A 60,292-nucleotide genomic window follows, 5' to 3' on the forward strand; every position below is an offset into this window, starting at 1 on the left:
GCTGACAAAGGCCTGAGTGAGTGGAAATCATTTAAAATGGCCCGTATGTAAAACAAAGACTGGGAGAGATCAAACACTTCATGTCATACTGCCTAAGACGCTGAAATTGTAAGCACACAGTACTTTTATTTCCGTTGCTCTCTTCCCTTCCTTCCTTTTTTAAAATGTCATTTACTTTTGCCAAAATTAAGGCATTACAACAGGGATATTTATATATGAATTGAAAAATGTGTTCAACGTGGGCACTCTGAAACTCTGAAAAATCAGACCAGAGTAGAGTCATTATACCATCAGCTCTTAGTGATCTGCCAGCTCTGTTCCCCGGTGGGTCAAGACCAGTGCGCCCCACGTGTGGTTGCATGCAGTACAACAGAACTGTAGGCTACTCCAGTAGTTATAGGCCTACAAAATGTTTGCATTTATTTCATTGGACAATTATATGGATAGTTGAATTAATTTCTCTCCTTAATATACTATAATGATGCCTAATGGCTAAATAGTCTAATTCATTTTATTCTCAATTAACACTGGGATGGCAAGTACTTTTTCATTTTTTCCCCTCTTGTTATGACCCCGAGAGTGCTAACCTATTCCTTTCCTTTGGCTTAAAAAAAACAAGCAAGAAGTAGGCCTATCACGCTGACCAGGACAAATAGTGAATGTATACTTCAGAAGGGTCTCATCTATCTCAGAAGGTAGAACCAGCCCTACACAGGACTCCTTAATTATAATCACTATATTTACTTCAAACACAAATTAACTAGTTGACTACACATAGGATGGACACATAGTACTGACACTCACTCCACAGTGGTTGGGAATGGGTACGGATGCTGAACACGCAGCGACCCAGACCCCTCCACTGTCGGAGATTACACATACTAACTCATATATATATTTATATGTGTGATATATATATATATATTTATATGTGTGTATTTAATATTTAGTATATTTTTATTTATATGTGTGAGTATATATATATATATATATATATATGTATATATATATATTATATATATATATATATGTATATATATATATGTATATGTATAGATATATATATATATATGATATATATATATATATATATATTTATATATTATAAATATTTTTGTATATATATATATATATATATATATATATATATATATATATATATATATATATATAAAAAAAAACACACACACACACACACATATATATATAAATATATTTAATATATATACACATATATTTGTATAAATAATAATAAAATCGTTTAAAAAAACGAATACAAAAAGAATAAGTGTTTCATTTAGTCCTACTTGAGCAATATACACTACATGACCAGAAGTATGTGGACACCTGCTCTTCGAACATCTCATTCCAAAATCATGGGCATTAATATGGAGTTGGTCCCCCCTTTGCTGCTATAACAGCTTCAACTCTTCTGGAAAGGCTTTCCACTCGATGTTGGAACATTGTTGCGAGGACTTGTTTCCATTCAGCCACAAGAGCATTAGTGAGGTCGGGTACTGATGTTGGGGCGATTAGGCCTGGCTCGTAGTCGGCGTTCCAATTCATCCCAAAACTGTTCGATGGGGTCAGGGCTCTGTGCAGGCCAGTCAAGTTTTTTTCACACCAATCTCAACAAACCATTTCTGTATGGACCTTGCTTTGTGCACAGGAAAGGGCCTTCCCCAAACTGTAGCCACAAAGTTGGAAGCACAGAATCATCTAGAATGTCATTGTATGCTGTAGCGTTAACATTTCCCTTCACTGGAACCAAGGGGCCTAGCCCGAACCAGGAAAAACAGCCCCAGACCATTATTCCTCCTCCACCAAACTTTATAATTGGCACTATGCATTCGGACAGGTAACAGCGCAGTAGAGATCACAATAATGCATTAGACGTTTTTGATTGGTAATGAACCTGAAGGACGCATGATACACTGAATCAAGTGCTCTCAGGGTGGTGGTTGAGGCCTGCATATATATAACATCACTAAAATCTAAAACCGCCAGTAATGTACATAGTACCAGCTCCTTCCTGGCCTCCAGAGGAAAAACAACCATTATGGCGGTAATAAAAACGTATTCTCAGCTTGAGCTTCCTTATCAAGTTCTCCACATGAACAGTGAAGCTTAGCTTGTCATCAACCCACACACCCAAATATTTGTACACTTTGACTTGCTCTATAGTATTCCCAGCCAATGTAGCAATGACATGATTAGTAACATGCCTGGCATTTTGTTTTACCTGAAACCAGAACCAGCTTCAAATCATAGAGATTCTGTTGTATGATGTTAAATGCTCTTTGGGCATTTTCAAAAGCTAAAGATAAACTACTACCACTTGAATAAAGATCATCTGCATAAAAATGAACATCCGCTGTTTCAATATGATCCCCAATGTTGTTGATATACAAAATGAACAGCAGTTGGCCAAAAATAGAACCTTGCGGAACACCTGAGCACAACTCCATGGACTTTCAACCATCCGCCATTACACATTGTGTATGATTTGATTGGTTTATAAATTACCTATCTAGACCATGACCAGTAATTCCACAACATTTTAACCATTGCACTAACACAGCATGGTCCACGGTGTCAAATGCCTTCGACAAATTAATAAAAGACAGACAAACAATGTAACTTCTTGTCAAGAGCACAGTGGATGTCATTTAAAACCTTCAATGTTGCTGAATCAGTGCTGTGGCCAGACCTAAAGCCTGATTGCATTCCATTTAAGATGATGTTTTCTTGGAAGTAGGCCTTCAGCTGCCTACTAACTTAGGACTTCAGTATCTTTGACAGTACAGACAATGTTGATATGGGTCGATAGTTGTCAAGTAGCGAAGGATCTCCACCTTCCAGGAGAGGCAGTACAAAAGCAGATTTCCATAACTTGGGGATTTCCTTAACGTCAAGCGTGAGGTTAAAAATACATGCTAAGGGGGAGCAATGATGCCTGCAGCTAGGTGTAGGAAGCAGGGGTCTAGATCATCAGGTCCAGGGGATTTTTTTTCTATCAATTTATTTCAGGGCCTTACACACTTCTGAAACAGAGAAGGATGAAAAGGAGAACCTGGTGAAGGAGTGCACAGGGGTGTCAGGTAAATCCATAAGGGGCTCAATTATACCTTTGACCTTTTCAAATAAACTTCCTGCATCCAGAAAATGCTGATTTAAGGCTTTCAGAATGGAGGTTCTCTCAGTTACAATCTGTGTGTCTACCAACAATTGTTTTGGAAGCTGTGTATCTTTTTTGCACTCCAAACCTTTCACTACTTGCCAAAATTGGGAGGGATTATTATAAGTAGATTTCAGGTAGTGGTCTGCTTTCAATTTTCAGATCATAGCCACACCCATATTTCGAAGATGTTTAAAAGCCATCCAATCATCCGCCGAACCAGACCCTCTTGCTTTTTCACATAGCATTTTGTTCCCTTATGATTTCAGTAAGTTCCTCAGTAAACCAAGGGTTCTCTCTGCCCTTAATCCTGCATTTTAAAAAAGAGGCATGCCTATTGCATACATCCTGGAATATGTTGTGGAAGTAAGAAAAGGCTAGTTCAACATCAGGGATTAATTCCATTCTATTCCATTTAATGCTAGATACATAATGTAAAGAACCTTGAATATCAAACGGCTTCCAGTTTCTTTTTGTAATGACACCTGGAGATTTGCTGGAAAGGTGGCATCCTATGACGGTGCCAAATTGAAAGTCACTGAGCTCTTCAGTATGGCCCATTCTAATGCCAATGTTTGTCTACGGAGATTGCATGGCTGTGTACTCAATTTTATACACCTGTCAGCAACAGGTGAGGCTGAAATAGCCGAATTCACTAATTTGAAGGGGTGTCCACATACACTATATATACAAACGTATATTGGATTTACCAATGGAATCATCAGTCGTATTATATATATTTATACTGTATACCCCAGTATACAGTATAAATGGTATATCACCCAAGCCTAGTGGTTTGATACCTTACACATGTTAGGAAGAGGATATAGTTTAGTTGATGACTTGTCTAGAGATGCATCCCACACACAATGAAAATCTCCCCCATATAACATTCTCAAATGGAACACTTGAAAATAACTAATATATAATATATAATACATATATAATATATACATATAATCACACAGTATAAATATGTTTTATTTATTTTCTCCTTCATAATGCACCTTACTTCAAATTAGACATTTATGGTTGACTAGAGCACATTTAAGTCTGGCCAAGAATATTTATTTATTTATTTATTTATATATATAAGTTATTTTTGAGGGTTCCATTTTAGAATGTTATATGGGGGTATTTTAATTGTGTGCGGGATGCAACTCTAGTCAACAACTAAACTATATCCTCTTCCTAACATGTCTAAGGTATTAAACCACTAGGCTTTGGTGATATGCCATTTATTCTGTATACCGGGGTATTTCGGGAATACAGCGGGGGGTGCGTACTACGCCACTGCATTTAATTGTTTTGTGCATCCCCCCCCCCAAAAAAAAGAATATATTAATAGTGGTAATACTGTATACCCAGGTATGGTACAGAAATGGTATGACAGTATGAAAATCTGGATACCACTCGACCCTACAAACTACAACATCAAAGAGATGGGTCTATGTGAACTGTGGAGATCAACATCTAACTGAAAGATAATACTCCTATTGCATCATTCTGTATGGATATCAATGTAAATAGCATTTGTGGAGGTAAATGTTGCTTTCATCTGCTAGGGTTACAAAAGGAAAACATCAACCAGCTAGCTAGCTACTTAGCTAAAAAATGGAAGGTGCACAATCCATAGCTACAAAGCTAGCTGGCTAGTTAGCTATAGGTACTCTGTTAGCTAGCTTGACTTACTAGAAAGTAATATAAACAAGTTGAGAAAAAAGTAACTACAAGAAACATGATGTATTATCTTCTGAAGCAATTTGGTTATCCTGTCCTATTTTCTCACAAAATGAAAGCGATCTCTTTGAGGAGACCTTTAGTCAGTGAATCAGCCTGTCTCCATGGTAACCAGATACTCGTTCTAACATATATGCCTTCAAACTACTGTAAAACACCCTTATGTATGCCATTACCTGAGGAAATATTTGAGGGGCTCTATGCAACGTCCTTAAACAATTCCCTTAGGTAAGGGAAAATTATTCCTTAAGGGAAACACTTCAGATGTTTTATGCAACCGGGCCCAGGAGTTTACCTCATATCTCAACACACAGACAGACATGTTTTGGGAAATAAATGTAGAGGAAGTATGCCCAACTGTTGTCTGGAAAGCTCATATGAGAGGTTGTATTATTGTCTTACTCTTCACATAAGTAAAAGAAGACCCATAAATAATTACAAATACTAGAACAGAAAATCCACAACAGAAAGAAAACACAGTTTAGATAAACAGTTGAACACTTTGATGCTTGAATATAACACAATAAAACATCAGATCTGCAGAGATTGCTGCCATGAAATCCAAGCAACAATATGTTGAGCAAGGTGAAAGTGCAGGGAAAATGCTTGCTTGGCAAATTAAGAGGAAGGTACCCTTCACAGCATTCAAACCCCAGATTCAAACCCCAGATCCTTCTGAAATCAACTCAGTCTTTAAAACATTTGATCACAAACTGTATCAATCCAAAAACAAAAGTTCAAAGGAGGATATAGTGAACTATAAGTGAACTATAAGTGAACTAGGGATGGACATGAGTAATCAAGTACTCGAATGGATGTCAAAACTCGATCTTTAACCAGAGATAGTCATTTCGTCTTGAAGACTATGTTAATTTGCTTTGACTCTAGTGTTCCATTTGTATATGTGCATTTGCGGGGCACAACAAAAAAGAAACCAAGCCAAGCATCACACAGTTCTCCCTAAATTCCCTTTCCCATCCATGTCTCACTCACTCAATTGCGTTCTGATCGCTCCGTCTATACGCTGATTGCGCACACAAGCTCCCTTAAGGCCTACTGAAATAAATGCCTGCAAAAACGTATCTAACTGATGGGATACACAAGCTACATTCCTTGCCAAATGACAACAGTTTCATCACAAATTCAAAATGGACTGGTTGACTGAAGTAAGGAAATTTGTGTTCCAACAATGAGCACTGCGGTTTTGGAATAACTGCGTCCTGTCTATTTTCTGCTTAGGGTACTTTGCAAACTGCTAGTGCCATTTAGAATTGGTTAGCCTAGGCTATATGCAAAAACATTAGTTTGATAAAGACAAAGAGCATATTTTCATGCCTAGGCTTACTCACCAAACAGATGTCGTGGCCGTAATTCATCCCCATGCTGTGTTCAATGTGGAATTCTTCATCCAATTAGAAAATTCCAAAGAACAGGAAGAATAAACTAAATCAAACATCTGTATATCAAAAAGACAGATTGTCTATTTTATTCTGTTATAGTACATCATGTTTTTCTTTTCCAATAAAACAGGTGTGTCTTGACTGTAATAAGGGCTCGGAAAATAAAGGTGTCTGGTCTGCTAAATGAACAAAACAAGGCTATGCCATTGCACAGCCATGGGCTTCTACAAGCAAGCGCCACTGCTGAGGTTACTGCCTTTTTAAAGATTATGCTCCACGATATAATATATCCAGTTGATATTACGCTTTCAATAAATTAATGTTAAAATGGAACTTGTTTTTCTATTGACTGAATATATATTGGGCAATTTAGCAATTAGGATTTGTTATCGGTAATGGTTATAATAAATTATGCATCGATGCACACTGTTACCATATAGATAATGAGCACATTTTTTGTCTTTTTGTCTTCCAGTGTGGGCCTTGTGTTCTAAAAATAGCTGGGGGGGGGGGGGTACTCAACAACAAAAAACACTGAGTACTCGAACAGTCCAAAAATGTCTAATGCCCATTCCTAAAGTGAACCATCTCCTGGTAATGATTAGATTAGTTTATTAGTCACATGCACAGGGTCTTGAAGATGTAATTGCAAGGTACAGTGAAATTCTTAAGCTCTGAGCTCCAACAGTGCAGGTCAAAAAGAGAAGTGAATGTAACACTTACATTTTTATGGGGGGAGTAGGTAGCTGCCTAGTGGTGGCTATTCAGCAGCCTGATGGTCTGGGGCTAGAAGCTATTGGCCAGTCTTGACAGTTTTTTTCCATAATGCTCCTATACTGCCCGCGTCAGTGATGGAAGCGGGAGAACAGGCCGTGGCTCAGGTGGCTGAGATCCTTGATGATCTTCTTGTAGGTGTCATGGAGGGCAGGCAGCATGCAACCAATGGTGCGTTTGGCTGAGCGTATCACCTTCTGTAGAGTCTTGCAGTTAGTGTCGGTGGAGTTGCCGTACCAGGCTGTGATGCAGCCCGACAATATTCTCTCGATGGTGCTCCTGTAGAACACTGAGGGCCCTCGGGGACAGGCCGAATTTCTTCAGCCTCCTGAGGTTGAAGAGTCACTAACGTGCCTTCTTCATCACGGTGTCCCTTTTGGTTTGACCATTTCAGCTTCTCCGAAATGGTATACGCCGAGGAAGTTTTTGACCGTCTCCACACCAGCCCTGTTGATGAGGATGGGGGCATGCCCAGACTGGTTCCTCCTGAAGTCCACAATCAGCTCCTTTGTTTTTCCCGACGTTGAGGGCGAGGTTGTTTACCTGGCCCCATGCCGTCAAGAGTGCCTACCTCCTCTCTGTAGGCTTTCTGGTTGTTGTTGGTAATCAGGCCTACCACTGTCATGTCATGTCATCAGCTAACTTGATGATGGAGATCGAATTGTGTGAGGCCACGCAGTCGTCGGTATACAGGGGGACACATTCTTGTGGGGCCCCGTGTTGAGGATCTGTGTGGAGGAGGTAATGTTGCCTACCATCACCACCTGGGCACGGCCTGTTAGGAAGTCCAGGACCCAGTGGCATAGGGAGGAATTCAGTCCCAGGGTCGTGACCTTTTTGGTGAGCTTGGAGGGCAATATGGTATTGAAGGCTGAGCTGTAGTCAATTAACATCATACTCATATATGCATTCCTTTTGTCCAGGTGGGTGAGGGCAGTGTGCATTGCAATGGCGGTTGCCTTGTCCATGGATCCGTCAGGGCGGTAGGCAAATTGGAGAGGATTAAGTGTGTCGGGGAGGGATGAGGTGATGTGGTCTTTGACTAGCCTCTCGAAGCACTTCATGATGATTGGAGCGCTATAGGTCGTAGTCATTCAGTTCAATTACTTTCCCTTTCTTTTGCACTGGGATGATAGTGGACATCTTGGATTCCCTGTGTAATTTTATAGGCACTTTCGTCCAAATTACCAAAGCCTTTCACCCTACTTAAAAAGAAAGATAAGGGTCCATTGTCATGCGGATCCTTCCACCCAGTATCACTCTTGTATGTGGAATACAAAATCATTGCTAAGGTATTGGCTTTTCACATAGAAACAGTAATACAAAAGTTGATTCACTCAGAACAGGATATCTTCAGACAATCTCTGCCGTTTTTTTTATATATATAATCCATCATACCAAGAACTTGAACGCTCCACAAGTGGCAGTATCAATAGATTCTGAAAAGGCATTCGATAGGGTGGAATGGGCATATTTGGTGGCAGTCTTAAAAAAGTGTATTTATTTACTGGATTAAGCTATTGTACAAATCCCCAAAAGCATCTATAGGAACAAATGGACAGATCTCTGAATCAAGAGGGACAAGACAGGGATGCTCTTTGTTTAGTTATTTATTTCAATTAGCAACAGGACCCCTTGCATCAATAATTAGAACTCATGGCTCAATCCGGAGCATAGAGATTGGTGAAGATCAACATGTGATATCATTGTATGCAGATTACATTTTACTTTATCTGAAATAGAACATTCTGTTATTTATTTTAATACTGTTGGACACATATGGTGCTGTATCAGGATTCAAAGTGAATTTGGAGAATTGTAATTTCTAATCAGCACTTGTCATGCTTAGAAAGTAGATTTAAGTGGAAATGGAGAGACACATATGAAATACCTGGGTGTACTGATACCATGCAATCTGGAGGAGGCATATGAAGTCAATGATTTTTATTTAATAGATAAGAATGAATCTGATGTTCAGAGATGGAGATGTCTCCCTATTTATATGTTAAGGTAGGGTCAACATAATCAAAATGAATATATTACCAAGGTTGATGTATTTATTCCAGGCCCTGACAGTTGAAATTCCATCCAACTTCTTTTTATAAAATAAAATGGCCTGCTCTCTTTATTTGGAATGGAAAGACCTCAAGACTCTAATTGTCTGTTTTACACTACGCTATAAAGCTGGAGGTCTTGAGCTAGGCTACCTCATATGAAGATGTATTGCTGGGCTGCACAACTGCGTTCACTTAAACAACGGACAGCTGACTATCCTTGTGCATGGAGGAGTATCGAAGCAATAAATGTAATACCTTAAGATCTCAAATATATTCACTACCCCAGGTCCATGGAGTTGAAGAAAAAAGACATACATTCCAATGATTCTGAATTCCATTCGTATTTGGCTAAATGTACATCAATTGATTAGGTGGAATGAACCAATATTGCCAGACACCCCTATTTGGAATAACCCCACCTTACTTCCAATGTTTAATGACAACACCTTTAAGTCCTGGTGGGATCATGAATTTTTAACATGTGTACTATGATGGATCTCAACTGCCATTCAATCAATTCCAAGAAAGATTGGGATTTTCCAAAGCCAATTTCTTTAAGTTCTTACAACTCAGAAATCTTATTCAATCGCTTCAACAGAATCTGGATGAATCTAAGGCATCTGGCACAGAAAAAACACTGAAAAAAGCTGCTACGCCAAATAAGTGAATTGCCAAGCTAGATCAAGGGTTGATTGAATCTCTACCTGATGGTTCAGAACCCACAAGGACAAAATTGTCAACAGATATAAAAGGAGGAGATTGAGGAGAACCATTGGTCACAGATGTGAAAATGTTCATACCTATTTATTCTGCAATACTGCAATTGAAGATAATTCATTGGACTTACTACACTCCTGCCAGAATGCATGTAATACACCCAGAAATGTCACATCTCTGTTGGAGATACACAAAGGAACCCTATTACACATGCTGTGGTCCTGTAATAAACTGACACCATTTTGGGATAATTCATGTGCTATCATTTCATTTTGTCTATGAATTTATATCCATCCATCTCCACGATTATGTCTGTTGGGAAATTAATATTTTGGTGATCAATAGAGAGTTTTGTAATCTACTTCTAATTGTTGCAAAAACATTTTATAGCCATCATTTAAAAAATATTCACCCTCTAACAAACTAGAGGACTGAACTATCTAGCTACATACCGTTGGACTTTTTATATTATAAAATTAAACAAAAACCCAGAAGTGTTTGACAAAATTTGGAAACCATACAGTGCATTTGGAAAGTATTGAGACCCCTTGACGATTTCCACATTTTGTTACATTACTGCCTTATTCTAAAACAGATTAAATTACATTTTTTCCCTCATCAATCTACACACAATAGTATTACAAATGAAAAACAGAAATAGCTTATTTACATAAGTATTCAGACCATTTGCTATGAGACTTAAAATGAGCTCAGGTGCATCCTGTTTCCATTGATCATCATTGAGATGTTCTACAATTTCATTGGAGGGGTAAATTCTGTGGTAAATTTAATTAATTGGACATGATTTGAAAAGGCTCACAACTGTCTATATAAAGTCCCACAGTTGATAGTGCATGTCAGAGCAAAACCCAAGCCATGAGGTTGAAGGAATTGTCTGTAGAGCTCAGAGACAGGATTTTGTCAAGGCACAGATCTGGGGAAGGGTTGCAAAAACATTCTGCAGCATTGAAGGTCCAAGAACACAGTGGCCTCCATCATTCTTAAATGGAAGAAGTTTAAAACCACCAAGACTCTTCCTAGTGCAGGCCACCCAGCCAAACTGAGCAATCGGGGGAGAATGGCCTTGGTCAGGGAGGTGACCAAGAACCCGATGGTCACTCTGACAGAGCTCCAGAGTTCCTCTGTGGAGATGGGAGAACCTTCCAGAAGGACAAGCATCTCTGCAGCACACCACCAAACAGGCCTTTATGGTAGAGTGGCTAGATTGAAGCCCCTCGTGCATAAAAGGCAGTAAAAGACAGCCTGCTTGGAGTTTGCCAAAAGGCACCTAAAGGACTCTCAGACCATGAGAAACAAGATTCTCTGGTCTGATGAAACCAAGATTGAACTCTTTTCCAGAGCACTCAGGACCTCAGACTGGGGTGAAGATTTACATTCCAAAAGGACAACGACCCTAAGCATACAGCCAAGACCATGCAGGAGTGGCTTCGGGACAAGTCTCTGAATGTCCTTGAGTGGCCCAGCCAGAGCCCGGACTTGAACCCGATCTAACATCTCTGGAGAGACCTGAAAATAGCTGTGCAGTGATGCTCCCCATCCAACCGGACAGAGCTTGAGAGGATCTGCAGAAAATGAAAGAAACTCCCCAAATACATGTGCGCCAAGCTTGAAGCATCATACACAAGAAGACTCAAGGCTGTAATCGCTGTCAAAGGTGCTTCAACATAGTACTGAGTAAAGGGTATGAAAATGTGATAGTTCTTTTTATACATTTGCAAACATTTCTAAAAAGCTGTTCTTGCTTAGTCATTATGGGGTATTGTGTGTAGATTGATGAAGAAAAAAAAACTAAAAACAATTGAATCAATTTTAGAGTAAGACTGTAACGTAACAAAATGTGGAAAAGGTCAAAGGGTTTGAATACTTTCTGAAGGCAATCACCTTAGGCAATGTGTTGTATAGTGGGCTTCTGTGTGTGTGTGTGGTGTTATTTGTGGGGTGCTGTGGTAAAAAGTGGTAAAAAGATAAATCACCCCCCATTTTGTGTGTGTTCATGGAAGTGAAGTTTGCTCAAGATCCCCTTCTCCCCTCCTGCCAATCTCCTTTTGTGGAGAGAAAGTGACATGAGCAAATACAGGTAGGCATACAGGCTCCGTGGATATTCAAACTAATTCTACTCCTTCACACATCACGGTTCCAGTCATTGCCAAGCAGTTGCTAGCAGGCCCTAAATGTCAGTCCAAAAACAAACAAAAAAAACAGGAGTTAAAGTGCCACACCAATCGCTCTGTGCCATGAATAAAGAACCATTGATAGTGTGTTCAACTCCACTGTGGCATCCCGGATGCGGCACAATATCCACCAGGTCCGGGAGTGAGCATTACACCTTTACAATGAATCAATCCAATTAATAAGGGTTGATTTCCCTATCCTCACACCAAGAACCAAATATGGCCTCCCGCACGTGGAACATTATAGAGGGGAGTACCGGGTGGATAAATGATGACCCTGAAATGTAGGCTGTACCCTTTGAAGTTTAGCCTCTGTGCTTCTATCGGCCAACCCCAGTGTGAATGAGCCTCGAGAACAAACCCCGAAATACCGTCAACCAAAACAATTAACATAACCAATCATCACCATTACCCCCTTTTGTGAGTGTGTCTGTGTGTGTGTTTATGGAAGTAAAGTTTGCTCCCCCTCCCCTACCTCCCATCCTGCCACTCTCCTCTTTGCAGATCTATTCAGTTCAGGTCTCCTTTGTTCGGGAGACTTCCTTTGAGGCCCCCGGAATCTTCTTCTCTCCGTTCTTTGTGTCGGAGATGAAAAGGGCGCCGTTTATTATGTCTCCCAGTAGCGCTCCAGCAGCCAGGAGCAGCTCAGCCACTCAAGCATTGAGCAAGGTCAGGAGCGAGCGTCTCCTCTGACTTGAAAAAGTGGGTGGAAAGGGGAGAAAGATGGGGAACGAGAGTGTGTGGGCAGGAGACAGCAGAGGGAGATGGGGAGAAGGTTCAATAGAAAGTAAAGGAAGAGGAAAGAGAGAGTGCTCGAGTTCTGCCTCTGCATCTCTTGCTTCTGAGGGGGCTTTTCCTGTGGCTGGGAATGACCGAGTGAGTGGAGAAAGGACTATCATCTCACGTCTAGTCTCATCACACACAGTGCTGGCTGGTAGAGCTGTGCCTTGGGCCACACAGTAGGAGCCACACAAGATACTGGGGGCGACACTGCTTGTGAATTCACTGAAGCTTTTTCTGCTACAGTTTCCGTAGCAAGACAGAATATCACATACAAGTTCAACAAGGCCAATATTGTATAAATGGATACAGCCAGACATAATCCCCAAACGTACCATAGATAGAGTAAGCTTCTGGTTTCAGTTTGAGATAACTCGAGAGGTAGGCCTGATCCCTAACTCTGTAAACAGGTTTTCTAAAGTCCCTTTCACAGCAGAATAAATATTATTGAAATGACTAATCATACGTATACTATAATCATAGGAAGAATGAGATATACAGTAACATATTTTGGTTCTCGGGATGTCATCCATCACTCTAGGACAGGGGTCGGCAACAAGCGGCCCGCGTGCCAAAACTGGCACGCAAGTGATTTTTTGGGGCACCCTAAAAAGTTAGAATTTTTGGGGGGAGAAATCTCCTCCCAAGTGTTCACTCGAATAAAAAAATTGACATTTATGGTAATGTCTCAATGTAATCAAGGTATGAAATTGGCATTTTAAAATACAATCTCTTATTGGGCTGAGTTGTGGTCAATTTGCAGTGTACAAGTATAATCATGTTTCCAGCCCCTCAACCATCCGCTCAGACAAAAATCAGCCCGTGGCTACCCCTGCTCTAGGAAAAGGCTTTCTCTATCTTATCAACCCCCTCTCTTGTGCAGAAAACAGGACAATCAATGAGTGTAGGCTGTAGGACATTGTATAAGATTCAGCATAATCTGATAGGAACAGTGTTCCCTCTTAGCCAGTGTGCCATAGCCAAAAGCTGAGGGACTGAAGTGGGCCTTACAGAAGTAACTCACAGTATGGAGTGTATCCAAAAGCATAATGTATTGTGGGCCCCCCCATGTATTACAGGCTCAAAAAGTTGCTTTAAATTATTTCTGCTGTGTTGAAAACGGCTTGTGAAAAGTAAGCAGAAAGCCGACACTGAAGATTCTGAAAGGAGATGGAGTGCGGATTGACGCAGGATAAAGAAAATAAGAATGATCAACATCACTTGGGCGGTTTCTCTTCATTGAAATGCTGAGAGGATCCAGCCCAGGCCATACGGTCCCACAGTTGGATTTGGAATAAATTCATTTCTGTCTTTGCTCTTCTTTCTTCCCTTCCGCTCCCTTTTAAATATCAGATTTTCATGCTTCAGTCATTGGATTTCCAGTGAAATTTCTTGGAGACAATTTCTCGCAGCTCCAGCTGTGCCACTCAATGACATTCGTTCCCCTTGTTGGCTCGCTTCTCCACATTTTTTGGAGTGCAGCAAATTGCCGTTGACACGAGTCAACCGGAATTACCCAATGCAAATCCTCTTCTGGGCTGGGCCCGGGTCTCGGATGTTTGCATCGAGCGAGGATGTCACAGTGGAGTTTAACAGAGGTAATTGGAAAAGCATATGCAGCCCAGGCCAGGATGACACACACTGGGTGCACCTGGCATTGCTAGACTCCTCTCCAACTGATATACAGAGGGATTGACAAGGAGGAGAGAGGGAGATTAACTATTTGTGAATATAGGGTATATTGGCTGTTACACGCACCATTTCCTCCTACACTTAGGCTACTTGTAATACCTGGCCTCTTTACAACACCATTATCTGTTGTCCTGTGAACCAGCCATACAACTTTCTTCAAACAGTTAAAGGGAAAGTAAGTGAAATACTCTTATTTTCTCAATAAGTTCTGATATAAGGGTAGAACTTAACAAATATTGTTTAAAAATACATTGTGTGATTGCCTCCCAAAACAATTTTGTGCCTACCTAAAATATGTCTGTAAAGAAAGTAATAACCATTACATCCTTGTATAAAAACAGGCAAATAAAGCTTTGGATATTCAGATGAGAATTTACTGAGCAGTAGGATGAACTGCTATAATGATGACGGGTCAGAGAGGACTAATGGGAGTAGAGAAAATATACCCCATTAGAGAACATATTATGACACACATGAATGTGGTAACATTCTTAACTTCTAGGCCTGTCAGAGCAGAGCTGGCGCTAAGCGGAAGCTTGGCAGTTTGGGTATTGTAACTGGAACTAGTGGAGTTAGGATACCACCTGGTGGCAATTCTTTGTAATGAACACACTAAATAATTGGCAACATGTGAAGGAGAATTGGGGACCACACCACTTGAATTCACCATATTATGTGAATGAGTCTAATTGACACTGCATTTAAATACATCTCCTAAATTGCTGCAGTTTCAATACCTCCTATCCTGTCCTGTATACAGTTTGTTATAATCTCAAATGTCATACTAAAAAGATAATGGAAAGAGAGTTAGAACCGTCACAATATGGAGCAAAACAAGCTAGTCTTGCTCAAAGTCTCACTTTGATTTATTTTTTATTTTTCAACATTATGTGAAAAGAGCCAACCGTAACAGCCTAAGGATCCCACCACCAACCAACCAGAAGGCCTCAGACCTGCAGCACCAACACAGCACTACTAGTCATTAAATCAACAGAGAATACAAGACTCAATACACACACAGATAGAGTACATACACTTTGGCCTCATTCAAAACACGACTGGGACTTCCCTATCACACAGGCCACAGTATTGACAAAGGAATGATATTGCTGATCAGAACGTACATACAGTTCATAGATGAAGGCAAGAAATGAACCATGAAAACAATCATATTTGTTAGATCCAGTCAAAGCATAGAAGTTTTATTGAAGCCCCTGTTTTCGCTGAGGTCTTTATCATATGACTGACCTTGCTCCCGTTAAATACAAGATTTGCACAGACAAAGGAATGCAGACAGATAACCACCTTCAGGAAACAAATCATATGAAGAGGAAAAGGAGTGATTTGGCAGTTGTTTTGAGCTCAGGACCAGCTGGCATTAAACATTTTTAGAAAATATGAATCCATTTCTAATACAGACATTGACATTGTTTTAAGGTTACAATCAATTTCCAAGAGCGTAAATCCAGAGGAACACCTGGGGGGATTTTCAGTGGGGTTGATGCTCATTTAAGATAAATCTCTTGCCTGTGTGTCTCTTCTGATTATCGGGGAAGTAAACTATAATGCAGTTACCTCCCGGAAATGGAGGCACGATTAACCAAGACGTTTCAATTTATAAATCAATGTGTGAAATTGTATTCATTTTCCCCTGGGAATTGCTATGAAGCAAGCACAGTAGTGACAAATACTTACGCAGGGATCCTCTTTCTGCAACTTGAGTATGGTATGGAAAATTAAGACACCACAATAAATTCAAAAGCTTAATTTGACTAACCAGGTTGGAAAAGGCTATATAGAAAACACATAGATGTGTGGACCCTTCCTTGTTCATTTAGTAGCTTGTCTCTGGACAAAATACAGTCGATTTTACAGTCAACAGCAACCATGTATTTAAGAGAAAGAACCAGATCTGAAATATGTTTTTTTGTTTTTTGTTTTAAAAGCAAAAAGGTTCTCAGAACACATGAGATAATTTACAGTTAGGTCGATTTGAAAACAATGGGTTGGCATTGGGGAAATCACTGGTAAGCAAAACCTGAAATGACAGTTTAACTGATGAGTAGGCCTAACAAGTTTATAGTTGCTCCTTCTAGAGTTACAGGTAGCCTAAAAGTAGAGGGGAAGGGATGGATTTTTCAAATCGCCAGTGGAATTGCATATTGATTAGCCTGCATAAATATGGGGCTATAATTACAGACACATTCCATACTGTCTGAGATTGTCAACATTTTTGGCTTAAGTCTTGCTTTTTCAGCAACTAACTTCTTCAAAGTATTACAAACTTATTAGGTCTAGCTTACCAAATAGAGCAGGTACATCCTACAGTACAACATTCATGTACAAAATGGGGTGGGGATATTGGTAGGCTAGCTTAGTTTACAGTAGTTTGTAAGCACACTCACTAATCAGGCTATTAGCTACTAGCCTAACTAATGGTCCAGGTATGATTCAAGGTAGACATCAAAACATATAGGATGCCATGGCAACAGAATATTGTCAGGAGACAAAGAAACAAAACCTTGGCAACACCACATCGACCGGGAAATTGAGGATCCGTGTTGATGATTAGAAGAGATCCTTTGTTGTTTGTTATGCACAGTTCAAGGTGGGCACAGGGGGATTTGAAGAATTATCCTGCTCACATTCACTTAAGCAACTTTGGCATTAGACTCCTGTTATGTTACAAATCCTATTTCCTCCTCTTCATAGTTAGAATTAAAAGGTAAGTTTATTTGGTCACCAAAAACACCATGTCTTTTTCATACCCAGGCAGCTAGACAAAATAAGTGTTCACCGGAGGACAGAGCAGTCATTTTGAAAGCCAGTTTTCCTTTTTTCAGGTCCAAGAGAAAAGAAAGAAAAATATACCTTAATAACAGTTGAAAAATGCACCTTAGGTATGTCTCCATTCTTTCCCCAGTCCAATGTGTGTTATTTGAAAAGATCCAGACTCATCTGATAAATACAAGACAACGACAAACAGAGAAGAAGTTAAATAAATACATTTTTTATTTATTTTATTTAACCTTTATTTAACTTGGCTAGTCAGTTAAGAACAAGTTCTTATTTACAATGACGGCCTACCCCAGCCAAACCCGGACGACGCTGGGCCAATTGTGCGCCGCCCTATGGGACTCCCAATCACGGCTGGTGGTGATACAGCCTGGAATCAAACCAGGGTCTGTAGTGACGCCTCTAGCACTAAGATGCAGTGCCTTAAAGCGCTGCGCCACTCAGGAGCCCAATGATCAATGATGACACTAAGGTTTAAAGGTGAAACTGATTCACTGCACATTTTCACACAATAACATGTTAAATATGGATGGTACACAATAACAACTGTCCTTTAAGGTTATTTAAGGTAGGCTTACTGTTCTTGTGTTTGAGGTACTTCAAGTTTGCACTTTCGCTAGTCTCAGTGTGTACAAACTTACAATGTAAACTTGCAAAGGAATGGGATTTGTATATGATGAGCAACACTAGTGGATGATGCACCTACTTGTCATAAGATCTCACTCACCTTCTCAGGGACCTGGCCTCATATACAGTGTCATCCTCCTCATCACTCTCCAGCACAGCCATCTCAACACTGTCATCATAGTTTGACAACAGACCATACTTCTTCTTAGAGGTTGTTCTTTTCTTCTGCCTAAACATATCATTAATTAAAAAAGGTCACACACACGGACATTGAAAGCTCAAGTGAAGAAAAAAAAATGACTCAACGATTGCTACCAATAGATCATCAACATCAGCTTGTTCTACTCACCGCACAGCTCTCACGAGGAAATAGAACACGCCAATGGTGGTGACTCCAATAAGGACGTACAGGGCCCTTTGTATCATTGAACTATCTACATCGAAAGAGTTGAAAATGCTGCTATGATTGTTCTTGGACGTCGTGTTACTGGCACTCGAAATCGTGACATGCTTGGTGATGCCAGCAGCAGTAACGCCTGTTGTTGTTGTTGACTTGGCTTTTTCGTCTGCGAAGGTTGAAATTGCCCACAACGTCGGTAAAAGAATCCTCATGACTCCTTGAAATTGCATTTTCGTTGTCGGCTTACACTATAAAAACGGACTAGCACACTAGAATTAAACCGTCTCGTCGTTTCAATGGAGATAACAGCAACTTCACAGGAGCGTTTTGTGGTAAGCATATGAGGTTTCGATAAGTACAACCAGGAAATGCAAAGTTCCTGTTAGTGACGTGTACAGTGTCACGGGCATTGATATCCGATTAAATGAATTCCTAATCCTATGGTCACGGGTGTTTGTGTCCGGAAGGAACAAATACTACTTAATTCATATTCTTACTCATAAATATACTTGCATAGATATAGAACATATACCTCTATGGTTGTACCGCTCTTACTGTCAGGTACCTTCATTTGCAATGTTTGGGGACATTATACAAATGTAATAAAATAGCTTATAATTTCAACTATAAAATCCAATCAGTACAGAATTTCAAGATGATCTAATACGTTTTATGGGCTCACCAAAAAGTGGCTTTAAAAACGGAGAAATCCCTTCTACCAATAAAGTAAAAAATATATTGGGGTCACTTAGAAATGAACTTGTTTTTGAATGAAAAGCAAAATTTGTCAACTTAAAATGACAAATTGATCAGAAATACACTAGACGTTGTTAATGACTATTGCAGCTGGAAACAGATTTTTTTATGGAATATCTACATACTGTAGGCATACAGAGGCCCATTATCAGCAACCATCACTCCTGTGTTCCAATGCCACTGTGTTAGCTACATTTGTTTACATCCCTATTAGTGAGCATTTCTCATTTGCCAAGATCATCCATCCACCTGACAGGTGTGGCATATCAAGAAGCTGATTAAACAGCATGATCATTACACAGGTGCACCTTGTGCTGGGGACAATTAAAGGCCACTAAAATGTGCAGTTGTCTCAACACAATGCAACAGATGTCTCAAGTTGAGGGAGAGTGCAATTTGCATGCTGACTGCAGGATTGTCCAACAAAGCTGTTGCCAGAGAATGTTCATCATAAGCCAATGTCACTTTAGAAAATGTGGCAGTATGTCCAACCGTCCTCACAATCCCAGACCACGTTTAACCACTCCAGGCCAGGACCTCCACATCCGGCTTCTTCACATGTGGGATCAGCTGAGACCAGCCACCGGACAGCTGATGAAACTGTGGGTTTGCACAACTGAAGAACATCTGCACAAACTGTCGGAAACCATCTCAGGGAAGCTCACCAGGGTCTTGACCTGAATGCAGTTCGCAGTGCTCACATTCCATGGCTACTGGCATGCTGGAGAAGGGTGCTCTTCGTGGATGAATCCATTTCAACTGTCCCGGGCAGATGGCAGAAAGCGTGTATGGTGTCGTGGGTGAGTGGTTTGCTGATGCCAACGTTGTAAACAGAGTGCCCCATGGTGGCGGTTGGGGTTATGGTATGAGCAGGCATAAGCTACGGACAACAAACATAATTGCATTTTATCAATGGCAATTTCAATGCACAGAGATACTGTGACAAGATCCTGAGACCCATTTTCGTTACTTTCATCCACCACCATCACCTCATGTTTCAGCATGATAATGCACGGATCCATGTCCCAAGGATCTGTACAGAATTCCTGGAAGCTGAAAATGTCCCAGTTCTTCCATGGCCTGCATACTCACCAGACATGTCCCCCATTGAGCATGTTTGGGATGCTCTGGATCGACAGCGTGTTCCAGTTTCTGCCAATATCCAGGAACTTCGCACAGGCAGGGAAGAGTGGGACAACAGTCCACAATCAACAGCCGGATCAACTATGTGAAGGAGAAGTCACACTGCATGGGGTAAACGGTCACCAGATAGACTGGTTTTCTGATCCATGCCCCTACTTTTTTTGTGGGCAACAGATACATATCTGTATTCCCAGTCATGTGAAATCCATAGATTAGGGCCTAATTTATTTATTCCAATTGACTAAATTTCCTTTTTAACTGCTGTAACTCTTTGAAATTGTTGCATGTTGAGTTAATATTTTTGTTCGGTCTGTTTAACCAGAAAAAAACTCTGGGTAGTAGTTATAGCCACACCTTTTCCTGGTCAGGGAGAAAAAAAAAAAATTTAAAAAAGGGCCTGGCCCCTATTACATGAAATACAACTTGCAAGCAACTACACAAAGTTGCTCCCCAAATTGCCAGTACTTAGCATACAATGCATGCAAAAATACAACATTTGACCACCAGTGAACCCTAAAACTGCATGACTCACGCCCGACAGTGTTTTCAAAGAGTAGTTGGAAATCAAAAAGCTTGGGCGCTATACTCTGAAGTATATTTATGCACGTGTTATCAAATTAACTCAATAGTGTACTGTACTAAGTATTTGGCTCAGAAACAATAAGTAGCCTCTATAGATCCAATGGTTTGCAGGAGAACGAAGGAAACCAACTGATGAGCAAGGAGGTAAATCTAAGAGTGGCAGAACCCAAAGAAAGGAAATTACAAATTGAAAGCAGTGAAAATATTTATTGAAGGCACAATTTCAAGAAAAGTTTAAGCTATACAGAACACTAATGACCAGAAGGGACCCATTTTTTGTTTGTTAGAAAACAATTTAATTGTGATGTTTGCTTTTTACTGAGAGGCTCAAGAGAAAGGTCCCAAGCTGTAATCAAAATAGATGTTTTATAGATATAAAACCTATCGTTTCAGAATACCTACTTTGTGGTACAAAAAAAAACAATATACAGGTTTTCACCCCCCCCTGAATCACCTCACTTGAAGAAATCCTGCCATCTTAATGTTAAGTGATTGAGGTTGTAATGATTTTAAATGCTGTGCAATTTTGCATAATTGGGAAATCCACTCCTGGTCTGGGGTATGCAAAGCAAGTAAAATACCTTTAATAGAAATACATGCTACATATTGATATGGAGACTAGTGTCACTTATTCTTGAGTAATCTACAAACAAATTTTCATTCTTCTGCATTGCTGGTGTCCAATTATGAATAGGTCAGCATGTAATAAAGTGGTGTTCAAGAAAACTAGTGATGGAACAATGTCTGCGCACTGTGGTTCCTCACATGACCCTGAAATTCTATTGCTTTGCACCAATTTAAAATAAGGAACTTGATGCACAATTAATTGTGAGAAAAGAACCTCAACATTTTCCCAATATAAAATGATGCACGTGTGGAATGTCCAAGTATTAAGACTGATAATTACCTTTTAAAATGTGATCTACAACAAGTGTCCACCTTCACTGTAGCAAGCGCCCAGAATCACTGCAGACCTTTACATTTATGCCGGATGTGTGCATTTCCTATGAGACTGAGGGCACTTAAGGCAGGAACATCCGTTCATTACGTAAACATACGATTATAAACAGACCAAGAAAGGCTTCGTTTGAAAGGCACTTCTCCAAAAACGCAAGATGGATTTCAATTTAAGTTGAACGTTGTCCAGATCCACAAGTCCAGTCCATAGACTACCATGAACGAGGGTGCCGTATTGCCGTTAGCAATGACCGCATTAAGGTAAAGTCACAGCCCTGTACAATAAGGCTACTAACCCCTCACGGTAAGGCCTTCGAAAACACTAAGCCGAGTAACAGACATATGAAACTCTTCACTCCTGGTTTAGGAGCACATGTAAACATGTGAAATAACCATCATTCATCTTGGCATTCAACTGACAGACGCTTCCAATTCTAACGTTTATTTTATAATTCACAGCAGCAGAGTCACAATAGTCTGCTTTTGTCTGATCCCTGTAAGAGCCTTGTAAAATGTGCTATAATGGGCAGGCAGACTACCACAAGGTTCGCTAAAATAACTTGCAAAAAGGCCTCATTTGGTTTTGCGCTGTAGTGTATCACAAAGTTGTATAAATATGCTAAATTGACAGCCACTGCATCAGGAGAGGCAAGCCATTAAGACAAATCATAAGACATTGTAAGCCATACTTATCAGGAAAGTTCTAGTAAGACCTTTGCTAAGGCACAGTCGTTAAGGCAACCACTGACCAATACCTATAAGCTACAACCAAAAGTATATAGGAATAACAATGTGTACAATACTGGATTTGTACAAAACTTATTGCATAAATTTCATAAAAAATGCAAACCTACATCTAGACATACAGTAAACAAGACTAATAATCACAAACCCTGGTACAAGGGGTTTACATATTTAAAAAATAAAAAAGCTAGATAATGAGTTGTGGATTTTATCTTCAACTAACTAGCTCATCTTAATTTTAAAATAAGACTAAAAAGAACCTTGATAATACATGGGGGAGAGAAATGAACCACCTTGTAATACATTTTATACAAACGGTAAACCCATATCAGCTGTAAACCTGGTCTTCGCAAGCAAGGATTGGAGAGAGGAAGATAAGTAAAATTTTGTTTTGGCTGTAAAATGCCAACGTATCAAATTGAAGGACATAAGACTTCTGGAGTAACGGACAGAAAGCATCTGAAGGCAAAGAGGACATGAGGCATCACAGAATTACCTCAGAACCTAGTGGTGTTGGAACCCAAAGGCAAATGGAATTTACCAAAAGACTGAAGTTTAGGCTACGCCAATCTCTTAAATCAGACAGGCAAGTGTAAACTACTTCTGTCGGTGCAGAGAGCAAGGAATTAATTTACCTCGCAAAGGCAAGATGTTAGAAATATAAAACTTTTTTTTACCCAGTAAAATCGGGTGTGCACATTTCTTTTCCATATGGTTTATAGGTCGACTTACATAGATATGCGTATATAAATATACTAGGAATGATGGAAGTGATTGCTGTGGTGGGTGCTACTTCGACTGAAGAGTCGCTTCCCCACAACTTGACAGACAGAGGTCGTGAAGGGATGGGGCGGCCCATTACAAGTAGCGTTTTGGGCTGCACCCCTCAGATGGTAGATTTGGAGAAGGAGACCCTCAGGTGGTGGTTCTCACCCAGGTCGTGATTGTGGAACTCGATGAGGGACTCTATGGCCTCCTCAACTGAGCTCATCTGGACCAAGGCCATCTTGCGGTCTTTCCTAAAAAAGAAACATTGCACACGGTCAAATATGCAGCCTTTCCTTAAACATTCAAAGGGATAATTCAACCAAAATGACATTGTGGTTTCCTTACCCTGTTGCAGTATATGGACAAGGCATGGCAACAATCCATGCCTTGGTTTAAGTTACGTTTCACTGGCACTGTTTCCAAGTGCTAATGTTTTAGCATTTATGGCACAAATCTCATTCAAGTCATAGGACCAATATTAGCATTTATTCATTCATGGGAAACCCATTGAGACCAGGGCCTCATTCTCAAGGGTGCCCTGATCACTGTAATACAACAAATCAATACAATGAGGGCAATAAATACAATGTTTTTAAAAAAACACCCGCAACACAATTTTTGAAAAATAGTTACATTCCTCAGCTACTAGGTCCAACATTAAAATTGCCTGATCAGCACCAGAACATTCACTGGTAATGAGCTTTGTAAATTGTTCCAGCAGTGATGTGCATTAAAACTAAAGGTTGATTTACCCAATTCGGTAGGCACCCGAGGAACCTCAGTTAACCAATCCTGTGAACCAGTTTGGTAACTTATGTTGTTAGGCAAGTCGGACAACTCAAATGTAATTATTCCGCTGCTCTATCGTTCGCTACATAGTGCCTTAAAGTATTCACTCCCTTGGATTTTTTCCCCACAATTATGTTGTGTTACAGCCTGCATTTAAAAAGGATTAACATAAGATTTGTCACTGGCCTACACACAATACCCCATAATGTCAAAGTGGATTTATTTTTACAAATTAATAAAAAATGGAAAGCTAAAATGTCATTGTCAATAAGTATTCAACCACTTATGGCAAGCCTAAATAAGTTCAGGTGTAAAAATGTGCTAAAGTCAGATGCATGGACTCACTGTGTGCAATAATAGTTAACATGACTTTTGATTGACTACGTCATCTCAGTACCGCCCACACAATCATCTAAAGGTCCCTCAGTACCCCACACACCATCATCTAAAAGGTCGCTCAATACCCCACACACCATCATCTAAAAGGTCGCTCAATACCCGACACACCATCATCTAAAAGGTCGCTCAATACCCGACACACAATCATCTAAAGGTCCCTCAGTCGAACAGTGAATTTCAACCACATAAACCAGGGTCATTTTCCAATACCTCGCAAAGGGCACCTACAGGTAGATGGGTAAAAAAAAAATGTTTAAGCAGACATTGAATATCCCTTTGAGCATTAAGTTATTACACTTTGGATGGTGTATCAATACACCGTCACAACAAGAATACAAGCATCCTTCCTAACTCAGTTGCCGGAGAGGAATGAAAACATCTAAGGGATATCATGAAGCCAATGGAGACTAAAACAGTGACAGTTTTTTCCCTATCACAGCCATTAAACTGAGGGATGGCTCAACATTGTAGTTACTCCACAATACTAACCGACTTGACTGAGTGAAAGGAAGCCTGTACAGAATTAAAAAAATATTCCAAAACATGCATCCTGCGTACAACAAGGCACTATAGTAATATTGCAAAAAATGTGGCAAAGCTATTAACTTTTTGTCCTGAATACAAATTATGTTCAGGGCAAACCCAATACAACACAGTAACGCGGTCCATATTTTCAAGCATAGTGGTGGCTGCATCATGTTGTGTAATCGTTAAGGACTGGGGAGTGTTTCAGGATTTAAAAAAATTTCAGGATTTAAAAAACAGAATCGAACTAACCACAGGCAAAATCCTAGAGGAAAACCTGCTTCGGCCTGCTTTCCACTAGACCGAGATTTCACCTTTCAGCAGGACAATCACCTAAAACAATGCCAAATCTACACTGGAGTTGCTTACCAAGAAGACAGTGAATGTCCCTGAGTGGTCAAGTTACAGTTGACTTAAATCTACAGGAAATATATGGCAAGACCTGAAAATGGTTGTCTAGCAATGATCAACAACTAATTTGACAGCGCTTGAAGAATTCTTTAAAGAATGGGTAATGTTGCACAATCCAAGTGTGGAAAGCTCTGAGACATACCCAGAAAGACTCACAGCTGTAATCACTGCTAAAGGTGCTTTAGAAAGCATCGACTCCGGCATGTGCGTACTTATGTAAAGAAGATATTTCTGTATTTCTTTAAACATGTTTTCACTGTCCAAAGGGTAGGAATACTTTCTGAAGACAGTCAGACTGCCATCATTGAAGTTGTTTGTGGTGATGTCAAAATGAGGGGTGTTGTACAAAACAAAGCCTTTGAATCATCTCAAACCAATCAGAGTATGAAAGCCAAAGACGAATTTTCAAACACTGCATTACCCATGTGTGTTCTGGCTCTGGCCAACCCATTGGTTTTTGGAACCAGTCAGATGATCTAGAATGGATTTATATTCAAGAAATCGTCAGGGAGGTACTACGACCCAGACGCATTGCATTTGGCCAGAGCAAGGAGTTTGGGTAGCCAGGCAAGCATAGTAGAGCTTTTTAAACAAAAAATTGTGAAGTGAACTATAGGACTTTAATGAGCACCAGCAAACCTTTTGATACAGGATGCAGTGCTGAGTATTCAAACGGTCACCTGCGATAAAGCGTAGGGCACTATGGTAGACGGCATTCAAAAGGTTTCAGAGGAGCGGCTGCTGCATTCTGGTAAATGGTGTCACCCTAGTCAAGAACTGGCAGGAAAGTTGACTGTACAATCTGCTTTTTAGGGAGAGGCAAGATCTATTTCTGAAAAATACCACTTCAAATCTTAGAGTTTCAACTTGGTCAGTGTTTAAGACTTTAAATCCAAAATATATAAGCAGGAACCCAATCGATGGGAGAACCATTCAATTAATAAATATGTAGTACATCAAACATTTTGCCAGAATTCAATAACATTTAGTCTTGCCCACATTAAGTACAAGTTTTTATAAAGGCAACAAAGTCAGATTGCAACTAACAACGACTGGTCAACAGTTGGGGCGTCTGCATACAGACGAATATTACACTTTAACCGATAGACAAATATTATTTATATAAAATAGTAAAGAGAACAGGTCCCAATACCGACCCTTGCGTTACACATTAATAGCCAGAAAACTAGACTTAACGCCATAAGAAATCGAAGTGTTCCATCTGACAGAATTTTCAAACCACTTGCCAGAAGCCTGATCTATGCCTATATAAGGTAACTTTTAAAATGAAGAAAAAAAATAATAATAAAAAGTATGATCTAAGCAATTTAACACTAAAACATGCATATCAGCTGAAACGATGCCATGTTCAGGTCTAAAACCAGACTGGTGCACATTAACTTCTTTGGGATAGGGGGGGTGGTATTTTGACAACTGTATGACAAGCATGCTGCCCAAAGTTAACTGCGTGCTACTCAGGCCCAGAAGCTAGGATATGCATATAATTGGTAGATTTGGATAGAAAACTCTAAAGTTTCTAAAACTGTTAAAATAATGTCTGAGTATAACAGAACTGAAATGGCAGGCGAAACCCCGAGGACAAAACATAAAAAAATAAAAATAATTCAGCATACCACTGATTTCAATGCCTGGCACTTTTATAATAGGGCGAAATCGTCACCGATTGCAGTTCCTAGGGCTTCCACTAGATGTCAGTCTTTAGAGTTTCAGGCTGGTTTTTGTAAAAATGAGGGAGAAGTTGTAGTTTTTCTAGGGCCTCCCATTTTGGCTGTAGTGTTTCCAAGCGCATGGCCGAGAGAGTGCGTTCTTTTTTATTTATCTCCGGTAAAGACAATAATGATTCTCCGTCTGAAATTTTGTTTATTTGCGTATTAGGGTACCTAAGGGTTGATTATAAACGTTGATTGACTTGTTTGGATAAGTTTATTGGTAACGTTTGGGATTCATTTTGTAGGAAGGAAACCGAGTGGATTATTGACTGAAGCACGCCAGCTAAACTGAGTTTTTATGGATATAAAGAAGGAATTAAATCGAACAAAAGGATCATTTGTAATGTAACTGGGACATTTTGGAGTGCCAACAGATGAAGATCTTCAAAGGTAAGGCATATACTATATCGCCATTTCTGACTTTCGTGTCGCAAATCCCTGGTTGAATATGATTTGTTATGCATTTGTCTGCTGGACGCTGTCCTCAGATAATCGTATGGTTTGCTTTTGCCTTAAAGCCTTTTTGAAATCTGTTGAAATCTTGTTAATCCTTGGCTGGATTAACAACAAGTTAAGCTGCATTTTGATATATTGCACTTGTGATTTCATGAAAGTTTAATATTTATAGTAATTTAATTTGAATTTCTCTGCAATTTCACCGGCTGTTGGCCAGGTGGGATGCTAATGTCCCACCTATCCCAAAGAAGTTAAGAATAGAGTGAGAAGCTGTGAGTTTAGGGATTATTTATTTGGAAATTGGACAGCCATTATCTAAGTCAGAAGGATCTAATTTTATGTTGGGGACGACGTGCCGCTTTCCAGATCTTCAGGATAACACAAGAAACAATTGTCAAATAAAACATGGCAACGGTTCTGCAATAAGTGGGGCAGAAAGCTGCATTAAAAACAGGATTAAGTGAATCAGACCCTATGGATTTTAAAACATCAATCTTTAGAAAAGCACTTATTACATCAGAAAAATGGTAAAGGAAAATAAAGTATGCGAGTGTTAGAAAAGACTGTACAGAATGATGCACTGAGTCAACTAAAGGACTCCGGAATGAGAGGAATTTTCAGAAGCTATCCTTTCACATAGGTGGCCAGCTGAAGCAAAATGGTTATTAAAAGCGCCACAAAATGTCTAGCATGGGACCAGAGGCTGTCATAACCTGCTGGGGCAACGAAGGGGTGAAGTTTTGTTTAAAAGATTTCACCACTTTCCAGAAGTTGGCTGGATTACCAATCCTCTGTAAATGACTGTTGAGCGTCACAATCAGTTTTAGATACTTTCAGATGATTTGAATGGGATTCATGATGCGAATGATTTGAATGGGATTCATGACACACATTCTAACATTTCTGAATTTGGAAACAGTGCCAGGGAACCTAAACCAAAGCATGGATTGCTAGCATACCTTGTTCATAGACTGCTTACAGGGTAAAGAAACCAATGTAATTTTGTTATTTGGGTGAACTACTCCTTTCTCACACGGTCAGATACAGTGCATTTGGCAAGGATTCAGACCCCTTCCCTTTTTCACATTTTGTTACGTTTCAGCCTTATCCTAAAATTGATTTAAAAACTTTTTTTTGTCCTCAATCTACACACCCCACAATGACAAAGTGAACAGGTTTAGACATTTTTGCACAATTATAACAAAATAGAAACAAATGCCTTATTTACATAAGTATTCACACCCTTTGCTATGAGACTCAATTGAGCTCAGGTGCATCCTGTTTCAATTGATCCTTGAGATTCTACAACTTGGAGTCCACCTGTGATAATTTGTATTTATTGGACATGATTTGGAATGGCACACCTGTCTATATAAGGTCCTACAGTTGACAGTGCATGTCAGAGCAGAAACTAAGCCAGGAGGTTGAAGGAATTGTCCGTAGAGCTCCGAGACAGGATTGTGTTGAGGCACAGATCTGGGGTAAGGTACCAAAATATTTCTGCAGCATTGAAGGTCCAAGAAAGCAGTGGCCTCCATCATTCTTAAATGGAAGAAGTTTGGGAACCACAAACCCTACCGAGAGCTGGCCACCCGGCCAAACTGAGCAGTCGGGGGAGAAGGGCCTTGGTCAGGGAGGTGACCAAGAACCTGATGGTCACTGACAGAGCTGAACCTGATGGTCACTGACAGAGCTCCTCTGTGGAGATGAGAGAACCTTCCACAAGGATAACAATCTCTGTAGCGCCGCACCAATCAGGCCTTTATGGTAGAATGGCTGGACGGAAGCCACTTCAGTAAAAGCCACAACAGCCCTCTTGGAGTTTGTCAAAAGGCACCTAAAGGACTCTGACCATGAGAAACAAGATTCTCTGGTCTGATGAAACCAAGATTGAACTCTTGGCCTGAATGCCAAGCGTCACGTCTGGAAGAAACCTGGCACCATCCCTACAGTGAGGCATGGTGGCGGCAGCATCATGCTGTGGTGATGTTTTACAGCGTCGGGGACTGGGAGACTAGTCAGGATCAAGGGAAAGATGAACAGAGCAAAGTACAGAGATCCTTGATGAAAACCTGCTCCAGAGCACTCAGGACATCAGACTGGGGAAAGGTTCACCTTCCAACAGGACAACGAGCCTAAGATAATGCAAGAGTGGCTTCTGGACAAGTCTCTGAATGTCCTTGCGTGGCCCAGCCAGAGCCCGGACTTGAACCCAACATCTCTGGAGACCTGAAAATATCTGTGCAGCGTCGCTCCCCATCCAACCGGACAGAGCTTGAGGGGATCTGCAGAGAAGAATGGGAGAAACTCCCCAAATACAGGTGTGCCAAGCTTTTAGCATCATACCCAAGATGACTCGAGGCTGTAATTGCTGCCAAATGTGCTTGAAAGTACTGAGTAAAGGGTCTGAATACTTACGTTTTTCATTTTTTATACACACAAACTTGCAAAAAAAAAAACTAAAACATGTTTATGCTGTGTCATTATGGGGTATTGTGTGCAGATTGATGACGCCATTTTAGAATATGGCTGTAACGTAACAAAAATGTGGAAAAAGGTCGAGGGGTCTAAATACTTTCCAAATACAGACTTTCCTAAAGACATCATACACGCGAGTAGATATAATTTTTTTTTAACCTTTTGGCTGTTTGAGAGGGGAAAAAAAGATAACTTACTGGAAGAACTTGAAGGCCTTGACCATTGCACCGGAGCTCGCAAACAGCATCTTGAGGTCATCCTCAACCACAGAGGGACTAAAAAGAAAGACATTGTAAAACTTGATAAGCTTTTAGCAGTAGTTTACCAATACATTTGTAGAGTTTTTTTTTCAAACCACGAAAGCGGTACCTCAGGATTAGCAGCTATCGAACGGGTCGGTGGGCTCATTGCAGGAGAAACTCCTCCGGTCTACTTACGGGATGTTTGAGAGGTGCAGGGTGGCTGAGGGAGGGAATATGTTGGAGTAGTTCTTGGAGCCGGGCTTCTTAAAGCGGTGCAGGGGTGAGTTGCTGTAGTCCTTTGTCAGGCCCTGGTCCTCATGGCCCTCGCGGGGCAGCTGGACATTGGTGTGTTTAGACAGGGTGACACGCAGCGCTTTCCCGTGGAGCCTCTGGCCATTCAGGTGGCTCATTGCTGTTGAAAGCAGAGGTTAAGCAGTGTGAGTCTTCTATTCAGAGTTTGGGTATATTTCCATCGCTAAATAACCTCGGGTTATTTATTTTTTAATCCCTTTAGCATAATTTTCAGATGCACATCACTCCCTACATATTGCTGTTCAGTTGGAACTAGTTCTTGGATTTGTTGGAGGTATTCCTTCCCAGGAAAGTTTAGCTGGGCCTTACCTAGCTGTGCCTGAGTCCCATCAGACATCTGGATCAGAGCGTTCTCCTTCTTGTTGAACAGGATCTTCACTCTCATCACGTCGCCATATACACCTTCACACAGATTTAAGGGGGGGGGAAACAACCATTTGAAAATCAATTTAACTCTAAACCAGACCAAGCCATCCAATCAAAACCATGTCTTTGGGCACTTAAGATTTGGTTAACACCCATCTAAGCACCACAGGGAAGCTTGTGTATATGAATAACTTCAGTTCATAATCAAGATGCTCCTCCAATTATCTAAACGATAAGGGGGGCAAAATACATTCTAGCAAGAGTGACTGAAGCCACTGATGATCATTGCAATATTGCATCATGGCCACTAGTGGGAATTGGTAATTTACCATCTGAGGTACTTGTGACTTTCCTACACCATAAAAGCCCATTTAAAAAAGATCAAATTGTAGGCTACCGTTTGTACATCGGTTTTAATACATTCAAAGAATTGGAATAGTCTGAGACAGGCTGTGGAACTTAATGTCATTATACTTGGACAGAAAAGGTAAAATAAGGGATTTATGTAGTTTATCAAGGAGGATATTACTTTTGCGTCTACAAAGGGACGCCTCCCTGGTAAATTGGTAAAAAACATTTAGGAAGATGAAGGCACTTAATGGTTAAAAAACAGACTGCAAGTCAGAAATTTAGAATAAGGATCAGAAGGAATGCAAAATTGGCCATATGTACTCTGCACAAATGGGAGTCTTGACCATTAACCAAAAGCAATTGATACAGCGTTCATAAAGGGCATGCAAGATGACAAAAATCAAGCATGCAAACTATGACAATAGACAGATGATAAAATCTAAATGTACTGTGGCAAAGTTACAGCATCTCACCGAACTTTCCACAAGATGTTCTTATAAATTAAAAAGCACAACGTGCAGTCTTGTCATTTGCACTATGTTTAAAGGAATATTTAACTCTGATCTGGAAATTATTCATAGGTTTTCTTGACATGAAATTGGTCCATAGTATTAAAAAGACTAGTCTGCAATATCCATATAGCGTGGGACCGAAAACTGCAGCATTGAGACATTGGCCCAAAATTGCATTTAAGGTCCACGTATTCTTGACCAATTTGGCTTAAGTTGATGATCAGACTCAAAACCGTAACTAAAGACCATTTTCAGAGAAAGAAAATAGTTGGATAAAATGTCAAATCAGTGTCCCTTTAAAGACAGCTGTGGACAGACACCCGCATGAAAATGCTGCAACTTTTTGCCAAGTGTCTCAAATCAACACGCAAAATATTTGAAAACTAAAACAAGAAAAAAAAACTGAAACAAATTAGTTAAGAAAAAGAACAGAACAAACAAGTAGTAATAATAAAAAAGGTGCTAATGATAACATACCGAAAAGAATAAAGAGGCATTGGGGCGTAACTCTCTTTATAAGACAGCAGAGGAAGGCAGCGGAGGGAGGAAGGGACAGGAAAAAGATCGGAGGCAGGAGAGTGGAGGTTCAACATATCATCCACAGCGGAGGCAGTTCCACGGGGAATGGCAAAAAAAAAAAAAAAAAATGGTGGTTGGATCATGAGGGTTAATAAATTGGACAGGAGCAAAGAATGGGAGGAGATTTAGAGGTGGTGGAGGGGTGGTATGTGACAATATGATATGAGCAAAGATAAGTGGATATGTTTACGTGTGCGTTTATATGCATGTGATGTGTACACAACGGATGATGTGGAATAATGGTTGAGAGAAGAAAGTGGGAGAGGGAATTCATGGGGCGTGCAGTCAGTTTGGCAAAAAAAAAAAAAAGTTTCCAGGTGAAGGTATTAAAACCAAAAAAGAGGGGGAGGGGGAATGGGGAGGGAGAGAAACAAGAAAAGGAGGTAAAAAACAAGGTCAGTATACAAAGAAATATGAAGTGTTCCATCCAGTATAGAATGTGCTTTAAATCAGAGTGAAGATTACAAACCAACAATGAAACTAGGAGGAATGATACATGAGGCTGAGACAATACTTCTAGAATTCTGTCTGTGTTGACGTGCACCATTACTATTGAAGAGATACATTCTTTAAATTAATGATTCTAGAAATATTTGTTGGGCTTAAGCTGAAGGCCATGTTAAATGTAGAAAAGCAATATTGCCTCTAAATCGGATGAAAAGTTGCACTGCATGTATGGAGGTTACGGAATGAGCTGTCCAATAATTTAAAGTTTATCATGCTCAGTAGATTAAGAGGGACTGGTACCGTTATGCTGATGAATAGAATGTTAAGAAATTCCACACAGTTAACGTACAATTTATAGGTCCAACTGGCTGTATGGTAAATAATAGTTATGTATGAGGGCGCAAATAACCTAAAGCTAATCTTCAATTTGAATGAAAACTTAGTGATTGAACGAGTCAACAAATGAATATTGATGAAGTTTGTGTATGCTAAGTGTTTGCATCTACTGCTAGCGAAAATTCGGTAACAGGGATGGTATAACACTTTCAGAGTAGAACAGGAGTGAGGAAAATCACTAGGGAAAAGCCAAGAGCTCTGCTACACTGTACGCATTGCAGTACTGAAGGAAGTTGACAGTAATGGGGGCTCAATATCACCGATGCATGACTTAATGCATGGTTTGTGTGGGTAAAGGGAGAGGCCTGAAAAACATTTTCAATAGAAGTGGATACATTAACATCAATGTTGTTACACGGAGAGCCAGCATATAATACACAGCCCAATTTACTTGGCATGTGTCATGTGGGCCCACTGAAACAGCCATGTCCAAATAAGGGCTGCAGTCCAATTCTCTCCCCAAAGTGTGCTCTCATTCACTCCCCTGCATGAATTTACAAGAAATGTACTGGTGAGAGAAATTTGGTGAAAACTCACGAGGTAGCCCATGCTTACAACAATCAACTTCTAAATGCACGAGGGGTGAGTGAGCAAGTGCACACTTTGGGGTGCAGGGTAGGGAACAGGAATAAAAACCCACGTCCACAGAAGCTTCACAGCTGGACTCAGTCCATCTGGGCCACTATGGGTCGAGAGGGAGTCAAGGAAGGACTAACCTCTGGGTTGAGGTTGCTGACCAGCATGACACAGTGGCCACCGGAAAGTTGGTGGAAGCCCATTCTGCCTGCAGCCGCCGCGGCTGCAGCCACAGGCATGGTCAGTTGGGCCAGGCCTCCGGGGACACCGTGCATCGTCAGGCCTGCAGAGGGAAGCAAACGGGAGGGAGAATTAAAAAATAAAAATAAACTTAGTGCACAGGCTCCTGAATGGGTTGGTAGAGAAAAGGCCAGACTGGAAGCCGCTGAGCACGACTGCTAATAGGTCAAGGTCCGCAAACGTTTCAAAGTTGTAGTGTTGCCACTCAATGGTAGTGGATGAGGCCAGCTTCCTCCTTAAAATGTAAAGTATTTGTGAAAAGGTCCATGTAACTACAATCCATCGATGTTGGTCAGGAGCGAGGCAGGTGTCAGAAAGAGGACGATCAGACTCACCTGTAGCTTGCTGAATGGCGAAGGCCGGGGGGAAGGCATGAGCTCCTGCGTACGGGTTGGCTGAGATGATCCCGGGAGCACCTGGAGAATCACACATGGATACAGAGGAGTGTTAATTGATTAGTTGCCTTCAGTTTATTGTAAATTATACAAATATTACATGTTGAAAATTATTGGACAGGTGAAGGGTACGGGTTCAGCCGCATAGCTTCCACCTGTCCAATCATGTCTAACTGAGAAGGGAAGAAGGAGGGAGGTAAATTTAAAATGTATTCACCATAGTACTCACCGAAGGCTGCAGCCATGGCCTGGTGGTCGATGGAGGGCTGGCTGTCTCCTGTGGGCAGGTCAGGCCGCGTGTAGTCACGGCTTTTGTCGTTGTTGTACTTCACGTTCAGGCTGGTCAGCTTGGAGAAGTTGATGCGGAGGGTGCAGCAGGCGTTGTAGATGTTCTGCCCATCTAAAGACTTCACCACAGGGCAACAGTTTCAGCATTAAATCAAATTTGATTTATCACATGCGCCGAATACAACAGGTTATACACCTTTCCGTGAAATGCTTACTTACAAACCCTTATCCAACAACGCAGTTCAAGAAGTTAAGAAAATATTTACCAAATAAACTAAAGTAAAAATGTTTTCATAAACAATAAAACTCCATTAATGAGGCTTTATAGAATGGGTACTGGTACCAAGTCAATGTGCAGAGGTACAGGTTAGTCGAGGTAATTTGTACATGTAGGTAGGGGCAAAGTGACTATGCATTAATAATCAGTGAGTAGCAGCTGTGTAGCACCACCTAGTATATAGGTCCTGGATGGAAGGATGTTTGACCCCAGTGATGTACTAGGTAATGGTACAGCTGTAGAACTTTGAGGATTTGGGGACCCAAGCCAAATCTTTCCAGTCTCCTGAAGGGGAAATGGTTCTGTCGTGCCCTCGTCACGACTGTCATAGTATGTTTGGACCATGATAGTTCGTTGGTGATGTGGACACCAAGGATCTTGAAACTCTCGACCCGCTCCACTACAGTCCCGTCAATGGGGGCCTGTTTGGCCCGCCTTTACTTGTAGTCCACGATCAGCTCCTTTGTCTTGCTCCCATTGAGAGGTTGTCCTGGTACCATACTGCCAGTTCTCTGACCTCTCCCTATAGGCCGTCTCATCGTTGTCGGCAAAACCCAAAACACTGTTATGTCGTCAGCAAACTTAATGATGGCGTTGGAGTCGTGTTTGGCCACGCAGTTGTGGGTGAACAGGGAATACAGGAGGGGACTAAGTACACACCCCTGAGGGGCTCCAGTGTTAAGGATCAGCATGGAAGACGTGTTGTTGCCTACTTTTACCACCTGGGGGCAGCGTGTCAGGAAGTCCAGGACCCAGTTGCAGAGTGAGGTGTTTAGTCCCAGAGTCCTTAGCTTATTGATGAGCTTCGTGGGCACTATGGTGTTGAATGTTGAGCTGTAGTCAATGAACAGCATTTGCACATAGGTGTTCCTTTTGTCCAGGTGGGAAAGGGCAGTGTGGATTACGTCATCTGTGGATCTGTTGGGGCAGTATGCAAATTGGAGTAGGACTAGAGTTTCTGGGATGGTGGTGTTGATTTGAGTCATGAACTGCCTTTCAAAGCACAAAATGGCTACTGATGTGAGTGCTATGGGGCACTAGTCATTTTGGCAGGTTACCGTCGCATTAGATTGCATCCAAGGATTTGATCATTCATCTTTCAGACTATTCTTTTCCCACACTCTACATTTAGAACACAAAGTCAGGCTCTGAAAACACAATGAAGAAAAATGGGAGAGGAATAAGACCTGCTGTATATTATTGTGACAGGTAGATGGCACTACTTACCAGTTTAGCGTGCTGAGCGGTCAGACCGTCCGAGTACTGCAGCAGGGCCTGGAACTGGTTGTTTTTAGTAAAGGTGATGATCTTCAGCACTGTGCCGAGCTTAGAGAAGATCTGCATCCAAGGAGGGCATGGTCAGGGGGAATACAAGCTCAGACCTATATACAGTCAAATGTATTGGAAAGTGTGTTACCTGATGCAGCACGTCCAGGGTGACTGGGTAAAACAGGTTCTCCACTATAACGCGCAGAACAGGGCTGTGCCCGCCCATGCCCCCTGAGGCATCCACCCCTGCCATGGGCATGCCCCCTGCCATGGGCATGCCCCCTGCCATGGGCATGCCCCCTGCCATGGGCATGCCCCCTGCCTGGACTGCGTTCACTGCCTGCAGTGCCGCCTGGGCTCTCTGTGAAGAGAGGAGGATGGTTCAATGGAAGTGGCAAGAAGCAAGAGAATCTACAAACGCTCAGGTAGAGCTGACCTGACTCCCACAGACAGTCAATACGTTTCAATGTTCCGAAAGTTCTCATTAAACAGCCTCAGGTTAGTTGCAGGACATTTACAAGAAAATGGCTGTAAAAATAATTATTTTGGGAAGTAAAAGATTACATTCCAGGGTGCTGCTGACCACTCTGTCCGTGACATGTTTGTATACACAGTGGAAAAACTGGGGCCTGTTTGAGTGTAAAACACCTGGTGGGAAGAAAAACACTGAGGAACACCATGGAGAGAAACTTAGTTTCTACCAGCAAAACCCAAACATCTGGGAATGTTCATCTATACTGCAGCAGTGTTTATGTTACCTTCATTGACCTATTAGCAGATAAGACCAGAGTAGAGTAATTTGAAGGGGGAGTAGAGTGGACAGCTGTGGCTTCCATTGGTCGCCATTGGCATGCGATCTCCCAGGAAACAGTGTTTAGAAAAAGGGAGGGCCTTGTTGGGAGGGTGCATGGTACACACTAGACCATAAGATATATCAGTTGGACCCCAAATGATTTTCCAATCGCGTCGGGTCTGAACAACCATTTTTTCCCCTTTCATTCCACTGTTCCGACCAGCAAAAAAGTTCTGAACCGGTTCGAACCCCCAAAAAAGTACTGGTTTATATCATTCCTTCCGTTCCTTAATTTTTTTTACCTGTGAAGTCAACAACTTTTTATTTATCTCATTAAATTACTTCAATCAGTGAGGATGTAGCAGGCAAGCTAGTTGTTTACCTTCATGACAAACAGACATGTGTAGCCTAAGGCCCAAGATGCGACAGATTTTGCAGGTGGGGAGAGCGAGAGGGTTGGGGTGTCATAAAGCGCTGGGTATCTTATGGATTATATTAATTAGCCACAGAATTATACCCACGAGAAGCAGCTCCTATAGAGGAACTTTGAATGTTCTTTGAGCCAGCTAGGTAACAAACTTGAGCTAAAAAACACATCTTTCCTTTCGGTAGTTAATAAATCCAACGTAAAACGCGATCACTAGGCCTATAGTATCCTTGACTAGCATTGGAAAAGGTTCCTGTTCTCTTGCTAATTACAAATCACTCCCCATCTTCTATATCAAGCTTGTAAGGTCAGTACAGTAGCCTATGTGTCGGACAGGGGAGGGGCAGGTAGCCTAAATACGCACTGGCAAAAAATTTCAGCATGCAGGTAGACACTGGAATAAGTCTGAGTGAGGACTTCGTATGCATGCGCTTTGTTGCAGGACAATTGTTTTTGGTGTGCCTGGAACGCAAAGTATTAATCAGTACCCGTGCTTTTAAAACAACGCTTCTGTTCTGGAACATTATGGATCACTTTTGTTCCAGGATGCATGTCAGTTCTTTGAAAAAAATCTATTTTCCGGTTTTCAGTTGTGTTCCCTGAACCGGGTCCAACCCCTGCAAGATATTCAGGGAAAGGTGAACTTGAGACACTCTGCGGAATAAAGTAGAAGTTGAACAAATTAGCAGTCGAATGCCGACAGCTCCATTTTCAGCAACAGCAGAATATAGGTTCATTCTGATTGGCTCAAGTCAGCTGACAAGTAGACTGGTGGTTTGTTTGTGCAACCACACAAGCCCTGGCAAGAACAGATAGTTTCCAAATGAGTCATTCTGACCCAGCAATACAGGAAACAGAGGAGAGAGCCAGAGGCCAATTCAAAATAAAGAAAACCAAAAATGTGGAATACTACCACAGAAAACTAGTCCGCTGTGGAGGAAACCTTCATGTTGGCTCTAAGCATCAAACACTAATTGCTCGGAGAAGCCTACAAAATGAAAAAGTCAAAATGAATGAAGAGTAATTATGAAAAAAGCTTCAGGGTGGCAGCTGAAATCCCTTGCTGATGTGTTTTGTAGACAAGCTCCTTTGTCCAAGCAACGTTGAAAACATGAAGCGCACTCGAGTTCAGCCTTCTCTTATGGCCTTCCAGAAGTAGTAAGCCTTCACAGATAAAGGGTTATGCAACTGCTGAGAAGGATGGAGCTGCAGCAGAGTGACTCACCACTTGGTTGGGGGAGTTGTCCGTCTTGAGCTCCTTGTGGTTTGGAGTACTGCATGAAGATGGGGTGGTTGCGGATGACCGGCGTCACCGAGGAGTAGTAGCTGACCATGGTCTGAGCCGCATCCTCGGTGTTCATCTCTATGAAGGCCTGGACACAGGAGAATGCCATAAGAACAATTTCTGAAGAAAAAAAAAGTCCAGCTACGGATAGCAAGCGGGCCATATAATTTACTCTACAACAGTTGTATGCTCACTCTGGTTAACAGTTGGTTACTACTAGCTTATAAAATGGTAACTAATACACCCCTCCCCTCTGAGTGGAGGGCAAGAGAACCCTGCTAAAGCAAATGAGCTAGGGTTGGCATGTGAGACCACTTACCTGGTTCTTTCCTTTGAGCATGAGCAGGTTGGTGACTTTGCCAAAGGGCAGGCCCAGGGAGATGACCTCAGCCTCGTTGATGTCGTTGGGGAGCTTGCGCACGTGGATGACGCGCGACGGGATGCCTGGGCCCCTTATGTCACCTTTGAATTTCTTGCTGTCATTGCCATTGGCTGTGGAGGAGAGAGAGCGAGAAAGAGAGCCTACTGTTGGGATGTACACCCTTTTGAAAATGCAGCCAAAATGGATCAGAATTGGATGTGGTGCTCAACCTTCGCTCATAGTGGATTCAAAAGTTTACTTGGTTGATATTAATACAAACGGAAGTTTAAACACTGACCTGCTGCGCTGGTCATTATATAGGGTCCGTTTGCCACGCAGGAGAAAAGCTCGTCTGATCCTCTCTGCAAAGGGAGAAGGACATGCTATTGAGACCAATGCAGAACTGCACCACCAGCGTCATTTTAAAGACATGACCAGCCTAATGACTGAATAGCACATTTTTCCCGTTTCTTTTTAGGTAAGACCTATGGTTTACAATGGAAACGGGAGAAACGTCTTGTCTCGTATTCATTGGGACCAAAAACGAAACTCGTAACAGCCACAGGTTAAATAAAACCACCCACTTTGACCTATCAAAATAATGGTAGACCGATATAGAAAATCTTGGCATAGGTTCTCCCCATCACAGCCAAAACAAAGATGGACTACTAGGCTGTCCCTTTACTAGCCTTTCCTGTCGACCTGTATGAAGGTACCGGGTGACCCATTGCCTTGTGACAATGGGAACAGGAAAAGGTCAGCTGCTTAGCTAACATGAAAAGTTATGTGAACCTGAGTCTACAGCCCCTGAGCTACAAGTAGAAGAAACAGACAAAGAAAGACGAGAGGAATGCGCATAGATAAGACCATACGCAGACTGACGGGGATCCAATGACCGGACTTGCTAACCACGTTAAGTCCTCTATGGCCTAAGGTGGGGGAGGGGGGGTGGTGTAAATGGACACAACCCAATCTCTCCCCATCCCAACCCCCACTGCCCTTGCATTTCATGTGCATGCATGCGCTTGTATGCATGTTGGGGTCATCTGTATTGGCATAGGTTTAAGGGAGGGAACCAGAGAATTCAGTGGGAAGGGAGGAAAAAAACAACTTGGTTTCTGGGTCGCCAAGCAGCAGGAATGAGAGGGCGGGAGGAGGGAGGGAGGGACGGGGGAGCAGAAACCCGAGTCATGGGTCTGGTGGTACATCACTCTGCAGTCTAGCACAACCCAGGTGGGTACTGGTAGGGGTTGATGGCTCAGATGGTGACCTGCTCACACTCCATAGTCGATGGACCAATCCCCCAAAAAACAAATTAGCTGAAAGCCTCAAAATAATTTTGCTTGAAACAAACTTGTGGTTCTTACATCACCTACATAGCCCAACTATTTTCCTTGAACTATAAGCCTAAACTGATAAAGAAAAGCATAAACCACAGTAAAACCTGATTTAAACAAATACAGCCATAAACAAACATACAATGCCCTATAAAACAGAGGTAGTATGCTTTACAGCGTGTGTAAAACAAGGCTGCACACCATCTGTCCTCTATAGTCTATAACACCAACAATAGGGGGAAACAGACAACGCTCAAGGAAATGATTCACCACCAGCTAGCCAGCGCTTTTCATGTAATCGACAAAGTGGACGGGAAGCGTGCTCTGGTTAACACAAGGAGTACACAGCTAAACAGCCTTCCGCAGTGCTGAGATGGCAACAGAATGTGCTCTCCTCTATCCCCACCAACCCCTCCAAATTCCACTGGTGCGAGACTCAATGAAAACCATATGTAAGGGGTATGGGGGCGAGTACAAATTGTGTGTAAAGGTCTGCAAAAGAGGTTTGGAAGCAAAAAGCATGTTCCTGGTCCTGCTACAGACTAAAAAAAATTACCACTTAGCAGGACTGGCAGGCCAAGTCAGAGCAGGCTTTGTCTGCCACCAACACAAATGGTTTTTACAAGAGTAAGGAGAACTTACTAATCAAATGGCCAGACTTGGGTTAAAAAAAAAATACTTCTTAATTAAAGACATAACACTTGATATGTATTCAGTTGTCAAAAGTTAAGCCCGTTAAGTATTATGTCCTATAAAATAACTATGCGATAGGAGAACAAGAAAACTCAGTTAAGCTGCAATGCTTTAAAAAATCTGTGCTAAGGCTTTCAGTTGGTTAGCAATGTTAATGAAGTGAGTGGTTTTCTAATGGAGTTTTCAGAGGGAGCTTTTGAGGGCCTAAATTAAAAGATTAGAAAGGTGTGGAGAGGGAAAAGCAGGGGGGTGAAAAAGACTGCGCAGGCAAACAGGAGACAATGCACCGCAAGAATGGGGTCGTTACCAGGGCAGCACTGAATGTCACTCCGTACCCATAGAAACCCTAGACTGTGGCTCCAGGTGAGGTGCGCTGCTAAGCCACACCCGTGACTCTTAGCCTAAATACACAAGGCTGATTCTCTTTAGACCCACAGCCACAAAATTCTCCTGGCTATTACCCTGCCGCACACAAGTGTTCGCAAAACCAGTTTAAAAGGCCAGTTCCGATAAAAATAGGGGAGCCTTGGAGGTGGCCAAGTGAGATCTTGTTACTTATCAACATGTAAATTATTGAACGGCAATTCAATCCTCTGCCTCTTAAAGCTCACGCACCGAAGGTGGATCTAGCATTCGTCTGCCTATCGTTCACAGCGCTGTGTTTTAGGGACCACCTGCTGTATACATCTGACTGACGAAATGTTTCAAGCCATCAAAAAATCGGTGCGCACTCGGCGAGTTGTGTTCAGAAGTGGTAGTACTCTCGGCCAGCAAACACTAATGGTGTGTCTGAACCCCTTAAAGCCACTACGTCGCGGCTCCCGTGAGTTTTAATCTAGTTCGTAGCCTATATGCTGGCTACCTAGAAACTTTTGCCAATGGTGACTGACATGATCAAACAGGCCACCCAGCCCTTTCCCATACTTTCCCTAATCAGCTTGTGTGGGGGGAAACAGAGGCCAGAGGGACAACATGCATGTTGAAAATGGGGGAAACATATTTACATGTGCTGAATTGGTTCCATTCACCCCACCAACCTCTCCCATCTTTGAGGAATGCGATTGAGAGGCCATCTCCACAGCCAAGGTAAATAGGCCTAGTCTTTACATTTAATAACCTACTCTTATCTTTAAAAAAAATGTAATGAAAAAATATATATAAATAAAAAAGGTAGAGCGCAACATTTAACAGTTTTCCAATCCTATGAAAAACCCCAAAATTACATTTGAGGATTGAACCTGTTGACTACACCTCCATAGTGGCATTTCAAGAATATTGACAACTATTACGTTGGCCTAAAATAGCTGCAGTCTTCTCCAGAATAACCACCACTTACCAAAATATAGGCCTACAATAGCACAATAACATCTAAGTAATAAAATATTGCACTCGCCTGGTTACAATTTTGCTAACTAAATGTTAAGGGGCAACAATTTGTACTGATCCAAATTACACAGTTCCACCCAAGATCCTCCCAACCATTTTGAAACAGTCAACAGGCCATTCTTTGAGGCCAGCAGTTTGTAATGACACACCCCGGGGGGAGAACAGGAAACACAAGAAGCAATTAGAAAAATGGAGGAGGGAAAAACCACCCGCATTCCAGCAAACAGCTCCCTTTTCCTGTGAAGATAACCTGGCTACATATTACCACCACCTTAAGGTTACCGATGTGTGCTGGCTTGCGTGTAACAAAATGGCCTTCTCATTTGCACGTGGTACCTGTAAGAATCAGTCTTTGTGCTGTGTGCTAAGAGTGCCCCTTGGCTAGGCACATACCACAGACGATTATCTCTGCGAAAAAGAGATGCGAGGAATGCAGTTGCTGTGGGGTGGCCTTTGAAGACCAAGCTGGGAAGCGACAGTAACAGCAGTCTGTAGAGCATAGACGTGCAACACGCACCGAGTCAGGAACACCGGCTCCGTGTGTTCGCTCGCCATCCCAAAACCACATATCCTGGATTCACTCAACATCAACATCCATCATGGGAATGAGACAGCACTTACAACTGCATATCTGCTGCGTAGAGAATAAAATTACTCAAATTTCCACCATCTAGAAACATCTGCTTTTGCTCAAGTTAGCTAGCCCTGGCCAATAGACTGCAGGGGCCATTTGATGGTAAAAGTAGGCATTTTCTTGAGAAAGGACTCAAGGGACATTTGGGACCAGCCTATGAGTGGTACAGCATTACGATTGGCTAACACTTACTGGGACATGTGCTGGTGTATCAGTGAAGAGACAAAAAGTCCTTAAGAGACAAGCGCTTGGAGGAGCCAGAACACTGGAATGTACCAAGAGCATTCCCGGCACAATGCCAAAGCTAACCAATAATTAGGCTCGACTGTTTCCACAGCAACAGCAATGTTCTCGCCACACAGGATGAAAACAGTTTGAGAAATGTAAACTTGGGAACTGGTAACCAGTGACAAGGCAAAGTGTTTTACTTTTGCTTTCCTTAATTGTATCCTTTACTTTGTGCATGCCTCCTCTACAGTTCAACATTGTTTAATCAGTCAACTACCATGCTAACAAAGGAACCTGTTGGGTGACTTGAAGCCAATTAAAAACTTGCGACCTAAGCAAACAGGATATTCCCACTGCCAGATCCAAACTGGTTGTAGGTGTGCCTTCACATGCTAGCTTCTTTGAAAGCTTTCATTTCTCATGGTGCAAATAGTTGGCATGGCTGCCGTAATAACAAGAATCTGATTAGGGATAAAATGCAGCCTGAGCAACAATTGGTCAAATCCGCACACAGCTACATCCATAGGTCATTCTAATCTGAAGCCTTTGTCAAACACCTCGTTCTGACATGTTGAAGCAGGGGAAAAGCGAAAGGAGAAAAGAGGGTGCCTACCTTTGTACCAACTGTAATATCGTGGACACTGCTGTGAAGAAAAGAGAAGACAGGAATGTTAGAAGCAGTAAGGATGAAAAATTTAAATGCCCAAATTAAGGTTAAAAGACTAAGAGGTTCACTATTGTATAGTTAAGATCCAGAAACCCCAAAAGGTAGAGAAAAGCTTTAAAAAAAACAGCTAACTAGATTTATTTATCAGTTGCAGAAAAGTTGGAAAGCAGACAGTCAGTCATTGGCTCAATTAGACTACTCAACTTTTTTAATGTGCATTTTATTGTATAAGTGTCTAACCTTAACATGAAGCAAAACTGCCATATAGGCTACCTAACCAACAAAAAATAGTTATGTCAAAATAAGAGCAGGATGTCACCTCAGAAAAAGCTAAGACCAAAGACTTCCAAAAACACTACCAAAATAAGCATGCTCTCCACTTAGGCCTGTACTAAAGTTAATAGGCAGGTTTCCATGGACCGAGGTTTATACGACAAAAGCAATGTCGCAATGTCCATTTTCTATGCGATCTTTCTAAATGTTGACAAAAAAATCCCTGGACAAGTTAATGGAAAAATAGCTAATGACTTTCATTTTAATTTAAGCTTTATTTAACTAGGCAAGTCAGTAAAGAACAAATTCTTATTTACAATGACGGCCTAATAGTGGATTAACTGCCTTGTTCTGGGGCAGAACGACAGACTTTTACCTTGTCAGCTCGTGGAGTCGATCTAGCAACCTTTCGGTTACTGGCCCAACGCTCTAACCACTAGGCTACCTGCTGCCCCTCATAAAGGAACCATGCAGAACATACAATTGTCAAGTTTCATAAACCGAATACGCAACAGCATTGGACATCTGGAGCGGTACTGCCACCAGTAAGTTCGGGTGCTAGATAAGATGTTACAGATGATAGTTTATTCTTTTGACACAAATAAGACTTGGGAGGTTGCCAAATGCCTCTCCACTTCTAAATGTATGTTGAATGTCCATAATAGGAATTGCTAGGAAGTAAAAAGTTAGAATTTATAATTCTACCAAGATTAAGTAGAAAAACATTGACCAATTGTCTAAATTGCATTTAAGGCAAAGCATTCCCTTGATACCCCCTAATGTTAAAGGTGGAAAGAGCAAACAGCAAACCGTTCCCTTTCCCACAGCTTTGCCCATGAAAAATGAGTGGTATTTGGCGGACACTCAGTTAAAGATTAACCTCCACATCCTGTTTCTCATGCAAGACAGCCAGGAAACTCAGCCCAAAAGCTCTCTCAAGCCTTCCTCCCATCTACCACCCTTTCTCAATCAGAATTATATTGATCAGCCACTGTGATCAATATAAATAATTTGACCAGTGGCTGAAAACAGCAGTAACATAATTATGTGCCGTTCTTCAGGACAAAAGGAATACACATATGCAAAACAGTCTTGTGGCAAATATGCCCCTCAAACTCCCATAAGCCAAATATCTGTTGCCATGACAAATTCCTTGTGGTTTCAAAGCCCACACATGACAATTTTACAACAAAAAAAAGCTAAATGCTTTCTTTACACGTTGGAATCTACTGAAAAATCAAACTATGTTCCATCTTTTAGGATTATATGCTTTCAGAGTAGACTTGATACAAAGTAGACAAATAAAGGCTACATTGACTGCAAGGGGGAGGATAAGCAAGACAATGCAACAGCTCAAATCACTCCCTCAATTCTCACACCAAGTCATTGCATGCTGAGAAACCTGATCACCACCATTATGGAGGTTACTTAGCATCAAAAACGGGCATCTCACAGTGCTACATGAATTAGACGTAAAAATTGATTCCAACATACAACACAAAAAACCTAAGTGATATAAAAATCTGCCTAAAGATCATGTTTATTATCCGATATTTACAACTAATGAACTGGTACCTTGCATTTAAAAATGTATATGAAAATAAGAACTTACTCTAGTTCAGTGACGTAAGTAGATCCCATAGGATACAAATCAGTCTCTAGACGGCTGGAAGAAATGTGGGGTTAATAACAAGCCTATAATATTGTATTTTCACTTTGCTCTGAATTTCAAGCATAATGATCGCTATAGCAATATTTAAAAAAATTCGGCATTCTCAAGTAGAGTATTGTTTCTCTAAAGGTCTGCAGCAGAAATATAACTTGTGTACAACAAGCATGGTTGGAGAACCACGTTAGTAACGTCATGGCAAGACTCCTAAAACTAAGTAAATAGCTATAGTTTAACCGTGAGCAAAGCTAGACAATACCGTAGGTAGATAGACCAGCTACATTACAATATCCTGGCAAACAATGTTGCAACACACAATAATCCAACGCCGCACTGCCACAGGTGGTTCCAATTTTCAGTGGATAGAACTAGTGCCTTAGCCAAGCTAGCATCCAAACCACAGAAAAACTAGTTAGTCCACTCAATATGCGTCACTGTCTTGCTTTTTATTAACTAAAGAGCAATTTAGTCTAGACAACAGCAAGGAAATAGCCTGCTAGTGTTAACTACAACGCCAAAGCAACAATGTTGGTTGGTAACTAACGACGTTAAGCATCTCGGAGTATCCATCACTGATGCACAGAAAATAAGCTTTACCATGTTTCCATCGCAACCAAGAGACAATAACACAATACTAGGTTAACTAGTTCATTTTCGTTACAGGACATATTTAATATAGCATGTTAGTTTGTTGCTCTTTTCTCGAGAGCATAACTTCTTCCTTGAACTTACCCGTCCATTGCACAACACGGAACTAGCTACACAAGTTAGACCAACAAGTCTGTTGCCTGGCTGACTTTTCTTATACCCTTACAAAATGGCGGAGAACAGAGAAGCGAAATGTGATTAGCCTAGTAAAGCCCAACGATTGGGTAGAACAGAAAAATTGTGGGCGTCTGAGACGAGAAGTGGGTGCTGATAGGACAAGACGAGAGTTGCTAGAGAAGGGCGGTCTTAAAAAAGTTGGCCATGGACTTTCATTGTAAATGGTCAATGGTCAGTCACAAATTTAATCTGCATGATGATGAAAAGAGTGTTATTTTCATATTTTTTTAATGCAGAATGAATGTGTGATACAACTGTCTACATATGTGTTGAAAGAATGGCATATCCTGGTATTGCATGGCTGAACCTGTGCTTCCAACACCTTTTGGTGTAAGTTCGTGGACGACTGTAAGGAAAATAGACAATACATTATTCTTCATATGCCTAAAGAACAAATTAAGGGCAAAGACGCTATCAAATATGCAGATCATTTTTGACAATGTATCCAAATGCGTGGCTACGACTTCCAAGAAACAGATTCAGCTTTGGGCCTATGGGCACAGTAAGACAAATTCTTGTTTCACAAGATGGCCTAAATCTGTGAGCATGGCCTTGACAAATGTAGGAGATGTACTGGGAAGACAAAAACAGTATGGAATAGATTGTATACATTTAAAACCTTACTTCTCTTTGCCGTGTCAGTGGCATACCCTCTGTTCCGTAACAGCTGCCTAATCAGACCCTTATCTAGTCGGATTGCTGTCGTTCGAATTTCAACCTTGTCTGGCATCAAAGGTTATGGGACTCCTTTGATGTAAGAAAGCTTCTGGAGTGCGACAGAGGGAGATCGAGCCCCATGTACCACCTGGTCCCAAGACTCCTCACTGCTATGGCAACATCCTGAAAAAATAGCAAAATTCCTCTACCCTTCATAAAAAAACAATAAGACAACATATGGAGATGGGTTGAGTGCAATTTGATGCAAAATGGCTAGGCTACACTACAGCAGATTTGCCTCTATGTATATTCACATTGAACAAATACTGCGAGAATGAAATAAACGTAATCTGAATGGAGCAAATATGCAGTTGAAGCTCCTGGGCTCAGTATATCACAAGGATCTTTCTGTATCAGGTAACACACCATAAATAATTACCTCACATGCTCCCTTTCAGGAAATTACTTTTCTGTTTGGGTGCAGGAGACACACCTGCCCATAGATTAATAATTGATGGGGCCCACATCGACCAGACTGAAGCCCATTGTCTCTCTAGGCTAAGCCTACAGCGTTCATCATTACACAGCCAAAATACATTAGGCCACAGGTATGTCTGTCTGAGCTAGGGCGTCATGCTCTGAAGGGGAATATATGAACAATTAGGCTGTATTCATTCTTAAAAGTAATAAATCATATTTTGTATATAGGTAATGTATCTAATAGTAAAAGGTAAAACCTAATAGTTTGAAATAATACATACGAGTAAGAATACACTAAGACATCATAGTAGCTTCCATTTATAGCCAACCAATACAAACATAGTTCAACATAGGCCTATAGACCTACATGACAGCTGTTATTAGGCTACCTGATGAGAACTACAAATAAAGGATATTTATGAAATTTCAACACACATTTATATTAGTTTAGTGATATTAAATTACTCTTGATAATGTTTTAATCTGTCCACATTCAAATAACATACAGTATGCCTAGGCTTATATCCTTTTTTATGGAAATATGCTGCAGTAAATTTGAGAAATTACATTGCATCCAAATCATGGCTGATTCCATCCGAAATGTTAGGCATGTGCAGGTTATTATACACTATATATACAAATGTATGTGGACACCCCTTCAAATTAGTCGATTCGGCTATTTCAGCCACACCCGTTGCTGACAGGTGTATAATATCGAGCACATAGCCATGCAATCTCCATACACAAACATTGTCAGTAGAATGGCCTTACTGAAGAACTCAGTGACTTTCATCGTGGCACCGTCATAGGATGCCACCTTTGCAACAAGTCAGTTTGTCAAATTTCCGCCCTGCTAGAGCTGCCCCAGTTAACTGTAAGTGCTGTTATTATGAAGTGGAAACATCTAGGAGCATCAACTGCTCAGCTACGAAGAGGAAGGCCACACAAGCTCACAGAATGGGACTGCCGAGTGCTGAAGCGTGTAGCGCATAAAAATCGTCTGTCCTCGGTTGCAACACTCATTACCGAGTTCTAAACTGCCTCTGGAAGCAACATCAGCACAAGAAAGGTTCGCCAGGGAGCTTCATGAAATGGGTTTCCATGACCGAGCAAGCCTAAGATCACCATGCGCAATGCCAAGTGTCGGCTGGAGTGGTGTAAAGCTTGCCGCCATTAGACTCTGGAGCAGTGGAAACCCGTTCTCTGGAGTGATGAATCACATTTCACCATATCCGACTGATGAATCTGGGTTTGGCAGATGCCAGAAGAATGCTACCTGCCCAAATGGATAGTGCCAACTGTTTTTCTACATTGTAGAAAATAATAGTGAAGACATCAAAACAATGAAATAACACATATGGAATCATGTAGTATCCAAACAAGTGTTAAACAAATCAAAATATATTTTAGATTTGAGATTCTTCAAAGTAGCCACCCTTTGCTTTCATGACAGCTTTGCACACTCTTGGCATTCTCTCAACCAGCTCCATGAGGGAGTCACCTGGAATGCTTTTCCAACAGTCTTGAATAAGTTCCCACATATGCTGAGCACTTGTTGGCTGCTTTTCCTTCAGTCTGCGGTCCAACTCATCCCAAACCATCTCAATTGGGTTGAGGTCGGGTGATTGTGTAGGCCAGGTCATCTGATGCAGCACTCCGTCAATCTCCTTCTTGGTCAAATAGCCCTTACACAGCCTGGAGGTGGGTTTTGGGTCATTGTCCTGTTGAAAAACAAATGATAGCCCCACTAAGCGAAAAACAGATGGGATGGCGTATCGCTGCAGTATTCTGTGGTAGCCGTGCTGGTTAAGGGTGCCTTAAATAAATAAAAAATAATAGACAGTGTCAGCAGCAAAGCACCCCACACCATCACACCTCCTCCTCCATGCTTCACGTTTGGTGGAGGAATAATGGTCTGGGGCTGTTTTTCATGGTTCGGGCTAGGTCCCTTAGTTCCAGTGAAGGGAAATCTTAACATTATAGCATAAAATTACATTCTTGACGATTCTGTGCCTCCAACTTTGTGGCAACAGTTTGGGGAAGGCCCTTTCCTGTTTCAGCATGACAATGCCCCCTTCCCAAAGCGAGGTCCATACAGAAATAGTTTGTTGAGATCGTGTTGCAGAACTTGACTGGCCTGCACAGAGCCCTGACCTCAACCTTATCAAACACCTTTGGGATGAATTGGAACGTCGACTGCGAGCCAGGCCTAATTGCCCAACATCAGTGCCCGACCTCACTAATGCTCTTGTGGCTGAATGGAAGCAAGTCCATACAGCAACGTACCAACATCTAGTGGAAAGCCTTCCTAGAAGATTTGAGGCTGTTATAGCAGCAAAGGGGGGAGCAACTCCCTTCTAATGCCAATGATTTTGGAATGAGATGTTCGACGAGAAGGTATCCACATACTTTTGGTAATGTAGTGTATTTGGCAGTGGCACGCATTTTTGTCATGTGGATTGACTTAATTTTGAGACAGGTTCATCGTTCAGGTTTATGTGGACTGCTCTTTTTATATACACTAAGCTTGAGTGACACCATGTGGTTAACTGATGCATTGCTGCGTAGTGAAAACGTTCCATACTTTTCTCTGTTTATTTGAGTGTTCTAACATTCTCATTCCAATGACAGATTGTATGTAATGACATTCAACGTAGAGTGCTGTCACAATGTTCTATGATTGCTTGTTGATGTTTCAAAAGCAAGTGCACCGACTCATGCGCAACATTGCATAGGCTAGAATTGTGTTTTAATGCGAGGATACGTTTGGTCATTGATATTAATTACCACTCTATTGTAAAGGGCATGAGGAGAAATTGAAGAGTTAAGGAATATTTGTTTTCCACTGATCTATTTAGCATTTAGGCTACATTTGCTCTTCTATACAGCTACACTATAGACTAGTTCGAGTTTTCAGACTAAGGTTAATTTTGGTCAGCTATAATGCACACTGAGTATACAAAACATTAGGAACACCTTCCTAATATTGAGTTGCACCCTTTGCCTTCAGAACAGGCTCAAAAGGTCGGGACATGGACTCTACAAGGTGGCGAAAGGGTTCTTCAGGGATGCTGGCCCTTGTTGTCTCCAATGCTTCCCACAGTTGTTTCCCCTTCATCTACACTGATGGAAGTGGATTTAATAGGTAACATCAATAAGGGATCATAGCTTTCACCTGGATTCACCTGGTCAGTCTATGTCATGGAAAGAACAGGTGTTCTTAATGTTTTGTATAATCTGTGTATTTTCCCCAGTTATCTCAGGACACTTTGAAAAACAACTGATCCTGAGAGGACTATTTGGCTAATACAAATAGTTTATAAAACTGTCATTGGTTTTCAGACACTCAAAGCTTACGTTTGTCTTTTTTTCAAACTATATTTTTAAAAGGGCCCATCTGCCATGTCTAAGCAAGTGCTTGAGCGTCTGAGCAAATTAATCACTTGGGCTCACTGCCATGGCTCCCACTGTCCCCACAAGCTCTGACACAAGGGGAAACCTAACCCAGGAGTTGAGCATCAGTGCAAAATTAATTGGAGATGTGAGGATGGCCATGGCTACGATTGGGAATTCACACTTGCCACAGAGGTGAAAGTTGAGGAGGATGTGGGTCATAGGAGCCAGAGGAAAATTATACAACGCCTATCCTCAGATGAGGAGGAGGAAGGGGAGATTGATTATGCACCATTCATGGGGAATATCATGAATGAAACTGGGGATGAATCCGATGTTAGCCACTGCAGCCTTGTGACCCATGTGTCAAGAGAAGGAGGAGATGCCCCAGTGAGAAAGCCAGAAGAGGCCTTGACTGGAAACAAAGGCGGGAAGCCCAAGCAGCAGAGAGCGGTGAAACAACCTTTGTTTTCTAGGAGGATTGTTCAAGAGACCCCAAAGGCAATATCCACATGGAAGTTTGGGTGGAGCAGGAGCATAAGAACAAGGAGTCAAACCATTGAGAAGAGGGCAGTCCTAGCGGAATATTTTTGACATCACCCATCTCCTGAACTGCCTTTCAGACATTGAGCACACCCCAGAAGATAAGAAGTGGTCGACCTCTAAAGGTGGACAGGGTGCCCCGTCCCCTTCTAAACCCAAGCCCCTTTTCCTGGGCCAGGGTGAACCCCACAGGCAGGGCTCCTGTAGTGCTGTCCTCTTCCCTCCAACATCCCAGAGGTCCGGTGCGGCCGCAGTGCACACTGCTTCTGATAAATGCAAAGTGAAGGCAATACCCAAGAAACTAGCAGAGAAAAGTGAGCATACTATATCTGCTGCAGAAATGATTTCTACATTATTATTGGCCAGAATTACTTTTACACCTGTTTTGTCCAGAGGTTACAGCAATTGTATTTGTATGTGTGTAGCACTTCACAGTGCAGCACAGAATAAATTGGTTATAAAAAACATGGTAATAGTAAACTCAGCAAAAAACGAAACGTCCTCTCACTGTCAACTGCGTTTATTTTCAGCAAACTTAACATGTGTAAATATTTGTATGAACATAACAAGATTCAACAACTGAGACATAAACTGAACAAGTTCCACAGACATGTGACTAACAGAAATGGAATAATCTGTCCCTGAACAAAGGGGGGGGGGGGCAAAAGTAACGGTCAGTATCTGGTGTGGCCACCAGCTGCATTAAGTACTGCATTGCATCTCCTCCTCATAGACTGCACCAGATTTGCCAGTTCTTGCTGTGAGATGTTACCCCACTCTTCCACCAAGGCACCTGCAAGTTCCCGGACATTTCTGGGGGGAATGGCCCTAGCCCTCACCCTCCGATCCAACAGGTCCCAGACGTGCTCAATGGGATTGAGATCCGGGCTCTTCACTGACCATGGCAGAACACTGACATTCCTGTCTTGCAGGAAATCACACACAGAATGAGCAGTATGGCTGGTGGCATTGTCATGCTGGATGGTCATGTCAGGATGAGCCTGTAGGAAGGGTACCACATGAGGGAGGAGGATGTCTTCCATGTAACGCACAGCGTTGAGATTGCCTGCAATGATAACAAGCTCAGTCCGATGATGTTGTGACACACGCCCCCAGACCATGACGGACCCTCCACCTCCAAATCAATCCACCTCCAAATAGGCGACGTTGTTGCCGGTGATGTCTGGTGAGGACCTGCCTTACTACAGCAGGCCTACAAGCCCTCAGTCCAGCCTCTCTCAGCCTATTGCGGACAGTCTGAGCACTGATTGAGGGATTGTGCGTTCCTGGTGTATCTCGGGCAGTTGTTGTTGCCATCCTGTACCTGTCCCGCAGGTGTGATGTTCGGATGTGCCGATCCTGTGCAGGTGTTGTTACACATGGTCTGCCACTGCGAGGATGATCAGCTGTCCGTCCTGTCTCCCTGAAACGCTGTCTTAGGCGTCTCACTGTACGAACATTGCAATTTATTGCCCTGGCCACATCTGCAGTCCTCATGCCTCCTTGCAGCATTCTTCTGGTGTTTTTCAGAGTCAAAAGAAAGGCCTCTTTAGTGTCCTAAGTTTTCATAACTGTGACCTTAATTGCCTACCGTCTGTAAGCTGTTAGTGTCTTAACGACCATTCCACAGGTGCATGTTCATCAATTGTTTATGGTTCATTGAACAAGCATGAGAAACAGTGTTTAAACCCTTTACAATGAAGATCTGTGATGTTATTTGGATATTTATGAATTATCTTTGAAAGACAGGGTCCTGAAAAAGGGACATTTCTTTTTTTGCTGAGTTTATAATTGTGTAGGTTATAGTTACTCACAATGAATATTACTTTCAATATAAATGGTATGTGGGCAAGGTATGTAATGTGTGATTGTTATTTGTCTATGTTTTCTTCAGGCGGACCAAAGAAAGTGGATCCCAACCTGGGCAATATCATGAGCTCTGTCCCACGGCTAAACTCTCAATACCACCCAGGGGCCCGTTGTCCAGGCAGACACAGCAGAACCCAGTTCCTACATTTGAATATAAACATAGATTTTATCGAACTAAACTATTCTACATTTTATCTCTGGGACCCTCGGGATGACAAATCAGAGCAAGATTACTGAATGTAAGTACATTATTTACCTTCAGAGGTGAATGTATCAAACCAGTTACTGTGACAAAAGTTTTGTTGTTGTTGTGCACTCTCCTCAAACAATAGCATGCTATTTTTTCACTGTAATAGCTTCTGTAAATTGGACAGTGCAGTTAGATTAACACAAATCTAAGCTTCCTGCCCATGTTAGACATGTCTATGTCCTGGAAAAATGTGTTGTTACTTACAACGTCATGCCAATCACATTAGCGCACGTTAGCTCAACCGTCCCGCCGGGGGGACACCGATCCCGTAGAGCTTTAAGAAACGAGAAGAGAAAGAGTAACTCACAATCACATAATTCAATAGAACACATCTCTATGTTCACACTCACATTCCTTACTTGTCAAAAAGATTACACACGCTAATGCTACATTAGTAGCTAGTGGTGAAACGAAAAACGGTAACAAGCTGCCCCTTTTTTAGGCTAGATAGAGAACACTTTAGTCTTGGATGTAGACTTTACATACACATTACATGAAACTGATCTATTATTTACAATGAAGTTCAGGATAGAAGTACACCTTTAAGAGAGAATAATAGTTGGGTCTAGGAGCAAGAGAAACAGGATATGGAAAGGAATGTAACATATCGAGGCTGATTGTAAATGAGAAAAAAAGTATTTTAATTATTTATTTGGTAGAGTCATTTTTGCTCATCTTTATCAAGGGTGTCAATAATTCCAGACCCCACTGTAGTTCCCATCTTATTAAAAAAAAGATAGATATCAGAATGTCAATTTATTAATATAAAACTCTGTGTAACTGTGGAAACCACTTTGGAAAGCATTAGTATCTAGATTTTTTTTCTGTTTTCTAACTGTTCACTCAACCAAGCACCTGAGAAATCTATCTTCAGATTTACACTATGGCTGAAGATACACCACATTAATTAAGAGTATACTGACGCACCTGAGAAATGTATCAGTTTAAACTAGAGATATTATGTTTTTTGCATGGGCTGCATCGTAATCCACCACGTCGGCCTTTTGCATCTGCAGTAGAAGGTGGCCATGCTACAGCGATGTTTATCAGACCATGAGACATCCCTAAAATCGGTCTTATCACGTCTGTAGCGTCCGAACGGTTTGTGACCATGCTAACTTTTATGACCACTCTATGGAAAGGGGAGACTCTCACGAACACGATGGTGTTCTCTGTTTTCTCTACGACCCCCACAAGTGTCACAGGACTCCTCTAAAGGTAATCCATAAAAACAAATAGAAGTATGGGCCTACCGAGTGGCTCAGTGGTCTAAGGCACTGCATCGCAGTGCTAGCTGTGCCACTAGAGAACCTTGTTTGAGTCCAGGCTGTCGCAGCCGGGAGAACCATGAGACAGCACACAATTGGCCAAGCGTTGTCCGGGTTAGGGGAAGGTATGGCCGGCAGGGATGTTCCTATCCCATCACGCACTAGAGACTCCTGTGGCGGACCGGGCACAATGCACACTGACACCGTGCGGCTGGCTTCCGGGTTAAGCGGCCGTTGTGTCAAAAAACAGTGCGGCTTGGCTCGGTTGTGTTTCAGAGGACGCACAGCTCTCGACCTTCGCCTCTCCTGAGTCCATATTGGAGTTCCAGTGATGGGACAGGACTGTAACTACCAATTGAGGAGAAAAAGGGGTAAAAAAAAATAATAACAACAAAAAAATATATAAAATGGAAGTATGGAGGTAATTTTGTACCAACACAAAGAAGGGATTAAATGTGTCCAAAAAATATATATATTTCTTGAGCTTTCTTATATCTCCTAGATATAGGACAGACACTTCAAAATCTTTTTTGGGGTGTGTCTCCCATTCGGTGTGTCCCCCATTCATTTTTACTTACACCTGTATGTTGACTTCTCCATTGATGTTGTTTTTACGTTTTTGCGGACTTTTCTTAGCGGATGTACAATTGTCGCAAATTGAATTATGGGGAGTTTCAGTGAACTTAATTGTGCACTCGCAAAGCCGACTGAAAACGATGGCTGAGGGGCTTATGTTGCAAACTTCTCTTGCTTGGCTAATCATTTGGACCACCCACCAAGATGGAGGCGGGGATTCCCCCAAGGGCATAAGGCGAGGGTAAGTGGACGAGGGTGTGTCTTTTAAGTGTTTGGACCGCATCCACAATCATCACGGGATGAACGAGCGACAAATTTCTGGCCAAGGGTGGTCCATTTAAAAATCATTCCTTCTTCCCTCGCCCCCAGCCCTACAAGTGTATACTTGTCAGACGTCATGATACGTCATCAGAAGTGTCCACTTAATTTGAGGGGATAGGGTGCGTTTTTTAAGTGTTTGGACCGCAGCTTGGGTTGTATTTATGGTTTGGGTCACTGCTTTGTTCTTCCGGCTCGGTGACGTCAGGTGATGTTGATACTTCCTTTGTACGAAGGGTATCGTGATCCTGTCACATTTGTATTATTACTTTTTGATAGTATTCATAAATTATTGTAGCTGCGTCTGTCTTTAATTTGAATCACGTTGACTTTTTCTTATGCAATATCTGTTTTTTATTAAATAATTTATGGAAAATAATGACACATATTCTTCCCTAAACCAGATAAGTTCTGAACTACAAATATGCCGCCATTTTGTAGTTTCTAGTTCTAACCCTAACCGGATGCTTATTAATATCTTTGCCAATATCATTCTAATATGCGTGCAAATTCATATGTACCTCCATTAAAACCTACATAATGCTGTATCAGCACATACCAACTCAATGTTTGAAGTGGGGCACTTTTTAAAATGTGTTTTTCAGTCATTAATATTTAAGCTTGAAATGTTGGAGCCTCATAATTTAATGAGGGTCCCTTAGTAAACCTTCATGTCAAATAATGTTTGGATATGTTCATCTGTTCTTGACTTACAAATCATTAAAGTTTGGATAAATTGCACCTTTGGGGGGCGCTACAAAGCACACCATAGCCAGCAGGGGTATGAGATTGCACAAATATGTTTGATTCATCCCAAATATATTTTGTGCCAAGCCACAAGTCTGAGCTACAAAAAACAAAACATTTTCCATGACCAGTCATGGCTTGTTAAAATATAACGCTTCCTCGTGGTGTATAGAGCTTCATGGCAGAAAACAAGTGTATGTATGTAAATGCTTATAAAAAACGGTGTTATATCGATATTGGAGCCTTGAGAACCTTGAAATTATACTATTTAAACATTCTACACCCTTTATATGGCCAGAACCGCTCCTCTATTCCCATGGTCTTCTTCACGGCATATTTCTGATAAGCAAGACAATTATGCACTGAATTCTCACCGCCTATCCAAACAGGGCAGCTTTGCCATGATTTGGCATTCAGAAAATACATCCCTCTGTTAAGTAGCCCACAGAACCCAAGCAGATAAACGCACCTGTCGCAAATCATGACGCATGTCAAAATGATGCAGTGGTAGCCTACAGAAAGAATGCATGTAAGGCAGATAATTGGTCTTCATCCTTTTTTCACCTTGCTTGTAGGCTATTTACCGTATTTTGACTGTCTGACATAAGCATGCAATTTCATCTGGAGAAAGTAACAGGAGCCCTACCTAATTCTGCTACATTGGCCTACATTACATTCTACTCAATATAAGATTTTAATTGACACACCATTAACTCATTTAAAGTCAAACAGAAAAACAGCACTAACACTTTTGGGGCCAAGCTTCCTGCCTTCCAGGACCTCTATACCAGGCGGTGTCAGAGGAAGGCCCTAAAAATGGTCAAAGACCCCATCCCCCCTAGTCATAGACTCTTCTCTCTGCTACCGCATGGCAAGCGGTACCGGAGCTCTAGTCGAGGTCCAAATGGCTTCTTAACAGCTTCTACCCCCAATCCATAAGACTCCTGAACAGCTAATTAAAGGGCTACCCAGACCCCTCTTTTACACTCCTGCTACTCTCTGTTTATAATCTATGCATAGTCACTTTAACTCTACCTACATGTACATATTACCTAAATTACCTCAACTAACCGGTGCCCCCGCATATTGACTCTGTACCGGTACCCATGTATATAGCCTCGCCTGTTATATTACTGCTGCTGTTTAATTATTTGTTACTTTTATTTTCTATTTATCTAATTTTACTTAACACTCTTTTTCTCAACTTCTTAAAAGCATGTTGGTTAAGGTCTTGTAAGTAAGCATTTCACTGTAAGGTCTACTACACCTGTTGTATTAGGCGCATGTGACAAATACAATTTGATTTGATTCCATTTTTTTATTACATGGAAATAATTTATTCGTACTATGTCAGGGGTCAATGTCGGGAGACCAGGCTGCTCCTGAGGCAGGTGGTGGCGGCCTTCTCCCTCTCCTGTGGGAGAGAGAACGACAGAGAGAAAGAGGCAGGGGTGGTTTAGGATTTCAGAAAGAAAAGTCATCATCTGAGCTCTCAGCAATAGAATTATCTTCATCTGAGCTTTCATCTTCATCAGAGTCATCAATAATAGTCCCTTCTCCCAGAATTAGCTTGTGGTAAGTGTTCCTGGTGTTGACTTGGTCTTGTGGCAGTTCACTCAATCTTCTCTTCAGGAGGCAGATAATGCCATTCCTCCATCCCTCTGACAACTCCACTGCATTGCCTAACAGTCACATGTATAGCCGTAAATGATTTACAATTCCAATACACAAAATAGTGCGGAGGATATTTGTATAGCAAGAAAAAAAGATTGGTTCAAAAAATAGTATAAACCTCAACTTACTCTGACCTTGCAGCTGTAGGGACAGTGCCTCCAGAGTTCTCACTGCTCTTTGTAGGCTCCCCCAGTGCCTCTTCATCTCCTTCACCTGGATCCTCTCTTCCTCCTGCAGTATGTTCATCAACATTTGATGGAAAGATTGCTGTTGCCTTTGAGATGTAAACTCAGAGGTATATAGCAGAACAACAGCAATGATTGCAGCCTACGCTGAAGGTAGATAGAAACCTTCTGCAATCCTACACTTACTGTTGCCAAGTCTCTCCCATGGCCACACAAAGTTGTCAGTATTGAGCAGCTCATCCACTGTGGGGAGAGCTACTGTAGAGGCACAAACAAAGAGTACAAAGCATTCAACAAATTTCAAAAGCATTTGTCATATAGGTTATAACATTTTACAAGGCACGCAGAGTTATGGCTCACAAGATACTCTGTTTATGGTCATGTAATTTCTCAGTTTACAGAAATGTTTTACATTACATAACAAACATGACTTCACTGACATCAATGCAATTATGTTACGCGGAGTGGAACCCAAGAGCAGACTCAGACGAGGAGACTGGGATGAAGTAACCAATGTATTTATTGAAACACAGGGGGAAGATGGAGTGCAGGTCAGGGGAAACTCGGGCGGGTTGCTGGAAACCAGGTGCGGAGGCTGAGGCTGGAGCGAGAGGGGTTGGGACAGGGTAAGCATGTCCGGAGGGGAATCCAAGGGAGAAGTAGTGGGGAATCCAGGACAGAGTAGCAGGATGACGAGACGTGGGACTGGAGACAGGGACCAGAGTCAGAGCGGGCAGAACTGTAGCAGAGAGGAAAACAGCGTCAGGCAAGGAAAACAGGATCTGAATAGTAAGAGAGAGAGAGAGAGAGAGAGAGAGAGAGAGTGAGTGTGAGTACTGGGGGAGTGGCGGCAGGTCAAGGAGACACAGGATGAGCAGTAGAGGGCGTTGCAGGAGCAGCTGTGACAAATTCTGAAGTTGAGAGAGAAAAACATCCACTGCTGCACCTTAGCAACCCACTCGTGAAGCACAGCGTCGTTGATGTCCTGCTCGACTTCCTCTCTGGTTGTGTTGCCAGAGACTAATTGCGGCCTCCCCATTTGAGCTATAATGCCGTAATGAACAAATACATCTTTTAAATAATGTATTCATTCTATTTAAAAAGGCATTACAATATCCTTTCTGCATAACACAAAAACAGTCCTTAAAAGAAAACAATTACCTGACAAGACCATTCATGCGCCTTCGCATGCATAATGCAGAGGAGAAAGTGCATTTTCTGGGCATGCCTGCACAATTTTCTGCAAATATGGCCAGTATTTGCATGCAACATTGCAGCAGAAGAAGCCCACCGTGCCAACAGAACACAACTCCTCCTGCAAGTACACTAAGTAGGCATATACCTCCCCTCTGTACATGTTGAGGGCCTTGAGGAAAACGCAGTGTCGGCAAACTACTATCTCAAGGCCCTCCT

The 60,292-nt window shown here is 41.6% G+C and overlaps 2 protein-coding genes across 2 annotated transcripts; both read right to left on the bottom strand.

Moving 5' to 3' along the window:
- Positions 1-15,386: 15,386 nt before the first annotated feature.
- Positions 15,387-18,743, bottom strand: LOC106613577 (protein FAM174C). The gene is made up of 3 exons (XM_014215984.2): positions 18,303-18,743; positions 18,054-18,182; positions 15,387-17,488 (listed from the first exon to the last, which is right to left on the bottom strand). Exons 1-3 carry the CDS (start codon positions 18,581-18,583, stop codon positions 17,485-17,487), a joined length of 414 nt encoding a protein of 137 aa, XP_014071459.1. The 5' UTR covers positions 18,584-18,743; the 3' UTR covers positions 15,387-17,484.
- A 2,283-nt stretch (positions 18,744-21,026) lies between these two features.
- Positions 21,027-46,950, bottom strand: LOC106613576 (polypyrimidine tract-binding protein 1). The gene is given in 17 exon segments (XM_014215981.2): positions 21,027-23,554; positions 30,289-30,366; positions 30,529-30,745; positions 30,955-31,047; positions 32,352-32,385; positions 34,013-34,155; positions 34,448-34,528; positions 34,737-34,914; positions 36,300-36,410; positions 36,490-36,702; positions 38,787-38,828; positions 38,830-38,934; positions 39,166-39,338; positions 39,506-39,569; positions 44,099-44,129; positions 46,038-46,091; positions 46,827-46,950. Coding segments are annotated over 17 exon segments (1,758 nt in total). The 5' UTR covers positions 46,835-46,950; the 3' UTR covers positions 21,027-23,421.
- Between the last annotated feature and the right edge of the window lie 13,342 nt (positions 46,951-60,292).

Source organism: Salmo salar, chromosome ssa10 (assembly GCF_905237065.1).
Source record: "Salmo salar chromosome ssa10, Ssal_v3.1, whole genome shotgun sequence".
In the NCBI taxonomy this organism is placed as follows: domain Eukaryota; kingdom Metazoa; phylum Chordata; class Actinopteri; order Salmoniformes; family Salmonidae; genus Salmo; species Salmo salar.

What these genes read in the sequence shown, in the direction of transcription:
- LOC106613577 (XM_014215984.2), bottom strand. Translation starts at nt 18,583, where the DNA reads ATGCAATTTCAAGGAGTCATGAGGATTCTTTTACCGACGTTGTGGGCA. An exon ending in TTCCTCGTGAGAGCTGTGCG is followed by an intron (nt 18,183 to 18,302) that starts GTGAGTAGAACA and finishes TGATATGTTTAG; the next exon opens with GCAGAAGAAAAGAACAACCT.